Below are 59,047 nucleotides of genomic sequence, written 5' to 3'. Positions count from 1 at the left end.
GAATCACTTTATAATATTCCCGAATAGATGCTTCCTTATAACTATCACCTATGGCAGTTTGCAAGGTTCACAAATTGATAAGACTTGTATGCGAGTCCCCTTGCATTCTCCCACGTAGGAGACCATACAATTGTCCTTTCTTTTAAGCGTTGTTCTTCCTGCTCCACTTGGCCCAGTGCTACCCTCCCTCGAAAAAGCAGCAAATAAAAATGAAATTCTTTTTAGGTGGAATATGAATATTCCTGAGTGAAGTTGTCAGATTGGTTATGATACGGAAAAGCTTTTACACCTCAACAGTGATTCAGGTGAAAGATAAAACTTGGTAGGGCTAGCAAGAGTGTGGTTTGAACACTTCATGACTAAGCCTGGGGGGTATAGTGGTTACTGTGTTAGACTGCGGTAGGAAAGATCAGGGTTCGCATCCCTACTGAGCCACCATGTGGCCTGTTACCGTCTCTCACATACCCTGTTGTCTCAGGGTGAGGAGAGAGCCATGCATGTCACCTTCAGCTCCTTGGGGGAAAGGTAGGATATAAATAAGTAAAATTATTAAGTTTTGGCATGCTGGGTGCTGCCAGAGAATGAGTGTTACATTTCTACGCCGGGGGTGGACTGGCACCTCTTCCCTTTGCACCCCACTTGTGCCAAACCTCTGGTGATATTGGGGTACCAGATTACTTCTCAAATAATTGTTTTAAGATGGCCTTTTCCCAAAAAGTAAATCTCTTTTCCATTTAAATCTGATTTTTAAAAATGTTTCTTTTAAAAGCTCACAGCAAAGTAATATTGTTGAACTTGTTTTTGTGCCTCAGTCTTGTGCGTGGTCTAAATGTGGCAATGAGGAATGGAGAACTTGTAAGAACTTACGAAGAGCCTGCTGGAATAGGCCCATCTGGTTCTGTTAGAGGTTTTTTAAAGAAAAGCTGTCTCCAAGCAGATAGTATTAACATGTGTATGAGGGGAAAGTATGGCTAAAACTGGTAGATGTGAAAAATAGCACATAAAAAGGGAAAGTTACTTAAGCACATTTGTGTATTGGGGAAAATCTGCACAAGAATGCTGCCAATTTTTAAGAAAAACCTTTAAAAAGCAAGCAGCAAACTGATGCCAAAACGTGAAAAATGGGCCTCGAGACTGGATTTTCTTCTTCAACCGACATCCCTGCAGTTTCCTTCTCTTCGGGAATAGATTAAGTGCTGAATGTTGTTGCCCAGTACAGCAGATTCCCCCAACCAATGTAGGCCACCTGTCAATCGGTCAACTATTGCCCATGACTCAAAGGAAGTGTCTTCCTTTTGTAGGTGTGGCTGGAGAATGTGCCTGCGACAGATCCTTTGACATTCAGTCCAGCTGCTCCTGTTCTCTCTCCCCCCCCCCCCCCGTAGAGGCATGCTCCTGCTGCTTGAAATTTCCTATAGCCACTGTCGGGCATGGGAAAGTGGGTGGGTGTGGTTTGTCTGAAAATGACCTGGTGCTCCCAATTTAGGCTCATGGCCTGGAAGTTCTTATCGAGTCTCTGAAGAGCCCAGGAGTGCTACTTTTCTCCAATGGCTGCTATTGAGGCATTTGGTTGTCCCGGCAGAGAGGCTGGTAGCCACTGATAGCCTTAATACTTTAGAGGCACCACCCACATTCCAGCAAGAATAGCTGCTGCACAGCCGATTAATCCAGGGTATAAAAATCACTGCAAAGCATGCATTTATCAGGAAGGTACACAACACGATACTTTTTTTTTTAAGGGCTAGGTGTGTGGGTGAAGGGAAGTAACCGTCCTTGGACGTTACCTTTTTCTAGCAGCACAACTAAGTAGAGCTTTATTTTAAGCACTACAGAAATGGAGGCTGGCCAGCCTAATGTGCAAACTTTCTAGAGAATGGTTTTGAAGGCTTCTATCAATTGCAATTTTTTCCCCTGCCACCAGAAGAGATTGGAAGCACTCAAGAAGAAGAGCTGCCTACAAGGGGTGGTAAGCAGTTTCTATATAACCTTTCGTGTCTCTGATAATATGGAAACAGTCACTACCAGCGCTTTGCCAAGACAATATTTTCCACAAAGCACCCTCCAGGGCACCCGTAATTTCTAAAATCACCATGATACAGAGAACTAATTCTTTCCCCTGACAAGGCTTCATTTTCCATGGAGGGAAAAGTTTTCGCACGCTGAGGAAGTCGGCAGGTAAGATAGATGACAATCCAAAAAACCCACAGTCTGACTTTTTATTTTATTGGTTTTTTTTTTAAACAACTTTTTTGGTTTTATTTATTAAACAAACCAGCTCGACCACCTTTTTAAAAACTCAATGCTTCCTATTTCAAACTCGGGGGAGCAAATAGGAGAGGAGACAGGCTCCCAGTCTCACCTCCCCCTGCCCCCATAAATAGAAGAGGGAAGAGGAGAGACCCCCCCGACACGTTCATATTTATATATATTTACACTCCAAACCTCAGAGCTGCTCCCCCCTCAGATCAAAGGGCAACAGAGCCCCCTACCAGAAAAATAAACTCAGGTGAAACCAAAGGAAATAAGCAAAAATACATTCAGCTGGGAGCCTCCCAAAATCCTGATCCTTGCCCCCCTCCCAAATTACACTCTGAGCACCCACTAAGTGTCTAACACCCCTACTCCAAGGGGCAAATTCCAGTGTCACCCCCCCATACAAACAGAAAAGGAGTTTAAGGAGACACCCCGTATTCAGGATACACCAAAAGGGGGGGGGGGGGGGAACAAACCCCTGCAAACAGCCCTCCCGCGATCTTGGGGAGGAGAGGGGGGAGGAAGTTAACAGAATCAAAAAGGGGAGGGAAGGTTCAGCATCCTTGGCTAGTGGTGGCTGGAGAGACTGGGGTCTTGCTTGTCAGTGTGGGAGCGCACGTCTGGCTCAAGGCGGCGGGCTGGCGTTCCGTCACGAGGTGGAGCGGCTCGCTCCCAAGAGCGGGGGTTCCAGCGAAGGACGTCCGACTGGGAAGCCCAAGGGGAAGGAGAACACACACACGGCAGCTGAGAGGAGGAAATGTCACTTGCGTTCCTGAAACCCCCCCCCAAAAAAAAAATAGTCCCAAGAGTTGCCTTAAAAAGCGGGCTCCGTTTCTCAATCCCTATCCCATCTTCCGTTCACACGGCAAGTCCCGTAAGGCAGCCTCACCTGCTGGTAGACCTCAAAGCGCTGGGCACGGAAGATACCACCGTAGGCAGAACCAGGGGACTTCAGCCTGGCACCAAAGCCTCCAGAGAAAGGCCTGAGGGGAGAGGAAAAAGTCTCCGTGATGAGGCAGCCAAAGGTGCTATTTCACTTCTCTCTTGCTGCTCAGGGACCATCTTCCGACACTTACTACTTTTAACGGAAACAATATATCTGAGAACTTGCACACACACAAAAAGGCACTAGTAACAGGAAGATGCTTTAGGGAAAGGCCTTTCTATGCTTCCTGGCTGACTCAAAGCATTGTGGCCAGCGGGTCAACTCCACCAAATGTGAGATGGGTCCAGTCGTCCTCCTTTTTTGAGTCTGCTATATATTAACTGGGCGCCAGCACCCCCAGGCAGCATCAGGGGGGAAGCCTGATAACTGGAGACCATATAGTCTGTTTCCAGGACATTTTCCCCATCCCCAAAGCTCTTTCCGCCCCACACAGAACACTCACCTGCCCCCAGAGGGGGGCCGGGCCCCTGGAGACCCCAGGCCATTCAGTTTCCTGTAATCTTGTAGCGGCTTCATTTCCAGAGCGTGGAGCTGGCGGGGGGAAAAAATCCTACATCAGAACCAGCGGGTGGGTAGGCCTTTCCCACGGAGCAGAGTCCAGCCCACCAGCCCTCTTTCTTACCTCGTTACGGCCCACTCCGCCGTGAGGAAACGCTCGCACGGCTGGGGAGACGAGGCGCCCGGCTAGCTGCCCGGGCGGCCGCAGAGCCTGGGTGGCCACGGACACCAGGGGCATGGGGGGAGGCGGCGGCTGCGGAGGGGCAGGGGCAGAAGGTGGCGCCTGCTGCAAGGAGCCAAAGTTCACCACGGGGGGCAGCTGGGGCGGCTCCACCACGGGCAAAAGGACCTGGGGCAGGACAGAGGGGAGGGAAAGAGAGAAAGACAGGGGCTACATTACAATCCTGGGACAGTTTTGGTCCAGGAGCTGGGCTGGAAGAGATGGTGCTTCGCTCACCTGCTGGCCTGGGCCTGGGCCAGTCAGGAAGTTGCTCTGGCTGCCTTGCCCCAGGGCGGCAGGGTAGAACTCGGAGGGGGATGCAAGTTCTTGGCGCACCTGCAGGGGAGGAGAAGGAACACGATGATGGCAACTCCCAACAGTCCATTTCTTGAAGGAGGTGGCCACTTTGATTGCATCAAAGGTTTCTGAACCCAAGATTACCATTGGAGCCCTCCTGGATCAGTTCCAAGGTCCATCATAAAGCAAATGGCTCTAAGAAAACCTACAAGCAGGGTGTCAGAGGCTAGCTGGCAGCAAATCACAGAGTGTGATTTTTATTAGAAGAACAGGATCTTCTCAAGAGTGCCAGGCCTAGTGAGCACAGCAACTCTCTTCAGTAAGTCTTGCTCCTAGGAGGCAGTTATGGAGACTACAGGTCCCTGCCTTCCCACAGCTCCCTAAGTGTCCTCTTTCCCTGGGTCTTTCCCAAGCTATCTGAGACTAGGTCGACACATCTGCCTCTGCTCCTCCCTCTTCATACCCCTTCTGATTCGGGGAGGGGAGCTTGTTGTAGCAGGAGGGGAAGATCCCCCTGGCTTCACACATCTCTGCCTCTCCTGCTTTGGGTTCTGGACCTCTCTCTGCCAACGATTCTCTCTGCTCCCCGTTACCTCTTCAACTTCCAACACCTCCTCTTCCCAGTCTTCTCCCTCCGACCACTCATTGTTGTCCCACCACCACTCCCCGAGCTCTGAGCCTTCTTCCTTTGGGGGTCCCCCAGCTGGTGCCTCCCACCATTCCTCTGCGTCCAACCAGTCCGTGACACAGGACCTAAGGGCAGGAATGTTCTCCTGTTCGTGATCCGCAGCAACCGGTATTTAGAAGCATGCGGCCCACGATCCTCAGTAACTGGCAGCACTCTTCACATCTGTGGCTCTGGAGCTGCAGAGCAACTGAAAAGAAAGCTTGGCTCCTAGGCAAAAAAGCTACTTGCCCATGAAGAGTAGCTGCCCACTATTATAGACACAACATGAGGAAAGCTCCTGGCTTCCTAAAATGTGACCCCCCCCTCCCTGCATTCCCCACTGCCCTGCTCTCTCTCTCAGCTCCCACTCATTTGTGCCACATCATAAACTCTTCCTCTCCAACCCACCGCCTCCAGAAATCTGGGTTTTCTTTGCACCCCCAATTCCCAGAAGAACTGCCCTTTAGTTTATTTGCCCACCACAACGCCTAGTACCTGAAGCAGGGCTTGCTCTGGAGCCAGCTGACTGCTGCAGAAGGCTGAGCTGTAGATGAAGGAAGGAGGGGGAGCCTGGTACAGCAGGCCTGTGGCTGGCAGCTTGGGAAGCTCCGCCGCCTGCAGGGCCGATATCTCCACGTACTGCCCCTTGAGGGCCACCCCCGAAAGCAAGGCGGAGCTGGGCAAGACGGTGCCCGCGGCCGTCTGAGCGGGAGAAGTGGGGGCTGGGCTGGGCTGGAGGTACAGGTGCTGGGACCTAGTGAAGGAAGCGAGCCACAGGTCAGTCAGAATCCAACCCCTGCAACGCACGATTCGCTGCTAAAGAATCCTCGACGGGTGGCCATCCAACCTCCGCGGAAGGAGAGTCCACCTCTTGTGGGAGTCCGTTCCACTGTCAAACAACTACTGCCAAAAAGTTATTCCTGATGTTTACTCGGAATCTCCCTTTCCTGTAACTTGAATCCACTGGTTCGGGTCCCACCCCCTGGAGCGGCAGAAAACAAGCTTGCTCCATGTTCCATGCAGCGGCCCGCACGAAGATGGGTACAATATCACCTGTGTGGACCGGACTCAAGTGCTTCTCACAAAAGGCAGGGTGGGAATGCATGCCAGGCTGCAGAGTCTCTGCGGTGTCTCCCTGCCACAAGGGGAGCTCAGAGCCCCATATGCCCCCTGCCCTTACCTGTAGGTGTGCAGAGAAGGGGTGCTCGGTCGGTAGCTGCTGCCCCCACTCGCACCGTGAAGCTGGGAATCCAGCTGGGCAGCTTGGACCTGCAGAAAGAGGATGCAAGGAACCTTTCAGAGGAGGTGGGATAGCTAAAACCACGCCTCCTGAGCTGTGCCAGAGGCCCCACAGCAACACACGAGGCGCCCCTCCTCTGCCCAATCTGCCAAGGTAGGTACCTGGTTCCCGTAAAACAGCTCCGGGTACAGCCGCTGACCCTGGCCCCTCTCACCTGCAGGGAGGAAGAAGCACAGTCAACCACTGCTCTGGCTAGGAGCCGCATAACGTGAGCTCTTCCCTTTCCGTTCCAAATGCCCCTCCATACCTGAGAACACGGAAGTGTCTGCTGGGAGGCTGTGCAGGCAAGATGCTGGGGCGACAGGGAATGGCCGGGCCTCGCAGCCGCGACCAGGAGGCGCCTCGGGGGAAGCTCGGTGGCTGGGAGGTGCCGGCGGAAGCAGCTCCCACTCCCTGGGGGCAGAGGTCAGCTGCGGAGAGGGAGGAGGCAGGGGAGTCATTGGAGGCAACCAAGCTCTAGGCTTCCTTTCTAAACGGACCAAATGTTTATTCCCTCGTACAGATTTAAACTCTACCTTGCCATGTGCAAAAATATACTAATAGAGAAAATCCTATTAACGGTTTAACCCGCTGCACCGCAGAAGCAAACTGAAATGACAATAAATTTGGCAAAATATATTCTGTATCACCCAGGTCTAACAGCTGCATTTTTAACCTGAAAAGGTTTTGGGGGAAACTTCCAAGGGCAATCCCATGCGCAGGAGGTTGAAGAAATCAAGCCCCAATATCGCTTGCACATCAATATCTTTTCTGATTCTATCTTCCGTGGAATACGTGGTTTTAAAAAGGTGCATGCTGTAACCTGCCCTGACACCTTGGGGTGAGAGGAGGGGAATATTAGTAAGGACTGATGGGCAGCAACAGCGAGGGAGGAGGCAGATGCCCCTGCTCTCATCCGGGAATCTGGCCAAGACTGGCCTTTCAAAAGAGAAGCCAGTTTAATCCAGACTTTGCATCCCGATCCAAGAGACTGCTGAGGAGCAGCCCCTGCATGCAGAAACTACAACAGGCCCCACAGCTGAAATGCAAGGACACCCACTGTCCAGCTAGCAAAGCCAAGCTCTTTTGCAGCCCTCCAAGCTGAACTCAAGGGGGGGGGGGTGGGAAGAGAAGAGGGAGCCCCCAAATCAGCGCTGGCACATCTTCCCCACTTACCCCCTCGGCAAGTCCCTGGTGCAGCTCCTCTTTGTCTGGCTTCGGCCCTTCGTTCACCATGAAGCGAAGGTCAGCATCCTGAAGGGGGCGAAAACCAGGGGGAGGGGGTTGGAATCTGAGTCTGGGACTTGTACGAGAAGGGACTGCAAAACACATGCGTCTTGCCCCTCTTCTGCTGAGCGCAGGAAGAAAGCCGGGCTTGGCACTTACCTTATCGCTAGCGCCAAACTGGATGGGTGGGCAGGCCCCGGGGGACTCGAGCTGGGGGGTTGGCTCGGACGTCATCGCACCCAGACTCTCTGCGCTGTTGTCTTTTGCTTTCTCCACTCGCTGGGAACGCTCTGTGCCAATAGCACCAGGGGGAGGGTGGTCGCGGGGCAGCGGCTCAGGGGAGCTGCTCACCTGTCGCAGGAGGAGGAGGGGTGGTGAAACTCGTGGGCCCTTTGAGACCATGGGGGTGGCAAACAGTTTAGCCGGAGGGCAGTATCCAGGCTCACTTTCCAGAGGGGTTTTTTTTTGGGGGGGGGAGCGAGGTGGTTGAGGGGAACTGCTGTTGCTATTACTTCACATTTATTTAGCACCAACTGATGTTTGCAGCTTAAGTGAAAGCACTTAAAAAAAACAACAACATATTTATGAGTGCAAAGATAGGCAAGAAGGTATGTAGGGGGGAGAATTATGTCTGGTACTATTTTCAAAATCAGTGCAGGATTTAAGGGGGTGGAAGCTTACATTCCCTGCCTGGATTATTGCCAGTTCCCCAAGATTAGGAGAAAATTATGTATATAATGTAATTCAATCTCCTGAAGAGCCTGGGCTAATTTTACTTGGATAAAATTTTAAGTGCAGAGACCTGCACGTCCTTCAATTACGCTACTCCTCCTGAATATACTTTCAGAAAGAGGAAGAGAAGTTGCCTGAAAAAAATCCCAAAGCAAGAAGAACCTGGGATGCATGGTCTGTGTTAGCTACAAATGCACCCCACGCTAAGATTCATTGAAACCACCCACACGTGGACTCCTTTCTAGCAAGAAGAGGGCAGGGGAAGCTGTTCTGGAAAAGTGGAGCAGGATGCAGCTGTTGTGGTTGTAAAGGGGCAATGCTTTCTTTGCTGCTAAAAAGATCTTTGGAAGGTGGGAGTCCTCCTAACAACCTTGCAATTCTCACAGATCCTCATTTGTAATGCCAAACTGAGGCAGAGGACCGAATCCTAACTGGAGCAAAAATGACAAGAAGAGCTCAAGCGAGAAATGAGGTGGTTGAGTCAGGAGAAGTGGTTGAGTCAGGATTCAGAAGCCCAATCAGGATGGCAGAATCAAGTGTGTCAAGAGGTGGGAAGAGCAATGGAAGAGCCAAAAGAGGACACCAGTCAGTGCAACACACACACACACACACCAGAAACCTTTGGGAGAGCTGTTTCAGTAAAACAGGGTGGGGTGGAACCAATCCAGTAAAGGAAACCATTAAGGCAGTGGTGGCCAAACTTGGCCCTCCAGATGTTTTGGGACTACAATCCCCATCATCCCTGACCACTGGTTCTGTTAGGGATGATGGGAGCTGTAGTCCCAAAACATCTGGAGGGCAGAGTTTGGCCACCACTGCATTAAGAAAACCAAAGCAGCTGCATGCGTTATATCAATGCTGACTGAAGATGTGGCGACACCCCAGTGTTACTTATGTACCTTCTTCTCCTTCAGCAAACTGGAGTCTCTGGCTGGCGGGGGCCTCCTCCTCTGCTCTTTTGGCTCTGCTCCCTCCGGTCCGGCTGCAGCGGCTGGATCCTCGGTACTTTTGCCGATGGCTCCGCTGCGCTTGGCCCCAGCATCTGGTGTGGCCTTCAGACCCCCGTCAGGAGAGCTGCGCTGGCTGCAGGTGGCTGAGGAGACCTGTGAGTCGCTGCTGAGGTCCACCCCACTGTCAGACAGGCTCATCTGGGCAAGGGGCAAAGCAGAGTCAGCAAACAGGGTTAGGGGACAGAAAAGCTCCCTCATCGGCAAAGTCCGGCTCCGCCCTGGAAAGGGAGCCTCTGCAGAGCATGCACCGGATCCATCGCATCTCAACGGACCTCACCTCCGTACTAGCAACCTCTTCGAAGGCATTCAGAGGGTCGATCCAGGGCTCCACAGAGGCAGGGCGGTAGCTCTTTCGGGAGGAGTCTGATGAAACAAAACACAGGGGCACCTCTGAACCAGGAATGTTTGCTCTCTCTTCCCTGATCCAAAGAGCTGCTCCCTCTCGCTGCCAGTTCTGATTTCCCTGCCTGCCCCAGGAGCATAGCTTTCCCTTCTTCTCCACATGCTTGCAATAACTCACTGGAATTCAGCTGGTTCCAGATCTGTGGGGCGAGCCCCTCGGACACCGGAACGCTCCTGCTGCGAGGTTTGCCGGGGGTCTCCTCTTTGGGGGCCGAGAAGCCAGGGCCGCTGGGGAAGGGAATGGGTTCCTGAGAGGGACAAGGGACAGACACATACGTGAGACCTTGAGAAGCCAGGCAACCTTCCTTCTGCTTCATGCCATGCGATTACATAAAAAGAGAAAATCGCTTACCTGCTGGAGCAGGTCTTGCTTCCGGGGCCTCTCCCGGCGCTTTGCAGAAAAGCCACCCAATGCACTGGACTCCTTCACTGGGGCACTGCTAGAGAGAAGCAGCTGGTTCTTGTCCAGGAAGCAAGAGTCTGAATTGGGGGTTGTGGTGGAAAAAAACAGCAAAATGGGATTGTAGTGGGGAAGGAGCAGGCATCTGATCTTAGAATCATACAGTTGGAAGTGACCCCAAGGGTCATTGAGTCCAACCCACTGCAATGCAGGAATTTCAACATGCAGCCCTCCATCCAATCTGAAACCATACTGGGCCCTGCTTAGCTTTGGAAATGTAAGATTGTATTGTGCATTGGGAGAACCGATGCAGCACTTGTTAGCTCCTAGAAAGTCCCTTGAGGGGGAGTGGGGAGAGGGACGGGCATCCTGAAATAACTGCAGCCCCCTAGAACAATGGAAGAGTTGATTAACACACTCAGCAGAGATACTGGTCATGTGTCCCATCATGCTTGTCAACTGAGCCAAGTAAGATAATGACCAATGGGCAAATTACCATATTTTTCCATGTATAAGACTAGGTTCCCCCCCTAAAACACAATGTCAAAAATTTGGGGCATCTTATACACTGATGGACACGGGTGGTGCTGTGGTCTAAACCACTGAGCCTAGGGCTTGCCAATCAGAAGCTTGGCGGTTTGAATCCCCGCGGCGGGGTGAGCTCCCTGCTCCTGCCAACCTAGCAGTTTGAAAGGACGTCAAAGTGCAAGGAGATAAATAGGTACCGCTCCAGCGGGAAGCTAAACAGCGTTCACCAGAAGCGGTTTAGTCTAGTTCACCAGAAGCGGTTTAGTCATGCTGGTCACGTGACCCAGAAGCTGTACGCCAGCTCCCTCGGCCAGTAAAGCGAGATGAGCGCCGCAACCCCAGAGTCGTCCGTGACTGGACCTAACGGCCAGGGGTCCCTTTACCCTTTATACACTGATACATCTCCCCCCGTTTTCTTAAATCGGAGTCCCCCCGTACGGTAACTGATCGCCAAGAATGAATTTAGTCTCTTTCAAGACAAAGAAATCCAGATCCCCTGGTTACTAAGCACAGACTCTGCCCATTACCTGCGCTGCCACTGTTCCTACTCTCGAAGCGTCGCAGTGGGAGGGCAGAGGAGTTGCTGCCTCCAGGCCCCAGGAAGGGAGGCTGGGCAGGGCCAGGGGAGGCTGGCTTTGTGTGGCGGCTGCCCAGTTCAGCCAGAGCCTGCTGGATGCCAGCTGGGTCGCTGTGGATGACACGGTCCAAACGATACACTGTGCTGGTGGTGGGTGCTGGGGGAAGGCTCAGGCCCGGAGAGTGGTCATCGGTGTTCCGGCTAGAGGAGGAGGAGGAGGAGGAGGAGGAAGCAGGAAACATTATGACAGTGGACTGGGGATTTCCTTGGCTGGTTCTTCCTCCCTCTCCATCAACAAGTCATCAAATTTCCCACTTTTTGGTGATGACCATTTCTCTTACGTAATTTATGTATAGTAGTCAAAACAAAACAAAACAAAACAAAACAAATAAAATAAATCCTTCCAGTAGCACCTTAGGGACCAACTAAGTTTGTTCTTGGTATGAGCTTTCGTGTGCATGCACACTTCTTCAGATACACTGAAACAGAAGTCACCAGACCCTTCTGTTTCAGTGTATCTGAAGAAGTGTGCAGGCACACGAAAGCTCATACCAAGAACAAACTTAGTTGGTCTCTAAGGTGCTACTGGAAAGAATTTTTTATTTTATTTTGTTTTGAATATGGCAGACCAACACGGCTAACTACCTGTAACTGTAATTTAAGTAGGATTGCCCTGTGTTCTGTCTGTTCCCAACTTCCTATGGTTAATCTACAGATTCCTTCCTCTGTTTTTTTACTCCTGGGCATGTAATGTGCACACTAAGGGGCCGAAGATTCATTAACTTTTGTGGCCAAATGTCAGTGGGGCATAACGTTCCACAAATATGCTTTAAAAGAATACTACCGGAGAAGGGAAACAAGGGACAGAATTCACACAAGTTTTTGCATGCACAGAACGATGCCCACTCACGTGTCGGGACTCCCCAACCCCTAGATCTGCTCTGGAGGTTTGGAGGAACAGGAAAGTGAGGCACAGGAAAGTCACATTGCACAGGTGGACTTTGCTGGGTGAAATAATACTTCTCATAGCACTTTGCCAAATGCCACCTGCGTTGTTCAAAGGTAAGAAGTGGCTATATGATGCTGACATTAGCCTAAATTTGAATACGCTGATAACGACATATAGTACATTCCCCCCCCCCCACATCTCAGATGTGGCCATTTCCTTTTCTATCTTAATTCTCTTTACCTCTCTGCCATTCCAGTTTTGTCTACCAATCCCCTGCCCCCCTCCATCTTACGGGCTTTCTCCTCCGAGTACTTGCCTGCGATTCTTGGGAGAGGGCCAGCTCCTCTTGTCCCCTCCGCTGCGCCCGCCACCACTCCCTCCGCGGCCGGCCTTGCCTCCTCCCCCTGGGCCGGGGTTGGATCGTCGGTTCTGCCGATCCATGCCAGGCCTCTGGCTGGAGAAGCTACGCTTGGACATCTCCTTCCTCTGGGCTAAGCTGAGCTCATTGTTGGAGGGCCGCCCGCCCACCGAAGGCGGCCCAGAGCAGCCACCTTTGAGGAAGGCTGTGGGGGGAGGCCCGCCAGGCGCCGGTTCCTTCTCCCCGCCGCCCCGGCGCTCCGTGAAGTCGCTGCTCTCTGAAGCAGTCTCCCACTCCTCATTCGCCTGGTCCGAGTTCTGGTTGGACAAGTCGGGAGATTTTGTGCCAGCCACGCGCCGGGCAACCGATTCCTCGGGGAGCGGGGCGGCAGGCGCTGGGGAGAACGGTTGGCCGGCCCTCTGCTCGCCGTTGAGTCGGGCTGCGTTCTCGCGCTCCTGCTTCAGCCTCCGGAACCGGGGCGGCTTGTCCTGCTGCTGCGAACGCCCGTGGCGCCGGCGCCGGGGTGGCCGGTCAAAGCCACGGTCCGAGCCAGGGCCAAGAGGTGGCGGAGGTGGCTGCTGCTTTATGGGGGGCTGGAAACCGCCGGATTCTTCTGGGGCCATTGCTGGAGGGCCTGACGGCGCCTTCTCTTTGCCCGATGGCTCCAGAACTGCCTCTTGCTGCTTCTCGGGCTTCTTATTGGGCTGGGGCTTGGAAGGAGGGCTCCAACCCCCAGGGGGTGCACGGCCACCGCCTCGGCCCCGGCGTGAGGGAACGCCACGAGGGGTGAAAACACGCCCGCCACGGGTGCCAGGGTCTGAGAGGCGCGGAGGCAGTTTGTCGGCAAAGCGAGGCAAGCCAGGGTGCTGTGAGGAGGGGGCCATGGCAGAAGTCACAGGAGGGCCCCGACTGCGATGGCTGGGGGCTGGCTCCTTGGTCACCTCCTTATCCGAGTGGGCCACGTCACTGGCACTCTCGTGTGTCTCACTGCCCGTCTCGGAGCCCCGCTGACGCCGCCGTTTGGGTATCTCTTCGTACTCCGAGCCTTCGCTGCGGGTCTCGCTGGCGTTGCGTGGGCGGAAGGTGGAGCCAGGCCCGGCTGCTTTGCCCACGCCGTCATCCAGCCGGTAGAAGGGTTCGCGGTAGCTGCGGAACTCCCGGCTTCTCCCGCGCCCCCCTCTCCCGCGCCCGCTATAGGCGCCCCGGAAACCTCGCCCTCGGGCAAAGTACTCTCCTCGGCCCCTGGCCCGCCCCCGGCCGGTGTAGCCGCCACGCTCGTATGGGGGCTCCCGGCGCCGCCGACTCGGCGACAGTGTGCCGTGCTGCTGCTCTTTGGGTGGCATCACTGTTCCGCCGTTCACCACCGGCTTGGCCTTGTTCTCCTTGCCCGGCTTCGGAGACTCTTTAGGGAGCTCGGGTTTGCTGCCCGCTGCCTCGGCCCCCTCTTTAGCCTTCCCAGCAGAACGCATCTCCTCGCTTTCGTCTTTTGCCTCCTTAGGGGGCAGCGGCGGCGGCTTCTTGATGGGCCCGGCTCGCCGTGGGGCCTTGTCCCCGGAAATCTCCTCAATCCTCCGGCTGCTGCCAGGACGGGGCCCCCAGCGCGTCTCCGTCTTGGACTCGCGCCGCGGCTGCTTGTGGAATTCATGCTGCTGCCGTGGCGGCTTCTCCATCCGCCGCAGGACCTCCTCTTTGACCAGAGGCTCCTCCTTGGGCTGTTCCGAGGGAGGCTTCTTAGCCACCACTGGTCGAATGATGGGAGACTCAACCGTCTTGATCTCTTCTGGGGGGTCACGATGCAGCAGTTGGGGCTCCTCCTCGCTCTTGCGGGGCAGCTGGACTGGCGGTTCAGGGCGCCCGTTTCTGCTCACCTCCGTGGGTGCCGTCAGAGCCATGGGGGCCTGCCAAGGGGGACCTGCTCGCGGTGGCTCATCCACTGGGAAGCGGTGCATTGAGGCAGGGTTGCCATTTTCAGAGAAACCCTGGTAGTTCCCCATGTAGGGCTGGGGAGTGATGGCCTCACGCAGGCGAACCGGAGGGGTCTCGCTCCTAAAGGAAGGAGAGAAAGGATGATTGAAAGATCCTCTATTCTGGGGTCATCCGCTGACGACCCCAAGCAGTGTCAGCTGTCACTCCAAACTGCCACAAGTGGCAGGAGAGCCTCAACCGCTAGCCTCTTAGGATAGGACACAAGACCATAGCTGTCAGCCTTTCCCCCTTTTTTGCCGGTAATTCCCTTATTATAGCATTGGGAAACAGCAGGGAGGGTTGACAGCTACGCACAAGACCATGGTCCCATCCCACTGTCATTCCTGTAGTCAAGAAACTGTAAGGCCCTCAACACGTGGTTCCAGTAACAAAAATAAGACCTTCAAAACAAGCATGGGAAAACCTCAGCCTCCCGCCGCTGCGAGATCTTGCTCCCGGCCAACCCAACAGACTCCCTCCAGACGTTTGCTCACCGTAAGCCCTTCTCTTCCTCTTCCTGCTGCCGAAGGGATGCCGTTTGAGACCTCGAGTCTGCACCGGAAGGGGCATTGGTGAAGACATCTCCAGCCCAGGCCAGCTTGGGATCAACCGGTGGAGTGCCACGCTCTCGGAGGATCGGAGGATGGCGTTCAAACTGCTCTGAACTGGAGCCCCCGCTGTCTGATCGCTCACGGGGCAAGAGACCTGAGGGATGAACAGAAGACACAAACCCGTTGTGAGTCAGGCCTACTGGCTCATCAGTCTTCTAAAAGGCTGCCTGCTCAACTGCACTTTGACGAGCCTGGACTTCTTTTCTTCAGCTCTACTTACCGGAAGGATGGACCCCAGGGGGGTAGAAGTCTATGGGGGGCCGCCCTTGCATCACACGTGGGTCCATGTAAGGCGGAATCATCATCCAGCGAGGATCAAAGTTCATCTGCGGCATTGGGGGCGGCCTTCCAATGGAGCCGGGGTACATGCCTTTGGGCGGGGCCTGCTGTGCTGGAGGCGGGGCTGGGGGTTGCTGCTGCCCTGCTGGCCCAGGCTGAGCATGGACGTTGCCTGAGGGGCCCATGGCAGCCAGAGGAGCCCCTGTTGCCTGCTGCTGGGAAGAGGAAGCCATTGGGGGCTGGACTTGGCTGTGTTGTTGCTGCTGTTGCTGCTGCCATTGCTGCTGCTGCTTCAGTAACTGCTCCTGAAAAGGGGGTTGGGGGGGCAAAGAGGAGAGAGGGCTCTTTCAGTGACCTCAACAGCACCCTAATGAGAAACCCCCCCACTTCCTGCGATGCGTGTGTTGCTAGACGGAGAAGTTATGAGTTGCTCAGGTAGCTGCGAGGACATCAGGGGGTGTCAGAGACTCTAGTCTAAAGACTCATCACTGCAACGGAACCTCAGCCAAGTTGCTTCCTTATCACGGCCCCACCCCAACGGACTCTTCCCCTGTTAGGAGCAAGTGCCCAGCCCAGGCGCCTGCCTCCATCCCCTGTACCTGCTGCTGTCGCTGGAATCGTGGAGGCAATGACTTCTGATACTTGGAATAGCTGAGGGTCTGAGCCGGAGGCGGCTGGCGTGCCTGAAGGACCGTCTCGGCTTTGGGCTCCACCTTGGCTGGGGCAGGAGCAGCTGGGAGAGCAGGAGCAGGCAAGGTGGGTGGCTCTTCCCGCACTTCGGGGACTTCCTTGGGAGGCGGAGCCACAGCGGGTTCAGCTGTAATAGACATGCGCAAGACACACACAGAAGAAAGGCGGGCTTTGTGAGGCAGCAGGTGGACTTTGGATTCAACCTTGCTGATCTCTGGAGCCCGGGGTGGGGAGCCTGCAGCCCTCCATAGGGAAGCTGGGACTCCCAATTTCTGGCCTGCCCTATGGTCAGGGATGATGGCAGTGCAGAGTGTAGCATTGCATGAGGGGGCCACAGATCCCCTAAGCCCTGTATGCACACCCACCAAATCAGCAGGCAAGACAGCATGCTCCACGGACCTTGTTACCTTTGGGTCACCTAGCTTATCCCAGACTCACCCCCAGCTGAAATCTCGGGAGAGCCGCTGCCAATACAGTACTGAACTAGGTGGACCCAATGGTAAGAACTCAGGAGGAAGACGACACAGCTTCCTATGTCCCTATGACTCAAATGACAGCAACATCACCGGACAGCTTGTCATGTGTGTAACGGCCACTACAACACACAGCACTGCACTCCTTTGGGAGGGGAGGGCAACGTAGAAATTCAATAAATAAGTAAAATGGGAGATTTGTACCATCGGCCAAGAATCATTTGGCCACGAGAAACACAATGTGGCACGTCTGCAGGCAGATCAGGCCAAGTTGCCTACTGCCTTCCTGTTTTCCTTTTATTGCATGCTTCGGGCTTTCCCCCGTCATTTCTTGTCGTTTTATTGTACTTTTCAATCAGATGATTTTCCACTTTGGTTGCTGTCTACCTTAGAATATCTCTATATAAGAACACCGAAAATAAAAGCCAAGTTTACCAGTGCCGGAGGAGTCCAAGCTGCTCCTGCCGCTGCTGCTCGCAACAGCACTGTGAGGTTTGCTGGCTAGCACGGGCTCCTCTTTCTCTCTCTTCTCCTCAGGGGCAACTGGGGCAGGTGGGTTGGGGGGCACAGGGGTGGGAGCTGGAGGGGGAGGGGGAGGAGCAGCCACAATGACAGGAGGCGGTGGCTCCTTGGGAGGCTCAGGCTTCAAGCGCTTGTCTGGAGCTCCAAACTTCTCATCCAGGCGCTTGAGCTTCTCGGCGCAAGCCGCCCGCCGCTCCTCTTGCATGCGCCGCTCCTCCTCTTCCCGCCGGCGTCTGGCCCGCTCCACCGCGGCAGAGATCTCCGAGGAGGACTGCTTCCGCCGCTGGCGCCAAGCTTCATCCTCGTCTTCTGGGGGGGGCGGCCGTATTGAGCGGTCCTTGATGGCAAAGAGAGAGAGAGAGAGAAGCCCTCGTTGCTCAAAGCTGTTCCGCTGAAAGGAAACCTGAGCTGGAAGCTGAACTACCAAAGACCCTCGAGGAGAGCAGAGTTTGTCCCTGCTCACACCCGTGTTCCCTCACTAAGAAGCCCAAAGGCCAAAATTCAAGTATCGAAACATCCGCATGGAAGCTGCTCTGTTCCCTCACTGCTTCACCCCTTCAGTAGCTCAGCGTGGAAGTTCTAGTTAAAGCTGAGATAGAGTGGGCTAATGCCAAGTGCTACCCAAATGCCTATTTTATTTTAGTCAAAAAGCAGAGCATAAATCAAAATAACGATGCCAACGTGTGTTGTTCCGGCTAAGGAAGTTTTCTATTTTTACAAGGACATTCGTTTCACTGGTTTACCTGGAAACCTAATGCAATCTAATGAATGAGGAGACTTGGACCTGGGTTCTCCACACTTTGGCCCACCTGAAAGCAGCTGTCAACCACAGGCGTTGTCAAGCAAGATTTGCAGCCTGCACAGACTCACCGGGAAGTCATTGGGTTGCCCCCAGTTGCCCCGGTTGGGGGGTGGTGGCGGCGGAGGCGGCGGTGCCCGGACTGCAGCAGCAGGTGGCGGCGGTTCTTTGCCACCTTCTGGGGGACGTGCGTTTTCAGCCCAGGCTGCTTTGACGAGGGGTTGATCCTCTTTTGGAGTTCCAGCCTTCTTGCTGTCTGTGCCTGACGACTGGCTTTCTGGGCCGGAAGCCTCATCATTGCTTGAGGACAGAGGTGAAGAGAGAGGTGTCAAATGGGGCCATTTAGATCCTGTACCCTCTGCTCGGAGCTGGTGGGCGGCAGGGGGCAAGGAGAGAGCATATTGCGCAGGTGTTCTTGTGATGTAGCTGCAGCCGGGCAAGAATGACTTTTCTGTAAGATGATCCCATGTGGCTCAAGGCTGCAGCTCAGCAACAGGCACCCGGGGGGGGGGTCACCCGTCTCACAAAATCAACATGCTTTGGGCCAGCTGCGTGGGACAGACTCGGTTATTGGCCATACCTCTGCCTAATCTTACCGGTTCTCAGTGGTTTCTTCATCAGACTCTTTCCCATCCTCTTCATCGCTGAATTTCAGCTTCTCAGTATAGTCTACTTCTTCATGGGCTCCTGTGGGAGACAGATAGGATGTCTTTCGATTGACAGATCCAATAACAAGAAACCCTTTCAAGAGTCCCGGCACCTGTGGGTCGCAGAGGTCAAGCTCTGTGGTTAGGGCTCTTCCATTACCTGCCCAGCCTTCATCATTCTCCTGGTCCAGCTCATCAAATTCTTTCAGGTCATCCTGCTTGAGGACGGGGGGCCGGCTCACAGGCTCTGACACGCGTGTGGCAGGCTGCGAAGGGCGGGGTCCTGGAAGCCGCTGGAACCTGGAGATGACAGGATGACGGAGATCAACAGAAATGTCACACCTCTGACTTTCCTTGCTGCTGATCTAAATAATAGTGTTGCTCTAACCCCAGCAGAGCAGTGCAGTGTAGCACTCCTGGTGCTGAAGGACCAAAACACCCATCATTCCTCAACATCAGCCATGCCAGGAAATGCTGGAGAGCTACAGATTCCCTTCCCCTGTACTAAGGGGTCCAAAGGATCAAGTACTATGAAGAAGTGTCTGCCGTATCTGGGTATTGTGGTGCACCGGCATCTAGGCCATATTTGTATCCCACGCTGCAGAGAAATCAGGAGACAGTCTTGCATTCTACTGATTCAGTGTCAGCTTCTGATGGTGCAACAGGAAGCCTACAGAGGAATTCTCTTCCTTGTGGGAGCATGGTAGGAGCAGATAAGGGAAGGTTGCCCCTCTATATCCTCCACTATTTCACAGGTGCCACTTCCTGCTCCCTCCCGTTTCTGATTGATCTGCTGGGCCTAAAGGGACTCCAACCACACACCTTCCCTTCGTTGTCCGCCTGTTCAATTACAAGCCTAGTTCTTGAACGTTTCGGCTCCCGAACGCTGCAAATCTGGAAGTGAGTGTTCCGGTCTGCAAACTATTTTTGGAAGCTGAACATCTGGTGGGGCTTCCGCAGCCAATCAGAAGCCACATTTTGGTTTCCGAATGTTTTGGAAGTCCAACGGACTTCCGGAACGGATTCTGTTTGACTTTCAAGGTGTGACTGTACAAGGAACCCAAAACACCTGGCTCCAGTTACGCAGTTAACTGCAATCACCTGCAGTTCCCCTCACTTGCTCCTGTTCCTCTACATACTTTCCCCTTCTGCCACAAAGATCACTTGCCATTATCACATTTTTTAAATTTTTTTTAAAAAAACCTTACCTCTGCGCCTCGGGTGTGGGGTAGCGGTAAGGTCCCTGCGGCCCATATGGAGGTGGGAACGGGAGGTACGGGGGATACATCTGAGATGGGGTAGGGGAGAAATCGGTTACTGGAGGATTTCCTCTCTCTCTTCATTTTCCCCTGCCCTCAAACAAGGAAGCAGATGGCCAAAGTCACTTGGCACCTCCTCTTCTGCAATATACTTACAAATGGCGGCATCATCCCCCGGTAGGGAGGGAACTGAGGCGGGACGTTGGGCTGCAGGCCAACCCCAGCCCGTCCGTCCTCGGGCACCAGCTCCCCGTCAGTGCCCCGCCCACCTCCATCCCGCCAACTGGTAGCGTCTGCAAGAGATTGGGCGGAAGAGGAGTTAAGAATGTAAGATGTGTCTTGCTGGATCAGGCCAGTGGCCCATCTGATCCAGCATCCTGCTCTTACATAGGCCAACCAGATAATATAATGCCCATGGATATCCTGAAAGCAGAACCCAGGTGCGACCCCCCCCCCAACGAACAATTCTCAGCAACTGGCATTCAGATGCAGATGGTCTCCAACAGAGAAGTCTACCTCCATGTGGCCATCGTGGCTACTAGCCTTGACCCCCACCCATTTTTAACTATGTGATACGTGAAGAGGGGCTTTGTTTTGTCTGCCCCCCCCCATCAGCTTCATTAGATGTCCCCAAGTGATGGAGGAGAAAATCTTCTGGCAATGGTTGATAATGGCAATTCTCCCCCCCCCCCCAGCTTGCTCTGGGGCCCAGAAGCAACAGGCACTTGAGCAAAACCACTCACTCTGGGGGCGGAGGTTTGGTCCGGGCCCATACGACGCATCGGTAGTGTCCTTTTCTTTGCCAGCTTTGTCCTGGTCGCCAGCCGCCTGCAGGGTCGGAAATTCCTCGCGAGAGAATCGCGACAGTAGGCTTGATCCCTTTCCACCTTGACATCAGAGAAAGAAAGCCCAGGTGTGTCCTTTACAAGGGTCTCTAACACATCTGGGGCTATGGCAGCACACCAGAGTGTTGAGCACCAGGGGTTGAGCCTTTTTGTTGGTGGCCCCATATCTCTGGAATACCCTTCTCCAGGGAAATACAATGTTTTAGGAGGGGCAGCAAAAAATATAGATGCTATTATGATTTTTTTAGTAATAAAATAAATGGTGGTGGGAGCTGAAACATACTGAGTCTCATCTCTCCACAGGTCTGAGGTCCTAGCTTCACACAAAATTAGTTGGCAGACAAGCTTACCATCTCCTTGCGCTCCATGGGTAACGCTGGCCTGTGCCCAGGACTTTGCCCCGCTTGCTACTGTAGGGGGATTCTGGAACAAGAAGAGGGGTGGGAAGTCAAAACTGACTTGACCTTCCTGCCAGCTTCCTTTTGTCAAGCAATCTCCAAAACTGACACAATCTAAAGGTTCACGTTGATTCATTAAGAAAAAACCCACAAATCTCACGGTTCAATCAACCCAAGCATGGCTCAAATGCCTTTAGAATAGGGGCAGCCAACACAGTGCCCTCCAGAATGTCTATCATCCTGAACCATTTACAATGATGGTTAGGACTGATGGGAGCTGGAGCCAAACAGCATCTGGGGGCACACTGACTTCTCCTGTTCTAGAAGGTAGCAAGGTTGGCTAGGGAGTTATGGGGCAGCTCTGCCCCTTGCTGTGCAGTTGTTAACATGGGTTTTGTTTTGATATAGTGCTAGACTATGGTTTAAAGCAGGGTTGGGGAGGCCTCTGGGCTGGATCAGTCCTGTCTGCTCTGACTCCTCAACGGAAGTCTGGTTTCATCTGGCCTGCAGTGATGCAGCCACACTACAAGGAGAGAAGAGTCTGGCAGGCACGCACATGCACAAGCCCCGAGGCCAAGCCATGTCTCAGCTGCCACACTCAGTGGCTGGGCCTCTAAGCTGACTTGCAAATGTGCCTGGTCTCACTCTCCCCAAGAGAAAGGAGGACTAGGCAGACAGTAACCAGGGAAAGCAGCAGTGTTTCCCAACCCCTGGATTAATGAGCAGGCCTTGGACTCATGAGCAACCTTCTCCTCTTCTTTTGTGCCCACAACTGAGGCTAGAAGCTTTTGTTACATACGGTTACTCACTATGCCCAAACTCAGACAAACTGTGATTAGTATTAGCAATGTTTTAGGGAAACAAGGCAACTTCAAACAGTCTTATGATTCTAGCTTGTTTTCATAAGGCAGGCACGTCCAACAGGTAGATCGTGATCTACCGGTAGATCACTGGACGTCTGTGGTAGATCACTGGTTCCCTCAAAGAAGCTCAACAACTTTGGTTCCCCTAAAAAAAACTCAATTTTTTGCCCTGCACCCAAAAAAACCCAGGGATTTCCTTCTCCCTAAAAAAAGCTCAACAACAAATTTGACCTGAATGCCTAAAAAACGGTGTTTTCCTCCTCCCCCAAAAAGCTCAACAACTTCGACCTGAACCCCCCCCAAAGGGGGTAGATCACTGCCAGTTTTTAATTCTGTAAGTAGATCACAGTCTCTTGGGAGTTGGCCACCCCTGTCATAAGGCATGGGTAATGTTAGATCTGCACCCAAAACTGTGACTAACGCTACGCTTCACTAAGCTTGAACACTCAACTGCAGGCTTCCAATCTCATGACAGCCATGTTGGAGGAGAAGAAAGAAGCACGTGAGCCAGAGGCTTGGGCATGTAATGCTAAGCCATAGTTTAACAACACAATGTCCGAAACAGTCACAGAGTCAGCAACAATAAAGCCCAACTTTCTGCAAAAGCTTTGATGCCAGAAAAAAAACAACTATTCAAAATCTGGACAGTCAGTTAGGAACTATAGCGCATCCATGCCAGAACCTGCAACTGTTTGCTCTGGAAGCAGGAGAAAGGCTGCCTCTAAGAGTAAAGGTGGGAGGTGCTTCTTAGCCAGTCCTGAAAGAGTTCTTCTTCTGCTAAGCTCCTGCCTCCTGGTAGATGAAGGATTGCACCCATGCATGGATCGAATGGCGATTAAATAGGGAGAGAAATGGTGCTTCTGCTGGGGCTAAACAGAGGGGAGAAGGGACTGGAGCTAGGAAACCTTGGCTCTTTGCAGAAAAAGCATTAGGATCTGTTAGGCTGGAAGCTGATACACACAACTCCCCAGAAGAGGAGAGCTTCTGATTGGGAGCCTGCAGCACCCCAGTTCCTGCCCTGGATTTACCTCGGGGGCTGTTGGGGGTCGTTTCGGTGGGTTTGAGGCAGACGTCTGTGAAGCCGGCGGCGACTGCGATTCCGGCGGCTGAGCTGTCGAGGCATCGGTACTGGAGACGAAAGGAAGAAAGACGCCCGTTGAAGGAAAGGTTGGTGGAGAATGTGCCTTCCTCCCCACCACCCAGAAGAGCAGTGTCTGTGCCCCTCTGGCTCCCTCTTACCTCTTTGGGTCTGGCTGTTCCTGCTTGCTTGCCCATCCTGTCCCGTCTTTCGGCACTAGTGAGACATTGGGGTCATTGCCTTTGTTCTCCGCTTTTAAGCTTGGCAGGTTTGCAGGGGGTGGCATGCGCCGGGCAATGGCAACTTTACCGAGACTCTGCAAGCCATGGCGGGGAGTAACTGTAGGGGAAGGAGGAGGTGGGGTTAGGCACAGTCCTTGGGACCCTCTTGAAAGCTCCGCCCTCTCCCACCTTCCCTTACTGACCCCACCCCTCCCATGAACTGCTGTAACTACCAAGAGCTTTCTTGCCAAGTCCCAAATTGGTAGTTTCAGATGAACTCAAGGAGGGAGCAGCTGCTCAGGGCGCTGCGAGTGCCATCAAGGGGGCATCAGAGACTAAGCACGTTCATCATGGCAACCGCCTCCTCCTTTGAGAATAGTGCTCAGAAGAAAATACTTGCCCTCCCCCCAAACACAGAGGTCATTCTACCTGTGGGTTTCTGTGTTTCTAAGGATTTGCCCTTGTATGTATCAAACAGGTTGAGTGACGAATACTTTTTTCCATCCTTCCCCTTTGCTGTTTGCCCCAAACGATCTGACATTGCGCTGTAAGGTCATTGAGTACGATGGTTCCTCCTGGCTCCCTGCGAAACGTGCCACTGTTGGGAAGAGGTTTTTTGGGGGGGGGAATTAAGAGGACGAAAGCTCAATAGTCCCAACTCCATCCTTCCCCATCGATCGACAGCCACTTCTTTTAATAGCCAAGTGACAAGCTCTTTCCTGTACAGACCCTACACATTATCCAGAGCAAGCATGGAGAGAGGTACTTCTATTTCAGAGCAGCCCATTCAAGTGGAATAGAGACATCTCCTATGGTCACAAAGAGGAGCATCCAGGCTGGACAGAGAAGAGCAACTGGGCGGGGTGACCACCCCATGAACCCCCTCTCCCTTCTGATCTCTTTTGCACTGTATCTTTTAGATTGCTAGCCTAAAAGCACAGATTTACTAGTGATCATTGTGAGCCACCTGGGGACCTTTCCCAGATGAAAAGGAGAGTAGAAGTACTGTAAATAAATACTTCCCTGGGTCAAACATTCCATGAAGCCAGGAATGTTTTCAGGTAGGCAACACCCCACACTTTCAACTGCAACACCTGACAGCAAACACAGGATGGGGTTCCATGTCCCCCAGTTTTACAGGAGCTCAGGCAACCCCACCCCATTTACTTATTTTCAGGTATTTCAAAACTGCCTTTCAAGTCTACAGTCTCCCGAAGACAACATACAACAATATACTACCCCATTTAAAAGGGTATTTTTAAAAGCCAAAGCCCTGCCCTCCACATATCATGTTAAAACAACCAGTTCAAAATACTCAGCTACAGAAAAATGTAATTTAAAACGTAACTAAGCCCAGCAAACCTAAGATAAAGTCAATGAAAAACCACCAGCAGCATATACAATACCACCTTTGGGTTAAAAACCAGAGAAGAGATACATTTTCAGACGTCTGTCTCTTGGGAGGGAATTCTTACAAGGTAGGAGCCACCACTGAGAAGGCCCTCCTCTCTCTAGCACCTGCTAGCCTAAGTCACCTGGGAGGCAGGCCAATGAGCAGGACCTTCAAAGCTTATTTAAGAACAGCTTGCTCCCTTCTCAAAATCACAATCACATTTAAAAGCTAAAGGAACTGTTGCTATGGACTTTGTTTAAATTCACTGAGCTATCTATCCCCTTGGGTTCCAATTAAAAAGCCAAGTACTATTCAACCTCTTGAATACAGACGACACATATTTGCGTAACATTGCTGGCGACAAACTAATCACAGAATGTTTCATAACTGTTAACTTCTAATTTAAAATATATATATATATATATTTGCAATTGACCCAAGTCTCTTTCCATTACAGTTCACCTGGACAAATATATTTTGGTCATCCGAACAGCCAACCCCATCCATAAATAGGATTAGCAACATCTGTCAGGGATTGTTTAGGATTAAATGAGTCCCTTGCCACCCAACACATACACACCCATGATTATTTAACAGGACTCTTACTTTTCCCCTTGAAGCTCCTACACAGCTAAGCAGAGGAACTAAAGAGACAGAGCTGCATGTTACAGCATTGTTAAGCGTGTCACACACCTTCCCAAAGGTTCAGCATCACAAGGCAGGTTCCAAGCATGGAATTTATGTAGCTTATGACTCTAAACAGGGATAAGGAGAGAGAACAGTGATTCCATCCTATCTCACTTTAGCCTACATAGAATATTTGTAATGCTGCCTCAGAAGTGAAATATTTTCCCTATGCTGTCTCAATGCCCTTATGTTCAGCTTGTGGGCTTCCTAAACACACCTGGTTGTTCACTGAAGCAAACAGGATGCTGGACTAGGGCTCTTCCTATCTTACTTAATGGAAAAACAGGCTTTGATTCACTGCTTTTGTTAAGAGGGCCATGTACTGAGTTTAAAAAAAACACCAAAGCCTAAAATTTAACAAAATGCCATTTTCAGGGGGGGGGGGGTTGAGCGGCAAACTTGAATCTTTAAAAAAATAAAATAATACACAGTGCTGTACTTTAAAAACTTATTTTCCCACATCCCCCAAATGGTAACAATTCATTTTAAGCAATACAACACCAGTAGTTTTCAGTTGCTGGTGGCTCCTCCTTTTAGGAACATGCCCTTAGTTTGCTCTTCGGAGTGAAGTTGAGAGGAACCGACAAATGAACTGCATGCAAGATCTCAACGACGGGCGCATGGTTGGGGGCAAGCAAGGACAGGAGCTTGTCCGGGACACTGAAAGGCTTCCACTTTCACCGGGAAGAAGGCAGCAATAAAACCAGTCCTACAACAACAACTCTTATGGTGGAACACACACTTTGCAAGGGCAACAGAAAAAGGGCAAGGAGGAAGTTGGAGGAGTAATGGACCTCTGATGCTGCCTGATTTAGTGTCAAACTGTTAATCCAGATGGCCTAGTACACATACTGTGACCTGCAACAACCTTCCCAGCCTGCTACCTAAGCTGAATTCAGTCTTAACATGGAATCATAGAAGGGTGAGTTAGACCAACTGCCTGCCAGTCAGCTATCCAACCTCTGATTAAAAACCTCCAAGGAAGGAGTCTGCCACCTTCTGAGGGAGTCCATTCCACTGACAAGCAGTTTTTACTGTCAGAAAGTTCTTGCTGATGTGCAGGATCCTACCCTCCACAAGCTTGTACCATCCTCCATGTGACAGCCCTTTAGATATTTGAAAATGGCTACCGTATCTTCTCTCAGTCTCCTCTCTTCCAGGCTAATCATACCCAGCTCCCTCAATCGTTCCTCACAAGGTTTCCAGACCCTTGATCATCTTGGTTGCCTTCCTCAGCACCCGTTCTAGCATGTCAACATCCTTTTTAAAGTGTGGTACCCAGAACTGAACACAATACTCCAGGTGTGGCCTGACCAAGGCAGAATAGAACAGAAGCTGCCTTCTACAGTGGGCTTATCCACACTTACCCTTTTCCTTGTTCTTTCCAGGCACAGGTCTGTGCTTAAAAACTCTGTGTCTGAGCGCAGGGATTTTTTTTGGGGGGGGGAGGCGGAGCATTCCACACAAAAACCCACTCTTTAATGCTCAATCGGAGCAAACATCAATTTGGGTTTTCAACGGATTGCAGTTTGCTCCGATTGAGATTTAAATAGCAGGTTTTTGAAGGGAAAAGCTCTGGCGGCAAAGTGCTCAGACCTAGAGCTTTAAAGTGCAGACCGTGCCTGAAATTTAAGTGTGGCTAAACCCAGAGTCAAGTCATTATGGTTCTCCAGCCCTTCATTGTCTACTCTGCCTAACAGCAGGCAAGTGTATCACAGCCTGCTCCCTGAGATGATTTATTGGGAGATGCCAGGCCTGGGAAGGGGACCTTTGGCATGACAGGGAGGGCTGGGGAGACTGAGGGGAAGGAGAATTTGGGAAGATACAGAAGCAAGGGCAAGTGGGAGAGGCAGCTAGTGCAAACACTGGGATGGCGCGTGTGTGTGCATCCTTTCAGTTCTTTACAACTAACAAGGTTTGAGATGAGTTGTTCCATTAAGCTGCAGCTCCATCTCCTTCGAAAGGCATCTGAAACAAACCACAGGAAGCCATGTTCTTTCAGCCTCTAATGTTTAAATCAGATTTCATAGTTGGCAAGGCCAGAACGTCTACCCTGACAACAGAACAAATAGCTGATCCAATCAAGGTAACCCCTCCAGAGATGACCAAGCTCTTCATTAAGTCCTTGATGGGAAAGATCCCCACATTCTTCATAAGCTGCACAATGACACCATTAGGAAACTATGTCTAAATTTAAATGATTTGACTGTGGGGAGGGGGTAAGCAACTTCTAACCCACAAAGCCATTATTCTTCAGTTACTGGAGCAAATCCTGCATTTACAACAGTGTGTGGTCTGGCAGCCCTTTGGAACTGCATGTATTTTTGGCCCACTGCCCTTCCTTTTGCATGACATGCCATCATATGAGCGATGTCGTAGTTGCACAAAGTGGGTGGGTTAATATTCACGACAGATCTGTTCACCCTGAGCTGTTCAAACAAATGGAAATATTGTTGGCAACCAAGTGGCACAATTTACTGTATTATGTATTGTTGCGTTTGTAGTTTTTATGTATGCGTTTTAGCTACAAGGTGCTGCCCTGATTTTGTGAAGAGAGGTGAGAGATAATTGGTCAGTCAGATTTTTATTGATTAGAGCAAAAGGCGATAACCGGTACAGTTTAGTCAAAATATTATAAAGACACCAAAGGGAGGTGCCCCCTTGACCCACCTTGGCTCTGGCAGGTTTTGGTTCAGCTTACCTTAGGAACCTGTGGATTTCCTGTTTCCCTCTGTAGGATCAGGTCATCTACGATACTCTAGAATCCTGGCCTTTGGTGGTAAGGCTGGCAAATATGAGGAGCAGGGCCTTTTTTTTTTTAAAGCACTCACTCTATGGAAAGTGGCCCCTAAGATGGCATTCCAGACCCAATAAATTGTGGCTTTTTAGAAAATAATTTGTGGCCTCTAGACTTTGGAATTACCGGTTGACTTCCTTGATTTTTAAAAATCTCTCTTCACTGGTTGATACTACTTTGGCCTTTTAAAAAATAACAACAGTGCTTTAAAACTGGGATTTCTAGATCTATGCTACATGCACCTGCTATTAAATGCCTTGAGGCCACTTAAGGTCAGGATGGTGTGATTTTTTTTAAATTTTATTTTTCAATCAAATTGAAAATACGTAAGCTAGCTGGCAACTACCGGCTGCTAGTCTGGGCTTTGCTTACCTTTGCAACTGAACTGCCTGTTAAAGGGAGAGCAAACAAAACCACTCCCATAAGAAAAAGCATAATTAATCAACATGGAAGCAGCTGCAGTCAGCGGCTGCAAGTATAAGGTAGTCTCTGCTTCCCTTTCTGCTAATCCCAAATTTGTGGCGAATGTTTCCTAGGGTGGCGTAGGTAACAGGAATCCCATCAATGAACTCCTAACCACCATGATGCCACATGGGCTTCTGTACCTGGGGTTTAAAGGTTCTTATTCCTCCTTCCTGATCTCTAGTTCCAAGCTGGATGAAACTTTGGGGGCCAAAACAATCAAAAACTTCTCAACTTCTACATAAACAAGTTATTTAGATGGCTTGGCAGTTTGAAAGCATCCACTTGGCAGGGCTCTTTTGCCTCACACAACCCCTAGTCCTTTACTCCAAATTCCCCTACAACGTCTATACTACTTGCCATATTGCGCCTGCTACTATTGTAGGAATAACTGCTTTTCACAAGAACTCAAACATCCCAGCAAGTAAACCATGCAAACGGAGTGGAAGTCACCAATTTAGAGAAAGAACAATGGCTAATGTTCCACCCCTCTTACAACCCCATCACACTGTAGTGCAGGGGTCCCCAAACTAAGGCCCGGATGCGGCCCAATCACCTTCTAAATGTGGCCCGTGGACGGTCCGGGAATCAGCGTGTTTTTACATGAGTAGAATGTGTCCTTTTGTTTAAAATGCATCTCTGGGTTATTTGTGGGGCATAGGAATCTGTTCATATTTCCCCCCAAAATATAGTCCAGTCCCCAACAAGGTCTGAGGGACAGTGGACCGGCCCATGGCTGAAAAAATTTGCTGACCCCTGCTGTAGTGTGACCGAGGGACAGACGAGACTCTAAGGCAGTCAATGCAGATAGGAGCAGGCCAAATTCTCAGTGTCTCCCATCAAGTTCTGTGTTTGTTTGTTTTTAGGGGGAAGGATTTCATTGGCTGGGCCACAGAACTCTCCATCCCTCCCCTACAGTGGTGTTAGAAAATAGTTTGGGTCCAGCTGCGGCCATGTGGAGATCTCTGGATGCCAGGTAGGCAACTGGGGAAAGCAAAATGTTGCTTAGAGAAGGATCTGAAATATTTTCCTCGAAGCCTGAATTTGTTTTATTCTGGATTGTTTTGTTTGATGTTGAATGCGTTACAAAACCACTTTGAGATCTGTTATTTAAATACAGTCATAGAAATGAAATTAATAAAAAACCCCACACAAAAAAGGCACTTAAGACATCCCATTGTGGTGACTGTAACCTAGATTTAAGGTGCCATTTGGCAATTAGCTTATATACATGAGTTTCTGTTCCCCAACCTGCCACTCTTGGATGATTTTATTTAGCTTATATCAAACACACAGAACTGCATGTTTTGAGTGTCAAGAGGTAGGTAGGAAAACAAATGCGCCACTGCAAAGGTTGGCAAAGATTTAAAATGTCGTAAGAGGAGCATTTGCATCTTGAAATGTGAAGTCATGCAAGCTACGGTTAACTCAAAATACAGTTTGTGTTGGGAATAAATTAACTTTTTTTTTAAAAAACCCAGCATTTCAACACCACCCTTTACCTTGGAATTTTGGTTTGGCTAAAGTTAAGATGGCCTTGCCGATGACTAGTTAAATATTAGCAATCAAAATCGGGGCTCAATTCTGAAGTTACATTTGGAAAGATGCAAAATTGCAATTGTCACAGAGGAAACTGCACGTCCCTAATCAGAGTATCACACTGCTGCCCATTTAACTCCTTCAAAACCTGGAGTCACGAAACATGCTTTACTGTATTAAGAGTTTTGCAAACTTCTAAATGCCCTCCCCCAAAACCAGCAAAAAAAAACCCACCCCATTTTTCCTCAAAAAATGGAAAATGATTTGCTTTATGAATGATGAATTTTTCTTAAAGACTATGTGTTCATATATTGAGCCCCCCCCCCCCAATTTCTAAAACCGTAACAAGAAGACTTTTATGCAAGCCCATGTATGGTATCAGACTAGTGCAATTCCTGTACACCGAGGACAAGCAATTACAACTCTCAAATGCAAGAGAAAGATGCATTTCTGCTCTTGGAGGCCACACCCTTTGTCACAAGAAAAGGGAGGAGGATTCAATGCCCTCTCTGTCTGTGGCCTTCCTCTTGTTGGTGGATCTTCTTGACTAGGCTCCAAAGAACTAGGAATGGGAGGAAGTACAGGGAAATGTAACTTTGCTGGCATCCAATTCACGCTGCTGCACATGGATCTGTTGGATCCATGATCCAAAGGCAGAAATGTTAAGTGAGGGTAGCACTGCTCCTGCACTTGCCTCAATTACAAAGCAAGCAGCGCACATAGGACTCAAGTGTTGGAAAGGTATTTTCAAACACTGCAGGTATTTGACCGAGGAATGCTGTCTGGGATTCTGCCAAGCACACCTCTCCTGCAACATGGTGACACAATCCAACTCCCTTGCTTCTTACCCACTTCAGATTCACCCAACTTCTGTAGCAGAAACTGGTCTATTTTTGGAAGTACTCACACCAAATCAAGAAATAAAATGACATGTGAAAGGGGAGAAGTTTGCTTCAATCTGGGCAAACCTTCAGTTTCTAGAACTGCATGAGAAATATGATGACAAATATGAAACAACAGAAACTGATAGTGCTAGCTTGGAAAAAGAGAATGGTTAAATTTCATGTCGTGTTCATCTGAGTTTTGTCTCCCCTTCCTCCTTTTCTTAGCTATTATTATTTCTGCTTGACACTGTGGAAGACATAATTTTCAGAATAATCATTTGTTTTACTATAATGTTGGTTGCTTTGGGGTTTGTGTGTGTGTGTTATGCCTTCTCCTCCCAAATTGGCAAAACCAAAGAGATGCTGGGCTTCTTACTGAACTGCAGCGGACAGCTCCATTTAAAATAAAATGGAATTTGTAATTACAGTGGTACCTTGGTTCTCGAATGGCTTGGCTCCCGAACAAATCAGCTCCTGAACGCCGCAAACCAGGAAGTAAGTGTTCCGGTTTGCAAATGTTTTTTGGAAGCCGAACATCCGATGCGGCTTCCGATTTGAGAGCAGGAAGCTCCTGCAGCCAATCGAAAGCCGTGCCTTGGTTTTCGAATGGTTTTGGGAGTTGAACAGACTCCCAGAACGGATTAAGTTTGACAACCAGGGTACCCCTGTATTGTAAGAATGAACTACCGGTACTTTTAATATACCACACATGATGCCAAACCAGGTTATAAAAATGCATTTCGTCTTCCACATCCAGCTGGCTTACTGTGTGGCCTCAACTCTCACTGAGCACGCAAGTCAGGGTTTTGATGTGTAGGGTGCAGAGGAGCAGCGGATGATGGGGAGAAAACCAAGCTCTCTGAGGAATGGTTAAGGGAGCTGGTTATGTTTAGCTCAGAAGAACACTGAGAGGTGATAGAACAGGGTTGTCGCATGGGAGGATGGAGCAAGTTTTTCTGCTGCTCCAGAGGACCCAAACCAATGGATTCAAATTACAAGAATGGAGATTCCAGCTAAACATTAGGAAGAACCTTCTGATGGTAAAAGCTGTTTGACAGTAGAACAGACTCCCACAGAAGGTGGTGGACTCTGCTTCGTTGGAGGTTTTTAAACATAGGTTGGGTGGCTTTTTCTCAGGGATTCTTTAGTTGCAATTCCTGCATTGTGGAGGGCTGGAAGAATTAACCTTAGGGCCCCTTCCAACTCCACAGTTCTATAATTCTATGTTCCTAAAGGAATAAAGTAAATTTCAAAATGTATAGGGTACATAATAAAGAAACATTACACTTTTTCAATTTCTCCAAAAACTTCCCAGTCCCTTCACCCCAAAAATGGTTTTTTCTATGGTTTCTACATGTACTGAAATTTTACAACTCTAAACACATCAGTGGCTATTTGCAACTAAGTTCTGTCCCAGTCCAGTACTAGACCTGAGACTAGAAATACTGAAGGAGTACAATGGTACCTCTGGTTACGAACCTAATTCATTCCGGAGGTCCGTTCTTAACCTGATTCTGTTCTCATCCTGAAGTAAAGTTCTTAACCCGAGGTACTACTTCCAGGTTAGCGGAGTCTGTAACTCTAAGTGTTTGTAACCCGAGGTACCACTGTAATCAGCTCTTTGGGTGAACACTATTCATTTCCCTTTGTTATGAGAATGAGCTGAGTCGCGCACTTCCTCCTCCTATTACTGCACATGTGAGGGGGAAAGCTTCCAGGCCTGGTTGATGGCAAACCAAGCACCAAACTATGGTTTGGTGGCAGGGCAAAATACAGCTTGCGAACAGAATTACACACGTGAGCATGGCCAATAAAAGGCGCTTTCAGAGTAACCATCTAGGTCTCACTAGCTTTTCCTTCATACTGCAAACAACAGGGTTTGGACCAATTCAGTGTATTACAGCCCAAGTAGATACATCAGCTGATTTTATATTAGGAGGTTATTTGGTTTCAGAAAGTTTTTAAAGTCTGTCACAAGCTTGGCATGTAGTCCATGAAGAACCAACTCAACCTCTTTATCATAGAACTTAGGGGACATATAATCATACAACTGTAGAGTTGGAATGCACTGGTGCATCAACATATTAGCCGCTTGTTCTATTAACAATTAAGCCTTAATGCTGCTGGGTTTTAATTGTGTTTTTATCTTTTTGCCAATCACAGCAAGAAAAAGCTCTTTGCATGGGCACATTACAGCATGAAAGCTGTAATAGCTTATTGAAACCACAAACTGAAGGAACAAATATTTGAACTTCACAACCACGTTGATTCTCAGAGAAAGAGCTAGCTCCCATGAATTTATGGGAAAACTCATGAAAATGTATGGTAATGCTACTCAAACACACCACCCAAGCCATGTGGTATTACACTACACTTAAGCAGCTCCTACACCTACCCAATACTGCAGGGTTACAAAGGGAAGGGCGAGTGGATCCACCACACATTCAGCTTCCTGGCCACTAGATACCAAAACTACCATCAAAAAGTGAATTCTGCACCTAATGGCACTGACGGCCAATGTTTTACCTACACACATCAAAACCACCACCCCACCCCAAATATAACCTAAAAAATAACTCTGTGGGACAGCAAACATTATCAAGTCAGTTTGCAAACGAAAATTAACACCAAGACTGCTGATGGATTCTATCTTTTGACTCATCATTTTTACAGAATGAGTAATATTTGCTATGATGTACACCTCTTGCTTTTTATGTGTCAATCCTAAAAATGTAACTCAGCTATGGGAAAAGAGGGGGAGACTTTGACACATTGTTTTAATAGATATACAGTGGTACCTCTGGTTACGCACTTAATTCGTTCCGGAGGTCCGCGTTCTTAACCTGAAGCACCACTTTAGCTAATGGGACCTCCCGCTGCGCTGCCAGAGCACGATTTCTGTTCTTATCCTGAAGCAAAGTTCTTAACCTGAAGCGTATGTAACCCGATGTACCACTGTACTGAGGAATACATTTAAGATTCCAGTGGTGGTTAATCCATTATCAGGCACATGTCACAGTTAAGGCCTCCTAACATCTAAATCATAATTATACTTAATTACAAGCCCTATCTGTGAAGTATCATCTTGAAAGAATAAAGGCTCGGAAGAGCACTGTACAATCATCAGACTACTGGAGGCACTATCGATAATGACTGCTACTCTATTGGTCACCTAGAATCATATTCATTTATAAACACGCCTGCAGAACTGACCATACTGAGAAATCTTCCCTTCCACAATTTATTGTTTTATTTAAAGATGACAATGTGAATCAAAGATACTACATAAAACAAAACTTCAAAATTTGGGTGTAAAAAAATTTGAAAATTTGAATCAAACATCATGCAATGTTTAAAGTCAATTTATGCCAACCGATGCTGTAAAAATATGTTCTCGCCATAATTCAATTATGTGTACACAGCCTGTCAGGCAATCAGCAATCACACTCCATCAAGTATTCAGGGAAGAGGGAGGCTCTAAAGGTAGCCCCCCCCACCGCGCTTCTTCTGTCAAAACAGCTATTCAGCATTATTGTCCAATATCCAACCATAGTTGGATTAGGCCTGGGACCCCTCGCACAGCACCCATATGACCATGCAGGTGCCCATTAGATGGATCAGGGCAATTGTGTTTGCAAATGACTTACATATATAAAAAACAGAATGTATGAATTTGTATGAGCACGTTACCTTAGAAAGTATCCAATACTGCACATCTATTAAGAACCTTTGGACCACTTCACTTGCCTTATGCTAAAAAGCAGAAGATTTCGACCATAGATAGGATAGATTACTACTTTTCAGTTATCAGAGTTAAGATAATCATGAATTGATGTTATTTTAGTAGGGTTTTCTTTTAATGAGCTGTTCTGCATTGCCTTTTGAAGAGACATTTAGAATAACACCACCTCCCTCTTTGTACTTTCACTACATAATGCATAGCTAAGATGTCCAATTCCCTCAGCACTGCACAACCAGATATAATGGCACCTGAGCAAAAACAAGCCAATAGCAGTTTTAAAAATAGCACACCCTACTAGTTGCAGCCGATTTATTTATTTATTTAATTTATACAGTCTTTCTGGAATCTAGATTGCCAACCCCATTCTGCTAGGATTGCATCTCATCCTTCTGAGCACTGGCTATTCTTTTATTGTAAATTCTCACGTTTAAAACGAGTTTATACATCCACACATTTAATAATTCAAGCGATTAAAACCTCAATTTAAGGGTTTTTAAAACTGGCTGATGAGAGGGAAAAGGAAGAAACACCCTCCCCCCTACGCACCAACAAAAACCCCTCAAAGCCACCCAAAAACTGAATCAGCCATCATTAATTATTAATACAGTATATTCAATTTATCTGCAGAATCCCAAAGCTGCATTAGAAGAAGAAGAAGAGTTTGGATTTGATATCCCGCTTTTTACTACCCGAAGGAGTCTCAAAGCGGCTAACATTCTCCTTTCCCTTCCTCCCCCACAACAAACACTCTGTGAGGTGAGTGGGGCTGAGAGACTTCAAAGAAGTGTGACTAGCCCAAGGTCACCCAGCAGCTGCATGTGGAGGAGTGCAGACACGAACCCGGTTCCCCAGATTACAAGTCTGCCGCTCTTAACCACTACACCAAACTGGCTCCCATTAGAGAGGAATAGCTTTCTAAAGTCGGAGAAGACACTCCTAGTTTGAAACCATGTTAACAAGAAAAAACACTATGTGCTCAATTAGCAAACATAAATCTGAAATTAAGAGTAATCGCCATGAAAAAAACACACAACCCCCCCTAAATTCCATCACCGGAACAGGGAAGCACTAGATAAGACAGTCCTCCTCTAACAACCATTTTATAAAAAGGGTGGTTCTGAATCAAGCAGAGAAACAAATAGGCATCACTTCAGCAACCCCTCCCCCTCGCATTTAGCACCCCAAAATGAACATGGAAAAACTGGGATCCAAGCCTATGGGAGAACTGAAGGGGGGGGGGGAGAGGCACTCTCTCTTCCTCACAACCAGCAACCCTGTAAATCTGCATGAAAGGGCTTAATATTTAGGACACAGTCGAACAGCAAATTTGCTTGTCTTGAAATGCGAAACCTGGCAATTAGATTTCATTTCTAACCCTTTCCTCAGAATCGCCATGCTCTCTTTTTTTTTTTGTGCACGGCAAACCTGGCAAGGACCCAGTTAAGACACTCATCAAAAAGCTGCCTTGGCTTTTGGCTACCTCATTTTTTTATTGGGAGTGTGTGTTGTGCCTTTTGAGCGGGAGGGGGGGAAAGAGGACCCCCTTCTTGCTGCATAAACACACCCATTATTTTTTAAAACCACCCCATTTTGAGATTTGTGTTTCTGAAATGAAAGGGAGCCATATTAGCTCACTTTTTTTTTGTCACCATACACCCTTGCAAATCACTATCACCCCACCCTCTTGCCACAATGCTGGGAAATTTGAACTCCACTTTTAAGCTAAATTAATTCCGGCTGTTCTATTAAAAATACCAAAAAGGGAGGGGGGGATATATACTACAAGAAGCCATTAATCTTTCCTAACCACACAAGTCATGAGGACTTCTTTTCCTTCCAATCCACTGTGTTTGAGCGTGCTAGAAGAAACCTAAGGTTTTAGATGAACAAGCCACTCTCCCTTTTCCCAAAGGCACATCCCTCGTCTCAATACTACCTTCAAAGATAGGTACCAGTATTCATTACCCCCAAACAGGTAAGATTTTCTATTTAAATAACACCCAACTACTGATATTGCCACTGTAGTCCTACCATGTCTAGATTTTCACCGATACCCCAAAACCATCGTAAAAGCTGCCTGCTTAACAGGTTTTGCTTTAAGTGGAGCTGCAATAAAATGGGTTTTTATAACTCAACGGTTCACCTCGCAATTAACACGGCTGTAACTTCATGACTACCTCAATATCGCCCTTATTTAGGGTATCTTCTCAATCCCACGGGGTACTAGCGTAGGCAATGAAAACGATGATTTAGCTACCCTCTTCAAATATTAGTGCTGCTGCCTTAAACCATTCTTTTTTAAAAAAATAAAATGGCCACACCTCCTATCCCCTACTCCACCCCTCCTTTCCAACATTTGGATTTTTCATGGGGGGAGGGATGTTTTAATACATTACAGCAAACCTGAAGGCAGAGGTTGACTTAAATTAATGATATAGGTAGCTTATATACAACTGCAAACCTCAGGAGCCTTACAGTATCATGTTCTAAACACACACACACACACACCCCAGTTTCTATCGAACCACATCTCCCTTTCCTCCCCCAAAATATTTGGATGCTTCTAATGCTTTATTTTAAAGAAATTCCTTTATATATAAAAAATTGGATTTCAATCAACTTCACCTCCTCATTCCAATAGTGCCACACACCTCAAATGTCGATACTATACTGTAGGTATGCTGGGGTACAAAAGTATCCCCCCCACACCACCACCCTGTGGCATTTTAGACCACAAAATAATCAAATCCCTCCTCCCCAAATAGAAGTTTTATAGAAATACGAAATATAGAGGGCGAAATGCAAAGGGATAAAGGAATGGCCGGATTCAGCCTTAAATTTCTGCTCGCTCTCTCTCTCTCTCACACACACACACACACACACAAAAACCAGCCCTTTATCCCCTGAAATATCAATTTAGATTTCATCATAGGTTCTAAAGGGGAAATCTTTTAGAGGCATCAGATAAAATGTTGTGTGTGGTGTTGGGGAGGGGAAGAGGAAACCCCAATTGCACTGGCCCCCCAACACCCTCAAAATACAGCTTCAATAATTCAGACCACCCTAGAGATGGATACTAGGCGATTATGTGGGCCTTATTAATTCCCCACCCCGCATTAAAAAAAAAGCCCCACCTGCTTGCTCCAGAACCAGCTTGGCCCTTTGTATTTCCACACCTCACTCACGGCCCTCTTCAAATTTAAGATAAATCGCCCCCCCTCCAAAAAAACAACACCAGGTGTGTCGTGTAATGGAAGGTGGGGGGGGGATCACAACTGAACTCCACCTGAAGCCTCAAACCCCCAAAGGCCTGTTAGCGCCTCCTCGTCAGTGGCACCCCCAACCCGCAGGTCCCGTCGTGAGAACAGCCAAGCCCGGGTTGCGGGTGGGTCCAAGGCAAGGGTGTCTCTTCCTGAGAGCACCCTCTTCACTCTCCCCTTTGTAAGCGGCTCTACCCCGGGGGAGGGCAGCCATTGGGAGCCCGGCTGCCCTCCAGTGGGGCAAATACTCGCCAGGAGCCACAAGGGCAGCGCTTTGGGAAGGGCACGGCTGGCCATGGGGAGCGGGGAGAGAGGCCCGAGGGGCGGATGGACGCGGATTCAGCTGCGGGGAGAGCGGCCGAGGAGGATGAAGTAAGGGACAAGATGGCGGAGGCCTGAGCGCTCTACCGGCTCGAGCCGACCTATCCTCTTTCCTCGCACCAGCGCCGCCCTGCGAGCGCTCAAGCGGAGGGTTACCGGGGGCGAACCAGGCCGATACCCACCTCGTCTGATCGGGCTCGGTCCGCTCTATCCGGATACGAGCTTCCCGGGGGCGGAAGGGAATTCTAGGCGGAGGATGGAGGCGGATTACGCTGTCCCCCCCTCCCCCTTGCTTTGTAATTTGTCCAAGGCCCGATGTGGCAGCCTCGGCGTCTAAGCACCGACTAAACGGCCATCCGGGTCCCAGGCCCCGGCGGCGGCGGCGAAGCCACGCCCCCACACGCTGCACGGGAGGCGGGGCTAAGGGGGCAAAACCCCGAAGGAAGGGAGTTCGAAAGCAGAAAAGCGGGCGGGCGGGCGTTCGAGGGAGTTCAACGGGCAGGTGATGCAAAGGAAGTCTGGAGACTCGGCGTAATCCGTGGAATAGCGGGGCAGCTCCAGATCTGTGGAACTGGCTTCTCTTTCCCATTCACTCCTTGCAAAGCAGAAAGTGGTGGTTGTATTTATTTAAATAAGGGCAATTGGAGGTTTGAATTCCAGCAACGTGTTGCAAAAGCAAACCGACCAGAGTGGCAGCGATCCTGGGTGTAATCTTAAATGGTGCCTAGGAACTGGATGATGGATGCGCAGTTTTAAGTGCGCAAAACATTTTTTTTCACCAGGCCTTTGGTTCTTAATTATCTGTGGACTCCTTGAGTGGGTGAGATGTTTTAGAATTTGGTTAAGTGTGAATGAAATGTGAAAGAATGAATTAAGAAAATAATTTAAGAAATGGATAAGTTGTGGGTTTTTTTTTTTTTTTTTTGAAATATGGTTGGTACAATGTAAAGAAATTACTAAAGATGAAGGACAGTGAACGCAGGAAGGGCAGACATGAGGAAGTCAAGCAACAATGTTAAGGAAATAAGCAGTCTTTAACAAATAATTTTTTGTTTTTTGTTTTTGTATTTTGTAGTTTGTATAGTTATTGTTTTTGTATTTGTGGTGTGTTTGTAGTTGTATTGGTTTATTGTAGGTGTTTTGAAAAAAGCCAATAAATACATTTAAAAAAAAGATGTTTTAATCCTGGTTTTTTTTTTTTAGGATGATCTTTCATATTTCCCCTTACCACTTTGTTTTTCTTTTACACTATCTAGAATATGTGTGTGTGTGTGTGTTTATATATATATTGTATGTTGCTTTGAGATACCTTGGTTTTTTTTTTTAAGTGACCAATCAGTTTAACAAATAAAAGACGTAAAAAGGCGAAAGATTTGCACGATCTGAGAAGCCAGAGTTAAAAAAAATATTGTTCCAGGGTTTTCAAGAGCAGATTGGGGGGTGGCACAGGGTGCATGATGGGGGAGGAGAGGTGGGGGGGAGGTTAATCAAATTGTGCACTAGTCCCATTATTTATTAGAATCGTTCCAGAAATACGCCTGGGGCAGATGGGAGTTGGATATTTGGAGGGCACCCGGTTGGCAAAGGCTGGTGCACAGGATTGCAGTCTTCAGCCTAGAGCAGGGGTCCCCAAACTAAGGCCCGGGGGCTGGATGTGGCCCAATTGCCTTCACTCGCAGACGGTCCAGGAATCAGCGTGTTTTTAGATGAGTAGAATGTGTCCTTTTATTTAAAATGCATCTCTGGGTTATTTGTGGTGCATAGGAATTCATTCGTATTTTCCCCCCAAAATATAGTCCGCCCCCCCCACAAGGTCTGAGGGACAGTGGACCAGCCCCCTGCTGAAAAAGTTTGCTGACGCCTGGTCTAGGGCTATACCCAAGGGTGAGAACGCTGTTGGCCTTCAGGAAGTCGCTGGATTGCGGTTCCCACTCCCCCTGACCATGGGAGCTGGGGCTGATGGGAAATGAAGTCCAACAATGCCTGGGAAAGTGGCGCAGGAACCTCAATTGTGCTATGCGCACAGTGGGAATAAGCTTACTTCTGAGTAAACTTGAACAAGACTACATCGCAAACGTCGTCGTTATTGGCATTAGGATCAGCAGTCGTAACTGAGGAATTTAGTGTATATATATATATTGCTCACTGGAAGGACAGATCCTGAAGCTGAGGCTCCAATACTTTGGCCACCTCATGAGAAGCGAAGACTCCCTGGAAAAGACCCTGATGTTGGGAAAGATGGAGGGCACAAGGAGAAGGGGATGACAGAGGATGAGATGGTTGGACAGTGTTCTTGAAGCTACCAACATGAGTTTGGCCAAACTGCAGGAGGCTGTGGAAGACGGGAGTGCCTGGCGTGCTCTGGTCCATGGGGTCACGAAGAGCGGACACGACTAAACAACAACAGCATATATATTTTTTAATGGAAAGAGTAAAAAGTAGAACAACAAATATGACCTTACAGGGAAAATTCCTTCTCCCCCACCCCACTGTGCAATGAGGTGGAATTGTCCTGTGGGAGGACTCCAGAAATACTATTTCAAACAAACCCCTTATTCTAGGACTTCCCACCCCCCAAAAAAGGCTCTCCTGTTTACAAAGAGCTCCAGTAACAGCTTGGAGGCTGGAGCCAACTATGTACCGGTAGTTAGGGTTACAGGTAGGTAGCTGTGTTGGTCTGCTGTAGTTGAAACAAAATAAAAAAATTCTTTCCAGTAGCACCTTAGAGACCAACTAAGTTTGTTATTGGTATGAGCGTTATACCAATAACAAACTTAGTTGGTCTCTAAGGTGCTACTGGAAGGAATCTTTCTATCATGTAGTTAGGGGTGTTTTTTAAGGAAGATCTGCAATTATTTTTTTGGGCGGGGGTCCGGCTGGCTTCTCATCCTTCTCTTTGGCTTTTTCTTCATACATCAGAATTCTGCAGAAATAAGAAGGAAATACGAATTCACAAGAGATGCCCCTTCTTAAATCAGACAAGCGGCCTTTTGAGAAAATAAAATGAGCTCTGTTGGACCATATAATCCCCCCCCAAATAAACCCCCACCAGGTGTGTCGTGTAATGGAGGCGGGGGTCGCAAGTGAACTCCACCTGAGGATAATGGAGCCTGAGGCCGGAAAATTGTTCTAGGATTGGGGGTTATTCTAGCTGTCATCTTCGGGGGTCCACCCCCCAAGGCTGCTTTTCATATCTACCGTAATAGGGGATTCCGCATGTAAAAGGACTGATAGGGTGGTCAGACCAGGCCCTTTAAGTTAATGGCTCAAGCCAACTGTTAAGTTTTGACCAAAAAGTATAAAGAACTCAGCCGTGACGAGTTAAACAAGAATATATATAACTTATAAATCTGTTTCCTCAGACTATATCCAGTGAAACCAGAAAAGAGCCGGCATCTAGTTAGGGTTTTCAGTTTGATTTATAAGAGATATATATTCTTGTTTAACTCGTCACATAGCTATTTAGGGGTACTCACCTTGAATTTTTTGGATTTGAGTTTAGTTTAGTTTGGGTTTATATCCTTATAGTATCTCCATCTCGTTTCAGGGATTGTCACGGCTGAGTTCTTTATACTTTTTGGTCATTATATCCCGTGACTGTTTGTTGTCTTTTTGGTTTTGTTTTGTAACTGTTAAGTTTTGGCTTTATTGTGTTAACTTTGGGCCGGGGGGGGGGGGGGGAGGAACCAGAGAGACTCAACAGCTGGATTTTCCAGCGTGGTGAGCAAAATCAGCTGTGACACCTTAAAAGACAAAACAAATTTATTACAACACAAGCTTTCATGAACTTGTGTCAGATGCACAAAGTTAAATATTAGTTGGCAGGTATTTAAAGGAGAACCTTGGAAGGTGGAAGTTGAACCTTAACGAGATGCAAAAAACACAAGTCAGTGATAATTAGAGCTTAAATGTACGTTGAAGAGACAGGCCTTTAACCTTTTATAGCAGCAGTCTGGTGAGATGGTTGTATTAACATCAGTAGTGGGGCAAAGTCATCACTTGTACGGTAAGTTAAATTGAGACAAATAGGAATAATTTATAGGATAGGAATAGGAATAATTTATTATTGGCCAAGTACATTTTCCAACATACTTGGAATTTGTTTCGGCTACATTGCAATGTAAACATACAGACACTGTTCCTCTCACAATACAAAGAAGCAAAGAAACCCCACCCATAATTTACCTCCCCTTCAGCTATACAACTACGAATTTAACAATTTAATGGCACAAGGGAAAAAACTATTCTTGTGCCTGGCCGATTTTGTATATGAAGTCCTGTAGCAACGTCCAGATGGAAGAAAATCAAGCAGATGATGACCGGGATGTAAAGGATCTGCTACAATTCTCTCTGCTCTCTTCCTAACTCAGGTAGCATAAATTGTCTCTATTGAAGGCAAGCTAACACCAATTACCCTTTCTGCAATTCTTACAGCAGAATTAAAGTTGTTGTTTTTTTTAGCATGCTGCATGTCTTAATTAGATTACCAATGCCAGGATACCTGACTGTTTCTTGCAAATGGTTCTACAGGTGCATTTGATGAAGAGGGCTTGAGTCTATGAAAGCTTACACCAACTTATTAAGGCACCACAAGACTTTTTGATTGTTTGAATAGCTTAAGTAGAGTTCACCAGGGACTTGTGGCTGTGAAGGAGTTGGTAGACTTGAACTGGGATGGGAAGAGACAAAGAGACTTGACTTGCTCTCTGTGCTGAATCCAAAGCTATATAGCTCAGGGCCTCTCCTATAAGCCTAATGGGGGGGGCAAGATCTATTGGAGAGTTAACATTGTGAGCCCTTCCACTTTATGCTCAGCGTCCAACAGTGAAAGTAGAACATAGTCGTCATGTTTTATTACGTGCCATAACAAAAGCCATATATTGCTAAGACACCACAGCCTTCCATGTAACACCTTAAGGACCGCCTCTCTCCATATTAAACTACTGTACCTGGATCCTAAGACAGGGGCGTAGCAAGGTAAATTGGTACCCGGGGGCAAAAAAAAATTTGTCGTCCCCCCCCGGCATGGGAAGGTCAGGTGGTACCCGGTGTGGAAAATTCCTTGTCACCCCCCCCATTGATCCCCCCCGCAAAAATGGTTTTACATTATTTCATATTTTCTTACAAAGGAATAATAAGTAATAATAATAATAAAACTTTTATTTATATCCCACCCTCCCCAGCCAAAGTCGGGCTCAGGGTGGCTAACATCAGATACATAACATTGGTATAAAATCAAACAATAATTAAATTACCTCCTAAAAACATCTCAAAATCAAATCAAAGTCTAATTAGATGGCTTTCCACAGGGTTAGGGTTGGGAACAGTAAGTGCTCCACTGAACTGATATTCCAGCCTTCATGACATAGGAAAACAGCCAAGTGAACAGCTATTTTGGTGGAGGAGGGTCAAGATATTAACCGATATGCAGGAAATTTCATATATCGCTATATAATCCCTAGTATAGTAAGATAAGACCTTCAGAGCAGGCATTTAAAAAAAAATTCCAAAAAAATTGTTCCTTGATCATTTGTCACCCCCTACCATTATGGAAACCGGGGCGGCACACCCCCCTTGCCCCCCTTGCTACGCCCCTGTCCTGAGATCATCTTCTGAGGCCCTTCTTTGTGTGCCTCCTCCATGAGATGCCCGGAGGGTGGCAACACGAGAACAGGGCCATTTCTGCAGTGGCTCCCCATCTGTGGAATGCTCTCCCTGGGGAGGTTCGCCCGGCACCTTCATTATAAATCTTTAGGCGCCAGGCAAAAACGTTCCTCTTCAACCCTCGGCTGACTGACACCCAATGCCCTTTTGTGAAATGTGTTGAGCGATTATCGGGTTGTTCTTGGCTTTGCTTTTATTATGTAGTTTGCGTTTTTGTATTGTGGTTTTTATGTGGCAAACTGCCCTGAGAACGGCCAGGAACAGGATGGTATACTAATTTAATTTAATGATGATTGTGGTAATGGTGGTGTAAGGAAATCAAACCCGAGTTTTGCTTGGGCAAAAATCTGAAATCTTTGAGACACTGGGCTGGGGATTGATGGTACTTACATTTTAAGGATAGCTGATCGCTTTCCCAGCATCATACGGACAAAGTCCCGGTAGGAGATGGTTTCGCTCATACCTCCAGTCACCTCAGTGATCATCTTCTTTAGCTCCAGGTGGGTTTTGGCTGCGCCCAGCTTTTCTAGCATGCGCTTCAAGGCCATGATATCTTGGGGGAAGGGAGACAGCAAACCTGTATAACTAAAGCGGATTGCCACAGCGTGCGCTAAAATAATAATAATAATAATAATAATAATAATAATAATAATAATAATAATAATAATAATTTATTATTTATACCCCGCACATCCGGCTGGGTTTCCCCAGCCACTCTGGGCGGCTTCCAACAAAAGATTTAAAATACATTAAAACATTAAAAATGCTCTAGATAAAGAAAATTAACAAACTAGGGAGCAGGAATGTCTCTGGTTGAAAAATTTGTGCATACGCAACTACGAAGCCATGCTATGAACACAATTCACCCACCTATATCTCCTTGTGCATTGAGATCAAAGTCCATGTATTTCTCTATGTGGGGGGAAAGAAAAGACAAAACGAACAGGTTAACTAACGTAAGTGCGAAATAGCCGCCTTGCTAAATTGGACACAAAGTGGAGTCTCCTTCTTTGGAGGTCTTTAAGCGGAAGCTTAAAGAGTCCCATGGACTGCAAGAAGATCAAACCTATCCATTCTCAAAGAAATCAGCCCTGAGTGCTCACTAGAAGGACAGATCCTGAAGTTGAGGCTCCAGTACTTTGGCCACCTCATGAGAAGAGAAGACTCCCTGGAAAAGACCCTGATGTTGGGAAAGATGGAGGGCACAAGGAGAAGGGGACGACAGAGGATGAGGTGGTTGGACAGTGTTCTCGAAGCTACTAACATGAGTTTGGCCAAACTGCGGGAGGCAGTGAAGGATAGGCGTGCCTGGCGTGCTCTGGTCCATGGGGTCACGAAGAGTCGGACACGACTGAACGACTGAACAACAACAACAACAAGCGGAGGCTTGACAGCCATCTGTCAGGAATGCTTTGATGGTGTTTCCTGCTTGGCAGGGGGTTGGACTGGATGGCCCTTGTGGTCTCTTCCAACTCTAGGATTCTATGTCCAGTTCGAAATACCTGTCTCCAACTATGGCCAGCTACGTACCCCTATGAAGGTCACAAACAGGGTGCAGTGAAAGGACTCGGTCTTCATGGCTGGTTCCTAACATCTAGTACTTCAAGGTATTTGTTGTTGTTCAGTCGTTCAGTCGTGTCCGACTCTTCGTGGCCCCATGGACCAGAGCACGCCAGGCACCCCTATCCTCCACTGCCTCCCGCAGTTTGGCCAAACTCATGCCAGTCGCTTCGAGAACACTGTCCAGTATACTTCAAGGTATACTGTGACTAAATATGGAGGTTCTAGTCTTAGTTCTCCAAAAGCTGTTACTAGGTATATGCTCAACGGGCTTGCCAAACAACTCTCGGCACCTTTAGCAAACTACCATTCCCAGAGTTCTTTGTGGGAAACCATGGCAATTTAAAGCAGTGTGACATTGCTTTACATGAATGGGTGCAGATGGAAACTACATACAGTGGAACCTCGGTTTTCGAACGTAATCTCTTCCAGGAGACGCTTTGATTTTTGAAATGTTCAAAAACCGGAAATCAAAGGGCTGTTGGCAATTTCAGGGGGGGGGGAGAGGAACACACTTCGGAAGCCGTTCGAGTTCCGAAAAACGTTCGAAAACCGGAACACTTACTTCCGGGTTTTTGGCGTTCGGGAGCCGAAACGCTCAGCAGCGGAGCCGTTTGAGAACCGAGGTTTGACTGACATGGAAGAAGGAAGTCTAAAATGGACCAGCCCCTACTACCTCCAGGGAAGGAAAGCTCAATACTGCCTTACAAGGCACAGAACAGTTCATATGATTAAGACATTTAATTTCTCCTCTGGCTACAGTGATGCAGCTATTGCCAGAGTTCAGCCCCCCTGCCCCATCCAAAGCACCCTCAACTGAATCAGCAAACAGGCCTGGGCTCTGCATTCTTTTTTATTTTCTTCACACACACAAAAAAACATTTCTTAGTTTGGGCAGCTGGCTGGGCAAGCACGCGGTTACGAAACGAACAAGCAAAACCAGTTTGCCACCGAGGTTTTGCATCATTATTAAAGATTGTTTACAAAAGTACGTGTGTCGTCTCTCTCTCTAGGTTGTGTTTCGTACAGATCAGTTACATTTGTTGTGAGACGTTGGGTGTTATATGCAGAAGGAGGAAAAAAAGAAACCCAGTGAGCTTTACACAGTTTTGCATTTTGAAGAAAGGAAAACAAAACTTAGAATCATAGAGTTGGAAGAGACCACAAGGGCCATCCAGTCCAACCCCCTGCCAAGCAGGAAACACCATCAAAGCATTCCTGACAGATGGCTGTCAAGCCTCCGCTTAAAGACCTCCAAAGAAGGAGACTCCACCACACTCCTTGGCAGCAAATTCCACTGTCAAACAGCTCTTACCGTCAGGAAGTTCTTCCTAATGTTTAGGTGGAATCTTCTTTCTTGTAGTTTGAATCCATTGCCCCGTGTCCGCTTCTCTGGAGCAGCAGAAAACAACCTTTCTCCCTCCTCTAGATGACATCCTTTGATATATTTGAACATGGCTATCATATCACCCCTTAACCTTCTCTTCTCCAAGCTAAACATACCCAGCTCCCTAAGCCGTTCCTCATAAGGCATCATTTCCAGGCCTTTGACCTTTTTGGTTGCCCTCCTCTGGACACGTTCCAGCTTGTCAGTATCCTTCTTGAACTGTGGTGCCCAGAACTGGACACAGTATTCCAGGTGAGGTCTGACCAGAGCGGAATACAGTGGTACTATTACTTCCCTTGATCTAGATGCTATACTCCTATTGATGCAGCCCAGAAATCTTGCTTGAATCATTCCGCCACCATGAACATGGCATTGCAGGGGGTTGGACTAGATGATGATGATGATTTATTATTTATACCCTGCCCATCTGGTTGGGTTTCCCCAGCCACTCTGGGCGGCTCCCAACCAAGTATTAAAAGCAATACAGCATCAAACATTAAAAACTTCCCTAAACAGGGCCGCCTTCAGTTGTCCTTTAAAAGTAAAATAGTTGCTTATTGCCTTGACATCTGAAGGGAGGGTGTTCCACAGGGCAGGCGCCACCACCGAGAAGGCCCTCTGCCTGGTTCCCTGTAACCTCACTTCTCGCAGTGAGGGAACCGCCAGAAGGCCCTCGGCGCTGGACCTCAGTGTCCGGGCTGGATGACCCCTGGGATCCTTCGCAATTTTACGATTCTACGATGACTACAAGAGTTAAATGGGAGTTTGTTTATGTTGCCCCGATGCTGAACGTATTTACTTCGGAATAAGCACCATGTTGTCATAAAAAGGAATATTGGTTGGGTACACGTTCAGAATAGTCTCATTAATATTAGCAGACCTAAATTAGTCACGTCTATTATCATAAAATTGTAGCGTTGCAGGGTACCCTGATGGTCATCTAATCCAACCCCTTGCCATGCAGGGTGTCTCCTCTGTGCACGGCTAGGAATTAGATGCAGCTCAAAAGTATTTCTTCATTATTCATTTCTGCAACAACATGGGGCTTATTCCCCCCATCCCACACCCCCTCCCGTAACCTCAAGTCCTCCATGGATGGCACTCACTCTTAAACATTGCTAATTTGTCAGGTAGGTCTTCGTCAGTGCTGTATTTGGGGTCATCCATAAATTCCTGTAGAAAGGCAGGGGGGAAATATGGATTAGGATAGGAACAGAGCCAGTAAGGTCCAGTAAAAAAGATTTTTAAAAAAGTAAAGGACCCCTGGACAGCTAAGTCCAGTCAAAGGCGACTATGGGGTTGCGGCGCTCATCTAGCTTTTCTGGCCGAGGGAGCCAGCGTTTGTCCACAGACAGCTTTCTGGGTCATGTGGCCAGCAGGACTAATCTGCTTCTGGCACAATGGAACACCGTGACGGAAACCAGAAATGCCGCCTACCTTCCTGCCACAGCGGTACCTGTTTATCTACTTGCACTGGCGTGCTTTCAAACTGCTAGGTTGGCAGGAGCTGGGATAGAGCAACGGGAGCTCACTCCGCTGTGGGGAATCGAACCGCCGACCTTCCGATCGACAAGCCCAAGAGGCCCAGTAGTTCAGACCACAGCGCCACCCGCTCCCAGTGCCACCTAGTGACTAAAGTAGGTAGTGTCACAATGCACACCAGCTGCCGGGGGGGGGGGGAAGGGAGTCACCCCCTCAAGTGAGCAGGAGACATCAAGCCAGCTGAAGGGTGGGGGGTGAACCTTAGAGAGCCAGTGCAGACCACCCTTTGTCAACCCCGGGTCCCCAGATGATGTTGGCAATGTTAGAAATTCCCCAGGCACGTTTTTGAAACTGGCTCTGGTCCAGCTTGCGACCATGCGGAAATTTCTGGATGCCAGGTTTGCAACTGACACCTCCACCTGGAAGACTGACTTATTTAAGACTTTACCGCAGTGTAAGAGTTCAGCTTCCTCCTGGATTTAGTTTTGCACACCAGGCATCCAGTACATGCTGTGAAGCTAATCCGTCAGTCAGCCTCACTCCTCCCCTCATGTTTTCAGATGCCTGCTTATTTCAGATAATTTAACAGGAAACCTGCCTTCTCTGTCAAGCCAGAGCGTTTGTCCACCTCGCTTAGCATTGCTTGCACTGACTGGCAGCAGTGGCTCCCTAGGGCATCCGATGGGGATCTTTCTCAGTCCCACCTGATATGCCAGGGCTGGAACCACACACCTTTCCCACGCAAAGGATGTATTTTGCCACTCAACTGTGCCTTCCTCATAACTTTAATGACCACATGTATGCCTTGCTTACCTGCTCATTCATCCTTTTAAGTTATTTGAGAGGATGGGGAAGCAAAAACATTTTTTTCAAGCAGCTGTAAAACTGCTCTGGCGATGGGACTCTCTGCGGGTCTACGTGCAAATTAATGGTGACGTCACATGTGCTAGCCAGTCAGTGCTATCCACAGTCACCTTCTTCTACAAAGAACCATTTGTCAAAGAGCTTGTCTCTGGGGTCGGGAATCTCAGGCCTTGGGCCTGAATGCAACCCTCCATGCCTCTTCATCTGTGCGCCAGGATTCTCCCCACACCACACCCACTCTCAAGTCACACACCCCTCTCCTAGCCCAAGCCCCTTTGTTGACTCTGCCTTGAACCCTCATGGAGGGGTTTTTGTGTGTGGTTTGCCTGGAATACATCCTTGGACTCCGATAAGGTCTGTCTGTTTGCCTGGATGGGAGAAATTGTATAAAGGTAACAATGACATTGTTTGCTCCACCCACCTTTGCCTCTGGCCCCACCCACCACTGGCATGCGGCCCTGCAGAAGTTTGTTCAGAAGGGAATGTGGCCCCCTGGCTTTAAACACCCCCCACCCCTGCTGGAGAAGATAAGGCATGTGACGGGCTGTGTGCAGTGAAACAGCTTTCAGATTGGTTCCAGCCTCCTCTCTGGTACAGCTACTCTCACCCACAATGCTAAGAAACCGCCTTACCTTGTTGAGGGAGTCCAGGAATTCCTCCTGCTGGGCTTTTAACATTGCAAATGCTTTTCCTCCTAGGAGGTGGAGAAGAGGGTTCATGGTTGGCCTTAATGTCCTGGTTTTCAAGTGTAAAAATGGCATTCGGGGATTTTTCCCCCCGAATCGACAAAATGTCAGAGAAAACCCGGATGTATGGCAACGCGATGGAAAAAAGCAGCAGAAACAGCTCTGAAAGCTTAAAATAATTATTCTTGGGGGAGGTTCCCCCCCCCCAAAATAAGCTCAACAACTTTGGCGATTTCCTCAACAACTTTGCAGTTGTCAGGAATGGACTCCCACGAGAGGGGGTGGGCTCTCCTTCCTGGGAGGTTTTTAAGCAGAGGTTGGATGGCCATCTGTCACGGATGCTTTAGCTGAGATTCCTGCATTGCAGGGGGTTGGTCTAGATGACCCTTGGGTCCCTTTAAGATTCTATGATCTCCCTGACTTTGCCCCAATATATATATATATATATATATATATATATATATATATATATATATATATATATATATATTAATCAAACGTCCATCCCACCCTTCCTCCCAAAGGGGTCCAGGGAGGCAAACACTTCTGTGGTAAGAAATAAAATATAATTAACTATAGAAACATATTGTTGTGGGGGATGGGGTTGGTTGGGGGTGGCAGTGTGGAGGGTATACCTGTATGTGGGTCCCTTCCAGGCCTGTGATTCTGTATCTATTGTTTAGAATCTATTATTATTATTATTATTATTATTATTATTATTATTATTATTATTATTATTATTATATTAATTTACTAGAAGAAGAAGCTGCTGAACCAGTCAGAAGAGTGTCTGTAAGACAATGGCCTCACTGCCATTTCCATGTCTAAAAATGTTGCTCTGTTGCCATAGAGACAAATGGGGGCGGTGTCTTTTCCTATCTCCACCTGACTGGATGCTACATTATTCTAGGATGGAGGACAACAGACTGGAAGAGACACTGTGTGTGTGACTATTGGCTGGTGCTGGAAGCTGGAGACACAGAGGCTTGTCTTGCTCTGTGCTGGACCCAAAGACTTGGTGGTGGTGGGTCTCTCTGGGAACCTAATGGGGGAAGCAGGAACTGTTGGAGTGGTCATGCCGTGAGCCTTTCCATCCTATGCTGAGGTTGTAAATGAAGCCATAAACCCAGAAGACACTGCGCTCTCCATTGACCTTCATTCCAAGGAAATTGAACACAGGGTAAGCACAGCCACCCCTGGAGTCTCTCCCCGTTTGGAGATTGGGGTGCATGCCAGAATATTTAAAACATTTGAAAACTCTTAAGAAGATTGGGGTGCATGCCACAACATTTAAAACATTTGAAAACGATTAAGAAATTAAAAGACGCCTGGGAGGAAAGCAATGACAAACCTAGACAGCATCTTAAAAAGCAGAGACATCACCTTGCCGACAAAGGTCCGTATAGTTAAAGCTATGGTTTTCCCAGTAGTAATGTATGGAAGTGAGAGCTGGACCATCAAGAAGGCTGATCGCCGAAGAATTGATGCTTTTGAATTATGGCGCTGGAGGAGACTCTTGAGAGTCCCATGGACTGCAAAAAGATCAAACCTATCCATCCTTAAAGAAATCAGCCCTGAGTGCTCACTGGAAGGACAGATCCTGAAGTTGAGGCTCCAATACTTTGGCCACCTCATGAGAAGAGAAGACTCCCTGGAAAAGACCCTGATGTTGGGAAAGATGGAGGGCACAAGGAGAAGGGGACGACAGAGGATGAGATGGTTGGACAGTGTTCTCGAAGCGACTGGCATGAGTTTGGCCAAACTGCGAGAGGCAGTGGAGGATAGGGGTGCCTGGCGTGCTCTGGTCCATGGGGTCACGAAGAGTCAGACACGACTGAACGACTGAACGACTGAACAACAACAAGATCTAAAAACTAGAGCATCTGAAGCAAATTTAAGAACAGGTGCAACAAAACCAGGCATCTGGGTAGATCTTCTGAAACAGAAAGGTTTCCAGTGGACATCTAGAAGAGAACAGTGATGGCGCTGGCCTAATCTCGCTATGGCCGTTGAACGTCTCTGGAGTCTCCCAGTTTCTGCCATTTCCTCTTTCAGACACAGTTTCCTGACTTGCATGTGTGTTGGCGGTTATGTGTTTCGATTTCTGTAGACTGCTTTGCTTTTGGTTCGCAGTGTCGTTTGGCTAACCAAAGAGGAACTAGGCCAAATTTCCTGACTCGGGTTTTTTGTTCCCTGCCCTCCCCAAATTACAAAGGGGAAATGGGATGGGTAAACAGCAGCAGCAGCTACCAAATTGAGACATCACAGCTGTGGGGGGGGAGAGTGGGGGGCATTTATAAAGCTGGGGGATGGGAGCATCGGTTTAGGGTACACTCTTAAGGTAGGGATAGCTCATGTGAGGACTCCAAATCCCATCACCCCCAACCATTGGCCATGCTGAAGAAAATGCTTCAGGCTGGGAGGGAGAGAAAGGGGAGAAATCACACTACAGGTGAAACTCGGAAAATTAGAATATCGTGGAAAGGTTAGTTTCTTTCAGTAATTCAACTTAAAAGGTGAAACTAATATATGAGATAGACTCATGACATGCAAAGCGACATATGTGAGGATTATGGCGCACAGCTGATGAGAACCCCAAATTAACAATTTCAACTTTGGGGTTTTCATCAGCTGTGCGCTATAATCATCACAATTATAACAAACAAAGGCTTGACATATCTCGCTTTGCATGTCATGAGTCTATCTCATATATTAAACTCCAGTAGCTAATGAAAACAATTGCTTACATAAATGGACTTTCCCACGATATTCTAATTTTTTCAAGTTTCACCTCTAAATGGAACTTCCCTCCCACAGTTGTTTTTTTAGTCACACCTGTACCAGACATTTAACGCATATTTTGATACCCTCTTTAGCAGTTATAGCTCTCCCCACAAGGAATCCTGGGAATGATAGTTTAGCCCTCATGGAGCTACAAACTCCAGGACCCTTAATGAACTACAGTTCCCAGAATTCTTAGCGGGGAAGCCATAGAAGTATGGTGTGAATGTGTTACGAGTTAAGGGACAGGCCAGAATTCTGGGGTTTCAGTAGGCAACAGGAAAACAGGTGCTGAGTTTTTTTCTTCTTCTAAAGCAGGGGTCAGAGACCTTTTTCAGCTGTGGGCCGGTCCACCGTCCCTCAGACCATGTGGTGGGCCGGACTATATTTTTTTTGGGGGGGGGGAATGAATGAATTCCTATGCCCCACAAATAACAAATAACCCAAAGATGCATTTTAAATAAAAGCACACATTCTAGGGAAGCTTTTAATGTTTAATAGATTACAGTATGCTTTTGAATTATGGTGCTGGAGGAGACTCTTGAGAGTCCCATGGACTGCAAGAAGATCAAACCTATCCATTCTCAAAGAAACCAGCCCTGAGTGCTCACTAGAAGGACAGATCCTGAAGTTGAGGCTCCAGTACTTTGGCCACCTCATGAGAAGAGAAGACTCCCTGGAAAAGACCCTGATGTTGGGAAAGATGGAGGGCACAAGGAGAAGGGGGGACGACAGAGGATGAGATGGTTGGACAGTGTTCTCGAAGCTACTAACATGAGTTTGGCCAAACTGCGAGAGACAGTGAAGGATAGGCGTGCCTGGCGTGCTCTGGTCCATGGGGTCACGAAGAGTCGGACACGACTGAACGACTGAACAACAACAACAGATTACAGTATTGTATTTTAACATTCTGTTGGAAGCCGCCCAGAGTGGCTGGGGAAACCCAGCCAGGTGGGCGGGATATAAATAAATAAATAAATAAATAAATAAATAAATAAATAATTCTCATGTAAAAACACGCTAATTCCTGGACCGTTCTCGGGCTGGATTGAGAAGGCGATTGGGCCGCATCCGGCCCCCAGGCCTTAGGTCGCCTACCCCTGTTCTAAAGCTTGGAATCTGTCCATTGCCTACTTCCATCTTGGTTGGATGCCATATATTTATATATATATGAGCGGACGGAGATGCAGGGCCCCCAATTCAGATTGGAGTTGCGGTGCTGAGGAGGGGAGGTTTAATCCAGCCATACCTTTTTTTTTTTAATCCGAATTGTTTGCATTGGCTGCTGTTTACTCAGCAGAATAAGGCACATAGGCACATAACAGTGGAACAGACTTCCTCAGGAAGTTGTAGACTCTCCTTCCTTGGAGGTTTTTATCCAGAGGTTGGGTGGCTATCTGTCATGGGTGATGCAGCAGAGATTGCACTGTCCCTCATAACCCGCTTCCTTCCGATTAGAAAACAGAGGCTGTGGATGAGCAGTGCAGTTTGGGCAGCCCTTGCGCATGCGCGGATGACAACACATGCACAAGTGACAGCTTCAGTGCGTTGGAGTTCCGAGTAGGGAAACAGATGAGGCAATGGGCACCGGGGGGGGGGGGGACTTCCCCTCTGCACAGCAACGCAAGTATCCGACTTGAAACATAGTGGGGAGGGGGAGAATTCAGATCAGGAAAATGGCATGTGGGGAAGGTTTAAGCCAACCCCCACCCCCGGTTGCTAGGACCAGATTAGGTTCCCACCTCAACTGCATTTGCCCTTGAAAAATTAAATACTGGAGATTTGACTGTGACCACCTTGTCTAGTGCCAAGGAAAAACAAAGTGAGATCAACAGTGAAAAATACTCCTCGACTGTCTTTCAGGGAGTGAACCCAGATGGAAACCAGTGGAAGATTTAAGGAGCCAAGTCACGGACCGGTTACAGTATCACCAATTACATGATATGTTTAAACTAGATAAGAAAAAAATGGGTTCCCAGACCAAAATTGAAAGAGATTTATTACACAATAAGGATAAACTATATTGTCTAAAATGTATAAGTTGGTATTGGAATGTGAAACAAAGGACAAGCTGGTAAAAGCTTCAATGATACACTTGGCAATGGACATAGGGCATAATAGAGATCTAAACCTTTGGGAGAAACTTTGGGAGAATGATTTGAAATTTACTGCATGCTACGCGCTGGAAGAGAATCGCAGGAAAATGATTCATAGATGGGATTTAACCCTGAGCAGACTGGCTAAGAAATATAAAGTAGAATCAGATTTGTGTCGGAAATGTAAAGAAATGGAGGGGACTTTTTTTCCATATGTGGTGGGCATGTAAAAAGGTTAAAGAATATTGGGAAATGATTTATAGTGAGATAAAAAAAATGTTTAAAACAACTTTCCCCAAAACACCGGAGGCGTTTTTGCTAGGAATTGTTCAGACAGAGGATCCCAGGTCCCAGAAAAAACCTATTTCTGTATGCAACAACGGCTGCCCAAGTTTTGTTAACCCAAAAGATATTTATATTCCTCCAAGGATATACCCACTACCAGTTCTCTCTCACCTCTCCCAGTTTTATTTTCACCACAACTCTGTGAGGACGCAGGTGGTGTTGGTTTGTCTCCTGTTGTTTCCCAGCATGATAGGGTAGGCCGGACTTTGCCAACCTGGCGCCCTCATGATGTTTTGGACTTCAACTCCCATCAGCCTCATCCAGCTTAGCCAACGGTCAGGGGACGGTGGGAGTCGTAGTACAACGCCTGGAGGGCACCACGTTGACGAAGGCTGTGTACACACCCTGCATCTAATGCACATTCCCACCCCGCCTCCAAAGGATCCTGGGAACTGTAGTTCCGTGAAGGGTCAACAATTGTTCCCAGGATTCTTTGGGAGGGGGTGGGAACGTGCTCTAAAGATATGACGCAGCTGAAGGCTCGGCTGGACTGAGAAGCAGGCACTCGCCCATCGTACACTAAGCTGCCGCCGCGGCTCCCAAAAAGTGCCAAGCTGCTTTTTGTTTCCTTTTTTATCCATTCGTTGGCAACCCAGCCTGGCTACCTGAACTGCGATCTCCTTTGCGGGCTGCTGCCCTGCTCCTTCTTCCTGACATATTTCCAGATTCCCTCTTGCCCTGCCTTGGGTGCTTCTGCTGGTTATATGCTCCTATCTGCATTAGGGTCGCTAACATTTCCTGCATCCAAACCTTTCTCTTTCCATCACTAGTCTTCACCTTTGGATACACACCACAAGCCCCCCCCCCCCATCCTCCTGCACCCTGGACAGTTATGATCTCTTTCCCAGAGCCCTTTCCGGACTAAGACGGTTTCCTCAGCTGCTGATACCTTGGGGGTCCATTGGTCTCTCCTCTTTGCCCTTTCCTCAGAGGGTTCCCCTCGACTCCGAGGCACCGCCTTCTTCTCTGGTTAGGCCTGCTGAACTGATGTCTCGCCTCCTCAGCTGCTGCCTCCTGCTCGCTCTCTGTGTGCATATAGATATTTCAGTCTATAATATATATGGGGAGTCCACTTCCTCTTTTGCTCTGAGAAACCACACAGCTCATTGACACTCGCACAGACCATGTGGAGAAGGAGAGAGGAAAGGTTTTCTGAGAGGACTTGCGCTGAGAGAGAGAGAGAGAGAGAGAGAGAGAGAGAGAGAGAGAGAGAGAGAGAGGAAGTTGCAGGCTGCCGTTCAGCAAAAGGAAGTTGGGGGCTGAAACACAGTCTGGGTGGGGGCTGGTCCTCGGGTGCTGTGTTGGCGACCTTTGCCGCCGTAGGTCTTCAGCCGCTTGCCGTTTCGGGTTGCACGCCTGACAGTTCACACCTTTTGTGTCGCGCTGGTGTGGCTGGAGGTTGCCAGCGTGGTTCCCAAGGGTGCAGTGACACCCTCTGCCCCCCCCATCCGCTTCCTTGGCCACAAAGCAGGCCACATTTTCCTCCCTTGACAAAGACACACAGCCAGCAGAGGAAGTTGGAAGAGTGATGCTCTTTCCCGTGGGTAGGCAAACTAAGGCCCGGGGGCCGGATCCGGCCCAATCACTTTCTAAATCCAGCCTGCAGACGGTCTGCGAATCAGAGTGTTTTTACATGAGTAGAATGTGCCCTTTTATTTAAAATGCATCTCTGGGTTATTTATGTTCTCGAAGCGACTGGCATGAGTCTGACCAAACTGCGGGAGGCAGTGGAAGACAGGAATGCCTGGCGTGCTCTGGTCCATGGGGTCACGAAGAGTCGGACACGACTAAATGACTAAACAACACCAACAACACATTTCCTCTTAATATTTCTGCATTTTTAAAGGCACCCTTCACCCTAATGTTTATACAAATTGCTCGGCCGGAGAGTGGCACTGCAAAATTTGGAGAAACCTGAAGGGTGGCCGTGTTTCTGTTTGTGCATTGCTTTGGAAAGTGCAAGTTAGCCAGTCCCATCCCGCCCCCCATCTCTAGTCAGCGCCACCCTGGTAAGGATGCCAATCCAAGCCATGATGCATGTGCAGTGAAGGAATACAGTCATACTTTGGATCTCAAACGCTTTGGCTCCCAAACAAATCGCCTCCCGAATGATCAAAGCCTGGAAGTGAGTGTTACGTTTTTTGAATGATTTTCGGGAGCCGAACACCTGGCACGGCTTCCACAGCTTCCGATTGGCTGCAGGACGCTCTTGCAGCCAATCGGATGCCGCGCTTTGGTTTTTGAATGGTTCCGGGAGTCGAATGGACTGGGAGCAGTCAAGTACAATATTACCTGTTTTGTCAGAGTGGACCTTCCTTTCGTGTGACTAGTAGGTGGGTGTGACTTTTCCAGACCTGATAAAAGGCCAAGTCACGCAGCCACCTCCCTCTTTTCGATCTTCTTTCTCGTCATGCGAACTTCGAACTTCCTGATTCACCTGAACTGTACTGGTGGCTGCCAGCCAGCAGTCTCCCAGGCAGTGGCGTCACTAGCCTTTGCGCTGCTGGGGGCGGCGGCAGCGCAGAGGCACCCCCTGGGGGAGGGGCACGACGCGCGCGCCGTGACGTCATCATGACGTCACGACGCACGTGTATACAGAAAGGGGGGATTTCCCCCTTTCCGAGGCTTTTTTTTGGCGGGGGGGTGGTGACCAGCGAGGAGGGGGTGACAAGCGTGACCCCCACCTCGCTGGTCGGGCCCCCCCGCCGAAAAAAAGCGGCGGAAAGCGGAAAAAGAAGCAGAGCGGCGCTTAAACGCGCCTGCTCTGCTTCCTTTCCAGGCTTTCCCCGCCCCCCCGCGGTTTTTTCGGCGGGGGATGGTGACCAGCGAGGAGGGGGTGACAAGCGTGACAACCCCTCTCGCTGGTCGCCCCCCCCCGCCGAAAAAAGCGGCAGAAGCACCCCATCCGTGTGCTGCTGCTCCCGGGGTGACGGAGGGAGCGGCGGCGCGTGGGAGTGGCGGGAGGGGCCGCCGCTGTCACCCCCACCCGCCGCTGCTCACCCTGTCACTGGGGGCGTACCGCCCCCACCGCCCCTCCCCAGCGACGCCCCTGCTCCCAGGTTATCTCCCATATGGGGTAAAACTGTCTGAACATGTTTATAACTTTAAGCCTAAAGCCTGCCTTCAGGGATCGCACTGAGCTCTGCCTGATCGTGAGTAAAACTACTTCTTGTTACTTATGAATAAGACTGTGGTGTCTTTATTCTTTTAGGAGGGATTCAAAGGGGTCTTACCAGGAATAACAGAACATATCTCAATCTGGGCAAGCCAGATTGAATTGCTTATTGTCTTAAGAGACTCACACGAGTCTGCAACCAGCTTTCTGCTGCATAAGAAGGGGAATGCACTCTGCTAAGCGAAGAAACTCGCTAGCGCGAGTTAAAGGAAGGATAATACTAATCAATATATCCTCTCCTGCCACCCTCAACATTCCCACAGGAACACATTCTGCTCGAGAACCAAGGTATCAATAGGGGGATGTGGAGGATGGGTCACCAACCCATTCCCCTCATCCTGAACTGGGAACCTCCTTCAGCCTGAGGGCCACATTCCCTTCTGGACAACATTTGGGCTACATGCTTGTTATGTATGGGAACCAATAGGAGCTGTTCAACCACCTTACAGGGCCCGCCTCCTGGCGCGACTTAGCCAATTACAGAAGAGCTAGGTGGGCGAACACTCCTATCAGAAACAAGCTAACTAAGGACTCTTTTCTTTTAACACAGTTTTAGGCGGGAGCGAGTCAGTCTGGCTTGGGCAGGCTCACACGCAGCATGGGTTGTTACTGAGTTCTAGTTCCGTTAATAATAAAAGACATTTGGAACCAACGCTGACTCTGCCTCTTATCCTAGCTGAGTACACAACAATGCTGGTCACCTGAGGCCCAAGCACAAGAGCCATCTCCCCGGCTTTGGTTTCCAGCAACTGGCATTCAGAGGCATGCTGTCTCCCACAGTGGAGGTGGAACATTGTGGCTAACGGCCATTTTTAAAGGTAAAGAGACTCCTGACTGTTAGGTCCAGTCGCGGACGACTCTGGGGTTGCGGCGCTCATCTTGGTTTATTGGTCGAGGGAGCCGGCGTACAGCTTCTGGGTCATGTGGTC

General features: G+C 48.6%; 2 protein-coding genes and 1 non-coding gene across 8 annotated transcripts; all 3 read right to left on the bottom strand.

The window, feature by feature from the left end:
• Window positions 1–2,202: 2,202 nt before the first annotated feature.
• PRRC2A (proline rich coiled-coil 2A) lies at window positions 2,203–38,460 on the bottom strand. Of its 5 annotated transcripts, none has more exons than XM_033141664.1 (32): window positions 38,261–38,459; window positions 23,423–23,591; window positions 22,934–23,111; window positions 22,723–22,822; window positions 20,784–20,856; window positions 20,332–20,475; window positions 19,745–19,881; window positions 19,538–19,617; window positions 18,490–18,629; window positions 18,279–18,369; window positions 17,754–17,982; window positions 16,797–17,220; window positions 15,798–16,015; window positions 15,140–15,503; window positions 14,803–15,013; window positions 12,302–14,389; window positions 10,987–11,237; window positions 9,884–10,011; window positions 9,650–9,779; window positions 9,407–9,492; window positions 9,019–9,267; window positions 7,547–7,738; window positions 7,337–7,414; window positions 6,429–6,591; window positions 6,283–6,338; window positions 6,062–6,150; window positions 5,377–5,635; window positions 4,155–4,253; window positions 3,822–4,046; window positions 3,642–3,730; window positions 3,143–3,236; window positions 2,203–2,958 (listed from the first exon to the last, which is right to left on the bottom strand). In XM_033141664.1, the coding sequence occupies exons 2-32, from the start codon at window positions 23,532–23,534 to the stop codon at window positions 2,821–2,823; spliced, it is 6,915 nt and encodes a 2,304-aa protein (XP_032997555.1). In that variant the 5' UTR covers window positions 23,535–23,591; window positions 38,261–38,459; the 3' UTR covers window positions 2,203–2,820. The 5 variants fall into 5 exon arrangements, with proteins under 5 accessions (XP_032997555.1, XP_032997556.1, XP_032997558.1 ...); XM_033141665.1 differs by lacking the exon at window positions 38,261–38,459 and adding an exon at window positions 36,675–36,780; XM_033141666.1 differs by having other exon boundaries at window positions 2,821–2,958; window positions 6,283–6,335.
• Window positions 15,627–15,691, bottom strand: LOC117043064. Its single transcript, XR_004426144.1, has one exon. It is a non-coding gene; the product is annotated as a small nucleolar RNA SNORD52 (small nucleolar RNA).
• A 2,412-nt stretch (window positions 38,461–40,872) lies between the features above and the next one.
• Window positions 40,873–55,965, bottom strand: AIF1 (allograft inflammatory factor 1). Of its 2 annotated transcripts, XM_033142594.1 has the most exons (6): window positions 55,833–55,965; window positions 49,668–49,729; window positions 47,796–47,862; window positions 44,613–44,654; window positions 44,133–44,295; window positions 40,873–41,001 (listed from the first exon to the last, which is right to left on the bottom strand). In XM_033142594.1, the coding sequence occupies exons 1-6, from the start codon at window positions 55,843–55,845 to the stop codon at window positions 40,914–40,916; spliced, it is 435 nt and encodes a 144-aa protein (XP_032998485.1). In that variant the 5' UTR covers window positions 55,846–55,965; the 3' UTR covers window positions 40,873–40,913. The 2 variants fall into 2 exon arrangements, with proteins under 2 accessions (XP_032998485.1, XP_032998484.1); XM_033142593.1 differs by lacking the exon at window positions 55,833–55,965 and having other exon boundaries at window positions 49,668–49,754.
• Window positions 55,966–59,047: the final 3,082 nt, after the last annotated feature.

The sequence above is a fragment of the Lacerta agilis genome, chromosome 2 (genome assembly GCF_009819535.1).
Source record: "Lacerta agilis isolate rLacAgi1 chromosome 2, rLacAgi1.pri, whole genome shotgun sequence".
NCBI classification, from domain to species: domain Eukaryota; kingdom Metazoa; phylum Chordata; class Lepidosauria; order Squamata; family Lacertidae; genus Lacerta; species Lacerta agilis.
This window is presented reverse-complemented; position numbering and strand designations above follow the sequence as displayed.

Bases quoted from the DNA above. Each gene is read 5' to 3' on its own strand.
- PRRC2A (XM_033141664.1), bottom strand. From the start codon at position 23,534: ATGTCAGATCGTTTGGGGCAAACAGCAAAGGGGAAGGATGGAAAAAAG. The intron at 22,823-22,933 runs GTAAGAGGGAGC...TTTCGTCTCCAG, and splicing joins GAACAGCCAGACCCAAAGAG to TACCGATGCCTCGACAGCTC. The intron at 6,339-6,428 runs GTATGGAGGGGC...TCTTCCTCCCTG, and splicing joins AGACACTTCCGTGTTCTCAG to CAGGTGAGAGGGGCCAGGGT.
- AIF1 (XM_033142593.1), bottom strand. From the start codon at position 49,754: ATGAACCCTCTTCTCCACCTCCTAGGAGGAAAAGCATTTGCAATGTTA. The intron at 44,655-47,795 runs GTGAGTGCCATC...CCCCCCACATAG, and splicing joins CAAATTAGCAATGTTTAAGA to AGAAATACATGGACTTTGAT. The intron at 44,296-44,612 runs GTGGGTGAATTG...CCTTCCCCCAAG, and splicing joins CAATGCACAAGGAGATATAG to ATATCATGGCCTTGAAGCGC.